This window comes from Dasypus novemcinctus, chromosome 7 (genome assembly GCF_030445035.2).
Source record: "Dasypus novemcinctus isolate mDasNov1 chromosome 7, mDasNov1.1.hap2, whole genome shotgun sequence".
Classification (NCBI taxonomy): domain Eukaryota; kingdom Metazoa; phylum Chordata; class Mammalia; order Cingulata; family Dasypodidae; genus Dasypus; species Dasypus novemcinctus.
Genome location: NC_080679.1, coordinates 103,224,494 through 103,296,582, shown reverse-complemented (window position 1 = coordinate 103,296,582; position 72,089 = coordinate 103,224,494).

Sequence of the window (72,089 nt, the reverse complement as noted above, 5' to 3'; positions counted from 1 at the left end):
CTAGCCATTCACTTTCAACCTCCTTGAATCCCTGGGTCTAAGATGTGTTTCTTATAGACAGCATATAGATGGGTCATATTTCCTTATTCAATCTTCCAGTCTGAATCTTTTGACAGATGAGTTTAATCCATTGACATTCAGTGTTATTACTTTTAAGGAATTGTGTATATTAGCCATATTTTCTTTGGATTTGTGTTTCTCATATTTTGTTTATTTTTTCTCTTTGTCATTTTAATTGCTGTTACACTCTCCTCCAGCTCTGTCTCTCCTATTTTTTTTCTTTCTTCCTGCAGAACTCCCTTTAGTATTTCTTGAACAGCAGGATTCTTGTTGGCATACTCTCATAGTTTCTGTTTATCTATGAATATTTTGAACTCTCCATCATTTTTTAATGCTAGCTTAGCTGGATAGAGTATTCTTAGTTGGAAGTTTGTTTTCTTTTAGTACCTTGACTATGTCATACCACTGACTTCTTGCCTCCATGGTTTCAGATGGGAAATCAGCACTTAATCTTATGGAGCCTCATTTGCATGTGATGGTTCTCTTTTCTTTTGCTGCTTTTAGAATTTTCTCTTTGTCTTGAACATTGGATAATTTGACAAGTATATGTCTTGGGGTAGGCCTGTTGGGATTTATGCTGTTTGGGGTGTGTGGTGCTTCCTAGATATGTACATCCATTCTCCCTTAGTAGATTTGGGAAGTTTTCAGCTGTTATTTCCCCCAACACCCCTTCTTCTCCTTTCCCTTCTCTTCTCCTTCTGGGATGCCTATAATGCATATGTTTGTGCATTTTTCATTGTCATTCAGATCCCTAAGTCCCAGCTGGATTTTTTTCTATCTTTTTATCAATCAGTTCTACAATCTGTTCCACATCACTAATTCTTTCCTCTACCTCTTCTATTCTGCTGTTATTTGCTGAGAGTGTATTTTTGATTTCTTGAATTGTGCTGTTCATCACCATCATATCCGTTATCTTTTTACACATGGTTGCAATTTCTTCTGTATTCTCTCTAAGTATTTTCTTCATATTCTTAATCTGTTCCTTCACTTCATCAAATTGGTTGCTAATATATGCTTTGAGAGCTTTAATTACTTGTTCAATGTTCTGCTCCTCTTCCTGGTTTTTAGTTTGTTCATTGTATTGGGCCATGTTTTCCTGATTATTGGTTTGGTTTGTCATTTTTTGTTGCTTTCTAGTCATCATTTTATCTTGACGGGTTTAATCAGTTCCTTAGCTTCTTTGTCTAGTTTTGAGGTTTAATTAGTTGTTGCTTTTGCTTACATGTTATGTCTTCTCTTTGTCACTTTGTTCTTATTCCATTTTCTTGTTGCTGGCTAAGTTCACTCTAGCAAGCACCATTTCTGTCACTTCTCTCCAGATTGACATCCAGGCACCTCCTGCCCTGCAAGTCCCTGAAACAGCCCACTCTGGCAGGATGCCAAGCCTCAGCAGTTAATCTTATTGTAGTTCCCTGGTATGTGAGTTTTTGCTTTTCTCTTACTACCTTTAGAATCCACTCATTATCTCTGATATTTGTTATTCTGAATAGTTGGTGTCTTTTAGTAAGTATATTTGGATTTATTCTGTTTGGAGTGCATTATCCTCCGCAGATATTGATATCTATGTCTTTCATAAGGGATGGGAAGGTTTTTGGTTTTTATTTCCTGAATATTCTTTCTTCCCCTTTTCCATTCTCTTCTCTTTTTGGGACACTAACAATGTATATGTTTGTGCATTTAGCATTTTCACTCAATTCCCTGAGACCCTGTTCCATCCTTTTCTCTTTCTGTTCTCCTGTCTTTTCAAGTTCAGATATTTTTTCCTCAGTATGACTAATTCTGTCTTTGATCAATTCAAATATGCTCTTATGTGCCTCTAATATATTTTTAATTTCATCCGTCGTGTCTTTTATTTCCATCAGCTCTGGTACTTTTCTTTGCAGGCTTTCAAATTATTCTTTATGCTCACCCATGCCTTCTTAATATCCTTTAGTCATACTTTCCTTCAATTTTTTAAATTGATTTAGGAGATTTGTGTGATTATCATTGATTAGTTGTCTTAAATCCTATATTTCATCACAAATATTTGGTTTATTCCTTTTGATGGTTCATCCTTCCTGGTTCCTAGAATGGCTTTCAATTTTTTGCTGGTGTTTAAACATCTGAATATGTTGCTGAATTTACTCTGATTGTCAATTTTTCTTTGTTACCTAGTATTTTTTCCCCATGACTCTTCTTTGATTTTTGGTTCACCATATTATGAGTTTTTTAAATGGCCCAGCACAAGTTATCAAAATCATGCCACAGACTCACTACTAGGATGCAGATTATCTCCCAGGAGTTCAGGCTAAGAGAGATCTAAAAGCAGATTTTCATCTAGCAGTTTCCTAGTCAATCTGCAGATGGTGCTCAGTGGTGAATCTTTCGATGGGAATACTTTAACAACTTCCCTGTGTTTCAGAAGAAAAGTCTGGGACCACAGAGCCTTAAGAGGAAGAAGAAGACTGGGCCCTTGCAGAGAGCAGCAGCCATCTTGCTTCTTCCAACACATAGCAACAGACTTTGGTGAGGGAAGTAACTTACCATTTATGGCCTTGTTACTGTAAGCTTCTACCCCAAATAAACACCTTTTTTAAAAACCAACAGATTTCTGGTACTTTGCCTCAGTACCCCTTTGTCTGATTAATACAACGGCCAATAGAGCTGAATTGAGAGTTCTGATATAAATCCTCACATATACAGTCAACTGATATCTGAAAATGCCACCAAGCCCAATTAACTGGGACAGAATGACTCTTCAACCAGCCATGCTTGGAGAACTGGATGCAAGAGAACTAGAGAGCATCATTAACTCATGCCCTATATAAAAATTAACACAAAATGGATCAAAGACCTAAATATAAGAGCCAAGACCATAAAGTTCTAGAAAATATTTCAGGGAAGCATCTACAAGATCTTGTAGCAGGAAATGCTTCATAAACTTTACATCCAAAGTGCAAGCAGAGAAATAAAAAATAGACAAGTGGGACCTCCTCAAAATTAAAAACTTTTCTGTGTCAAAGGAGCTTGTCAAGAAAGTGAAAAGGCAGCCTAATCAATGCAAGAAAATATTTGATAACCATTTATTTGATAAGGAACTAATATCCAGTATATATAGAGAAATACTACATATCAAAAATAAAAAGATAAACAAATACTAAAATAAGCAAGAGATTTGAATAGACATTTCTCCAAAGAAGAAATACAAATGGGTAAAAAGTACCTGAAAAGATATTCAACATCACTAGCTAGTAGGGAAATGCAAATAAAAACTACAATGAGATATCATCTTACACCTATTAAAAAAACAGATCAATGAATTAAGAAATATTAAAACTATACAAAGTAACTTCTCTGAACACAATGGAATGAAGCTGAAAATCAGAGAACCAGATTAGGCATAAAGATATTGAAGTTAAATAGCAAACTCATAGACAATCATTGGGTCAAGGAGGAAATTGCAAAAGCAATCAGTAACTATCTTGAAATGAATGAAAATGATAACACAACATATCAAAACATATGGGATACAGCAAAGCTGGTGCTGAGAGGGAAATTTATAGCCATAAATGCCTAAATTAAAAAACAAGAAAGAGCTAAAACAATAGACCTAACTGTACACTTGGAGGAACAAGAAAAAAACAACAAATTAATCCTAAAGCAAATAGAAAAAAAGGACATGCAAAGATTAGAGCAGAGCTAAATGAAATTGAAAATAAGCACTAGAAAAAAATTTTAAAACCAAAAGTTGGTTCTTTGAGAAGATTAATAAAATTGACAAACCCTTAGCTAGTCTAACAAAGAAAAAAAGAGAAAAGATGCAAATACATAAAATAAGAAATGAGGAAAGGGAAACCACCACTGCCCTTACAAAAATAAAGAGTATCACAAAAGAATACTTTGAAAAATTGTATGCCAACAAGATGGATAAGTTAGATGAAATGGACAAATTTCTAGAAACACACAAGCAGCTTACATTGATGGAAGAAGAGAATGATGAACTCAACAGACCAATAACAAATAACAAGATTGAATTATTCATCAAAAACTTTCCAACTAAGAAATGCCTAGGACCATCTGGCAGAGTTGAATTCTATCAATCATTCTGGAAAGAACTAATACAAATCCTGCTTAAACTCTTCTGAAAATTAAAAGTGGCATCATTCTATGATGCCAACCTCACCGTAATACTAAAGCCTCATAAAGACACCACAAGAAAGAAAAATTACAGACCAGTATCTCTAATGAAACTTGATGCTAAAATCCTAAACAAAACACTTGCTAGTCATATTCAACAACACATTAAATAAATTATACATCATGACCAAGGGGGTTTCATCCCTGGTATGCAAGGATGGTTCAACATAAGAAAATCAATCAATGTAATATAACACATTAAAGATCAAAGAAAAACATCACATAATCATCTCTATTGATGCAGAAAAAGCATTTGACAAAATACAGCACCCTTTCCTGATGAAAACACTTCAAAAGATAGGAATAGAAGGAAACTTCCTCAACATGATCAAGAGTATGTATTAATCAGTCAAAGGGGTGCTGATGTGAAATACCAGAAATCTGTTGACATTTATAAAGGGTATTTATTTAGGGTAGAAGTTTATTGTCACAAGGTCATAAAGCATATGTTACTTCCCTCTCCAAAGTCTGTTGCCATGTGTTTGAGCAAGATGGCTGCCAAAGTCTGCCAAGAGTTCAGGCTTTCTGGGTTCCTCTCTTCCTGTGCTTGCTTGCTTCCTCTCCAGGCTCAGCTGTTCTGTTCTCTCCACAAGGCCAGCTGTAGACTCTCAAGCAACCAGCTCTGTCTCTTTCCCTGGGGCACAATTATCTCCAGGCTCAGCTGCTCTTCTCTGTGTACTTACTTCCCAGGCTCCAGCTTAAAATTCCCAACTCTGCCAATCAAAGCCCTAATCATAATTTAATTAAGTAAACATGAAACTTCAGACAGAACAGTTTACAAACATAATCCTATATCTATTTTTGGAATTCATAAACAATATCAAACTGCTACAGAGTATATATGAGTAACCTACAGGTAACATCATATTCAATGGTGAAATGCTAAAAGATTTCCCTCTAAGATCTGAAAAAAGACCAGATCTTTTTCTGGTCTTTTAAATAAGACCTGCTCTTATTTATCATTGTTAGAAGTACTCGCTCAAGCACTTAGGCAAGAAAAAGATATAAAAGGCATCCAAATTTGAAAGGAATAAGTAAAAATTTCACTATTTGCAGATGACAGGATCCTATACATAGAAAGCCCTGATAAATATATACCAATGCCTCTGTGGCTAATAAATGAGCTCAGTAAAGTGACAGGATATAAGATCAACCCAAAAAATCAGTAGCATTTCTGTACACCAATAATGAGCAATCTGAGGCTAAACCATGAAAAAAATTCTATACCCAATAGCAACTAAAATAATCAAGTAATAAACTTAACTAAGGGTAATGAATTCATACACAGAAAACTATACAACACTGTTAAAGGAAATCAAAGAAGACCTAAATAAATGGAAGAATTTTCCCTGTTCATGGATAAGAAGACTAAACACCATTAAGATGTCTATCCGCCCCAAACTGACATACAGATTTAATGTAATCCCAACAGAAATTACAACACAATTTTAACTGAATTGGAAAAGATAACTATGAAATTTTATTTGGAAGGGCAAAAGTCCCCAAATAGTCATAGATATATTGAAAAAGAAAAATGAAAATAGAGGAACCATACTACCAGACTTTAAAACATACTACAAAGCTTCAGTGGTCAAAACTGCATGGAAGGGAAGCAGATCTGGCTTAACTGATAGGGCATCTGCCTACCACACAGGAGGTCTAGGGTTCAAACCCAGGGCCTCCTGACCCATGTGATGAGCTGACCCACACACAGTGCTGATGCGTGCAAGAAGTGCCGTGTCATGCATGGGTGTCCCACACATAGGGGAACCCCACGTGCAAGGAGTACGCCCCATAAGGAGAGCTGCCCCACGTGAAAAAATGTGCAGCCTGCCCAGGAATGGTGACGCATACACAGAGAGCTGACACAGCAAGATGATGCAACAAAAAGAGACACAGACTGCCGGTGCTACTGACAAGAATACAAGTGGACACAGAAGAACACACAGCAGATGGACATAGAGAGCAGACAACTTGGGGGGAGGGGAGGAAGGAAAGAGAAATAAATAAAAAACAAATCTTTATACAAATTTTAAAAAATAAATTTTTAAAAACTGCATGGAATTGGCACAAATATAGACATTCAAACCAATGAAACAGAACTAAGAGTTCTGATATAGATCCTTGCATATACAGTCAACAGATATTTGGTAAAGCCACTAAACCCACTCAACTGTGAGAGAATGGCCTCTTCAGCAAATGGTGCTTGGAACTGGATGCCATATCCAAAGAATGAGAGAGGATCACCATCTCATGCCCTATGCAAAAAGTAACTCAAGATGGATCAAAGATCTAAATATAAGAACCATAAAGCTCCTGGAAGATAATGAAAGGAAGCATCTATGAGATCTTGTAGTAGGAAATGGCTCATAAACTTTACACCCAAGCACAGCAATGAAAGAAAAAATTAGGTAAAAGGGACCTCCACAAATTAAAAACCTTTTGTGCTTCAAAGTAACTTATCAAGGAAGTGAAAAGGCAAAATATTCAATGGGAGAAAATATTTGGTAACCATCTTTACAATAGAGGCCTAACATCTAGCAAATATGAAGAGATCCTACATCTCAAAAATAAAATGACAAATAACCCATTTAAAAAATGGGCAAATAATTTAAATAGACACTTCTCCAAAGAAGAAATACAAATGGCTAAAAGCAGATGAAAATTGCTCAACATCACTAGCTATAGGCAAATCAAAACTACAATGAGGTATCATCTCACACCCATTAGACTGGTGGTTATTAAAAAAGCAGAGGACTACAAATGTTGGAGAGACTGTGGAGGAAAGGGAACACTTATCCATTGCTGGTGGGAATGTAGAATGGTGCAGCCATTGTGGAGGAAAGTTTGGCAGTTCCTCAGGAAGCTAACTGTACAATTGCCGTATGATCCTGCAATCTAGTATATACCCAGAAGAATTGAAAGCAGGGACATGAACAGATATATGCACACCAATGTTCACAGTGACATTATTCACTATTGCCAAAAGTTGGAGGGAACTCAAATGTCCATCAAAAGACAAATATATAAGGAAGCTGTGGTATATACGTACAATGAAATATTACTCAGCTGTAAGAAGGAATGCAGTATTACATATGAGATAACATGGATGAATCTTGAAGACCTTATGTTGAGTGAAGTAAGCCAGGCATGAAGGACAAATATTACATGACCTTACTGGTATGAATTAAGCAAATTGAGCAGACTCACTGAGCTAGAGTCTGCAACTTAGGTTTACAGGAGACAGAAAGGGAGTAGAGGATGGTGAGCCAATGCTCATATGAACAAAATCTACGATAAGGTGGATGGGTGTAGTTGAGCATTGAATGGGTGTGGCAGTGGTGCACTGATGTAATGGCATTCAGTGGTGCTGGTCTGTGAGGAGTAGTACGTAGGGTGGAGTTGGGTTGTACTATCCATGGAACTGGGGGGAGGGTTAGGGAAAGTAGCAGGTGAACTCAAGGGATTTGCAGGTTTGTGATTAAAACTACAGTGTTGGGAATGTTCTTTTGGCAGATATGGCAGGGGAGGGTTACTGGGATAGGATGTCAGATGTGGGGGTATACAGCGGAGTATATAGGACAGGGCCCACCTTGAGTAGCCTTCTATGGAATATGTAAGTGTTCATCTTGTCATAGCATGTTATATCAGTGGGTGAAGACCCACACAATAAACAAGAAAATAAACTCACATCCTTGGGGGTACTGCTATGTTTTCAATTAGAGGGACAAGAAACCCTCAAGAAGATAGGCAGTCCTAATAAAAGAATAGACGAATATGTTACCCTTCAATATGTTGCAAGTAATTATGAATTTTATTCATCAAAAATCAAAAGTTTGTGTTACTATAGGTTCCAGTGGGGGCGGGGAGGGGGGGAGGGAGAATAGAATTGATGGAACATAAGACATTTTTAAGGCATTAGAATTGTTCTGCAGGCAAGACAGTTCCATCCATGTGCCCAATGGGATCTAAGCCCCCTCTCAATCTGAAACAGAATGGGCATCACCATCCCAAAATCCTCAAGATTGAGGAATGAACAAACAAAGGGGAAATACAACTAAGGATAAAGTAGACATTATTATTCTAGCAATGGAAGACCTTGTGTCATTGATATAAAGGCAGTGACCACCAGAGGTTCTGAGAGGAGGGACAGGGAATTTTTGAGACATTGATATTGTCCTGCATGACATTGCAAGGACAGGTACAAGCCATTATACATTTTGTCAAAACCTGTAAAATTGTATGGTCCAAAGTATAAACTATAATATAAACTATAGTCCATATTTAGTAGCAATGCTTCAATATGTGTTCATCAATTGTAACAAATATACCATACTAATGAAAGATGTTAATGGGGGAGAGTGTGGGAGGGGAGAGCGTGAGGTATACATGAATCATCTATATTTTTCTTGTAAGATTGATGCAATCTAAAGTTTCTTTAAAAATAAAAAAAGTGAAAAATATATAAAAGAATGTAAAGAAGAAAAAGTATACATTATTTTGTATAAGAAATGAGTGGAGCTAATATTCTTTTTATTTTTACCAAAAAAAGATAGATTGAAAGGTATTTTTCTCTGAATTTTTAAGATAAAAATTCTTTGCTTATTATTTTTATGTTAAGTATGTTGGATTTATAATGTTTTTCATCAGTAGAAAAACTGCCATTATTCTTTGATAGCTTTCTTAGAAACTTTTAAAAAGCTGATTTACCATTTCACAATAAGGTCCTTTAGGTATGAAGGACCTTATTTTTTTCTGCTTCAGACTTGATGCATTTCTCTAAAAATATACCTTTCTTTCCTTCCAAGATTTTCTTCCATTATGTCTGGATATTTTCCCTTTTTCTGGAAATCATATTAGAAGTACAATGGGCCTTTTTGTTCTACTCTACACATCTCTTAGCAATTATTTTTCTTTCTCGTCAGCACTCTGAGATACATTCTGAAATATTTCTTTAGATTGTATCCTCTACTTTACTAATTTTTTCTTCAGCTGCCCAATTTATAGTTCATTCTCTACATTGAGATATTCTATTTTGCCCTTTGTCACTCGAAAATATTAGTTTAGTATTTTTTCTTATCACTTTTAACCATTCTTTTCTTTTATCTCTTTAACTCTTGTAGACATATTTATTGTATAGCATGCTCAAGATTCTTTGATATACTAAGTTCTTAGGCATTTATTTCTTTGGTTACTAGCTTTTTCATGTTTCTGAAACATTTTCATGTTGATTCTCTTTGCATTCCCTTGAACCTACAAATTATGTAATCTATAACTTTTTTTCCCAATATAAAACTTTCCTTGAATGTAAAAGCAACTCTAACTTACACTACATGATTCCTTTTCTTGCTTTGTATTTCTTGAAATAGGTTATCTCTTTCTCTATGTATTTAGTGATCTGTTGTTGCTGAGTTAAACTTAAACTAAAGAAACCCAAAGCAATTGCTAATATATATAGACACAGGGAAAAAGTATCAGCCAAAAATATTCACAGATGCCTTCACAAACCTCAATCATTGAAAAGTGGTTCCTGGTGTCTGTTCATTAAATAGATATTTGTGCAATTGATTAGATGTAGTAATAGCTGGGGAGCTTTATTTTCATGCCAACTTTTGCAAAACCAGACAAGTCTTGATATTTTAATATGTCAATTTTCTCCATTGCTCACTTTTGTTCAGTGCATTCTTTTAGGTAGTCTATTTGTTCCTGGTTCTAACCAAAACAAATGCCCAATGTGATATTTAGGCCCCATTCTATGATGACTGTCAAGGCTCCAGCCCCCTGGTATACATGCCGTTTGTAATTTTTTCCAACAGAGTGTGAGTGGGACCTATGAATATATCACTCCTGTGATTAGATTATGTTCTATGGAAAAATGAAGGGACTTTGCAGACATAATTAGGGTAGCCAACCAGCTGGCTTCAGGTTAATTAAAAGTGAGATCATTTTAGTTGGGCCTGATAAGGTAAGCTCTTTCAAAGAAGTTCTAGCCTTAAGAGTCAGGAAGAGATACTTGAAGCAACAAAGTTAGCCTTGAAGAAGCAAACAATCATGTTGTGGAGAGGGCCATATGCCAGGTAATGGCTCCTTTAGGAGATGAGGGCTTCAGTGTGCAACCATCAAAAACACAATTTTGCCACTAGCATCTTCCATGAGAACCATAAGCCTCTGATGAAATCACAAGTCTTAGTTGGAACGTCAGCAGAGGACCCAGTTAATCCATGCCAGGAATCATGACCACAGAATCTGATCTCATCTACATAATTCTGAAATAATAAGTCTGTGTTATTTTAAGATGCTAAATTTGTAGTACGTTGTTACTCATGATGATGGCTGGTAGAAAAAAACATATTCTTAATTCATTTCTGTGGATGTGAACCTACAGTAAATAGGACCTTTTCATGAGGTTACTTCAGTTAAGGTGTGGCCCAAATTAATCATTATGTGTCTTAATTCTAGAGTCCTCTAAAAGCAGAATGAAATTCAGGCACACAGGGAGAAAGCCATGGGAAGAAGCCAGAAGGCCAGAGAACCCAGAGAAGCCAGGAGAGGCAGTCATGTGCATGGTCATGTGACAGAAAAGTCAAGGAATAGGGTTGTCTGGCAGCCAGCCCCAGAATGTCACAGTCTTCTGGGGAGAAAGCCCTGCCTTGTTTTCAGACTTCTTGTCTCAAAACCATGTGCCAAAAAATTCCCATTGGTTAAGCCAACCCATTGCTTTGTACTTGTTTTAGCAGCCAGAAAACTAATAAAAAACATGGCAAAAGAAAAATTTTACTTATGACTTCTCGTTTCTCTTATCAAGAAGGAGGCCAAATCTATTTTAAGATAGATACATACTTTCTCAAGTGTCAATAGTGTATGTGCAAAAAACAGTATAGAAAATCATCAAAATAGGTTTGCAATATGCAGATTATTTCATAAATTATTATTTTGTTCAATTAGCCCTAAAGGATAAGCAAGTGTACTAATGTGTTACTAAATCTTTCTAGCATGCTTAACACAATCACTTAACTGATGTATTGTAATGAATGTTCCCTGAAATATCAGAAATTAGAAGACTGCTGTTGCTTACTCTAGTGTTCTGGAAAAGTGTCTATGAACATAGTGAACATAGGGGATTCCCTAGAAACATTACAGCAATGATAAAAGTGCAAATTTTTCTTTTCTTGACCCTTGCTCTCTAGTTATTATTGAAATTCTCTAACAATATTTCATGATACCACTTTTTTGTGATGATTTATTCTTTAAAGTTATTTCTAAAAAACATTCATTTGAATTGATAGCATGTTTCTTTTCAAATTGATTTTGTAGCTACCTTACAAGGTTCAATAAAAAATAAAATAAAAAAAAGCAAGGAAAAAACATATATTTTGTTTTTTGTTTTTTTTAAAGATCTATTTTATTATTTATTTCTTTCCCCTCCCTGTTCCATTATCTGCTCTCTGTGTCCATTCACTGTGTGTTCTTCTGTTTCTGCTTGCATTCTTGGTGACACCAGGAATCTGTGTCTCTTTTTGCTGTGTCATCTTGCTGTGACAGCTTTCCATGTGTGCAGCACCACTCTGGGTGGGCTGTGCTTTTCTCACGTGGGGCAGCTCAATGCAGGGTACACTCCTTGCACATGAGGCTCCCCTACTCAGGGTGCATGGCATGGCGCTCCTTGCACACGGCACTGCCGCATATGGGCCTGCTCACCACATGGGCCAGGAGGCCCTGGGTTTGAACCCTGGACCTCCCATATGGTAGGCAAGCAGATGCTCTATCAGTTGATCCTCATCTGCTTCCCAATAACATATATTTTGATGGTCCAAAGCATTAGCAGTAGAGTGGCAAGAGACAGAGCATTATCCAGGAAATCATGGATAGTTTGTAAATTAATGATCAATTCTAATATGAAAGTAGAGTAAAATGCCTTGTAATGGTCAGAGTTTTCTAAAAGAATGAGAAACACTAATATGAGGCCTGGTATTAAAACTTTCCCCAGGACAGATCAGATCGATAACCTAAACCATGCCCCTTCCCTTTTCCCACCTTAATTCTGAAAGGCCAGTTTATCAGAATTACTAATCAAGTTTAGATAGGAGACCTTTCTTTCTCTGTATCTGAATAAATCTTGGGATATTCTGTAGTGGATTAGAGCCTTGTGACCAAAAGTGTGATGTGAGACATGGGAATTCAGTTGAATGCAAAATCTCAGGCTCCTCCTCAAGACCAATGAATCAACGTATCCATTTTCACAAAATTTCTAGGAGCTTTCAAGTACTTGAGAGCAGTTGCTCTCAGTTATGGTTGTACATTATAATCTCCAGTTACTTAAACCACAAAACAAACAAAAACAACAACAGCAAAATGATTACTTGGGTCTCAGCCCAGACCGATTAAATTACAATGTAATTGGCCTGGGGGTGAATACCAGTCATCTAGCCATTTTAAAGCTCTGTCAGGTGATTCCCATGGGCAGAAGTGTGAAGAAGCATTGTTAAACCTGCTAGGTTTAAAATCCAGCTATGTCACTTCATATTTGCCTTTTAGGGACCGGATTCCTCAACTGCAAGTTTAGGACCTTGTTACTTTACAGACAGATTCCAACTGGCTGCCTGACATTCCCCAGGTTCCCCTTTAATTCTACTTTCCTTGTCCACCAGAAACTAAAGTTATTAAGTATTAACTTCCTCAAGGTTATTAAATTATTAAGAATTAACTTCCCCAAGATTCCCCTTTGTTCCACTTTCCTTTTCCAGCAGAAACGAAAGTTATCTTATCTTTAACCTGGAAATTAACTGATATCCTGTTAAATAATCATATTTTGTGACACTGCCCTCACCAAGGACTTTCTCTCACTGTCTATAAATGATGGAAAAGAAATCTAGGATCTAGTCCTTCTCAGGTTCTTCTTATGTCCATCTTCTGTAAATAGCTTACATATTTATTCCATAGCTTGGACAATGTATTTCTCTTCACCCATGCTTTTTTTTTATTTAAAATTTTATTTTTGTACCTTTAAGTTGCTGAATATTGGTTATTTCTGGATCTTATTATTGTTTGTTATTTTAGATTAATTTTATTAACCTTGGCAACAAAATTCAATTCATTGCTGGTACTTGTGAAGCAGGCTAATAAGACAGGAAATTAACAGAAGTTCTGGAACCTGACAGGGAGTCCATGCAGACATCAGAAGTCCCCAAGATGGCTGCTGGAGGAACCCCACCCCCTGGGATTCTGCTTCCCAGAACAAAGACTTCTTCCTGAGAACAAGGAAAAGCCCAGATGTTCTCTAGGAACTTCATCGTTGGGTCCTAACTAAGGAATTGATGGGTGGGGTAATCAATCCAAACAGCAAACAACTGGAACCCCACCTTCCATTAGCAAAGGGATGGAATAATTAACAGTTTAAAAGCCAGGCACAAGCCCAAGCAAAGGCTTTTCACACTGCACTTTTGCTTGCAGACTTGTCCTGCCCTCTGTGCTAGCTGTTGCCATTTTTCCTCTGCCATGTGGCCATGCAAGTAAACCTGGGAATTTATAATCTATAATAAGGAATTGTAGCTTGTAAATCAGCCTTCTTCATCTCTTTTCATCACCTTCCTCACTACCCGGAACCCCTGCTCTGTTATTTTTTATTTTCTCCCATTTCTCCTCCCTCTGTACCTGAATAAATTACTGGCCTAACTCACCCAGTTGAAATTCATTTCTGCAGCATAGCACTTGTTTGGGACACTTGTTTGGAAATCAAGGCCTAATCAAGAAAACTGATGAAACTTTCTCGAGCATCAGTGAAATTAACCACATTATTCCACTGATTTTGATCCGTTCTCTATATGAATCTAATCTCACTTGTCCTCTCTTCTGCAAGTGCTCCATTTTTGCATACTCAATTGCAGACAAAGGGAAAAAAAAGGTCATTCCATAGATAACATAGATATTGCTATTTCAAAACAAATTGACAAAATGTATTATGAAAATGCTATTTTGTAATGGAATATGTTTTTGTGTCCATGGATATCTAAGATATATCACCTTAATTCATCAACTGAGCTTTTGAGAGCTGATCAGGATCTTCTTGCTAGGTTTGCTAAACAGTTTTGTTGGGGTGGTAGGGCAGTTTGTCTGTTTCAGAAAGAGCTATGCTGTGATGATTGCACAGTGATTCTACATGATCAGTCCATTCCTGGAAGAAACCTACCCATGGTGGCGATGTTGGGGTGGGCTCAGAAACTGGAGAAAAATAAACCAAATGAGTAATGTACTGATCTCTCATACACAAGACCCTGCAAATATATGCACTGATTATGATAGAGACAGCAAGATGAATAAATGATGCTCCCTGCCTTTCAGAGCCATCTACTTGGGGAGTAAGACCCATAAATAACTAATATCAAATAACTTAAGATATGACACAAAACTCTAGTAAATGGAAAGTAAATACAAATTTCAATGGATATCTCTACCTCAAGTAATATGGCTTAGATTAGAGGTGGGGTACCAAGTCAAACTAATGGTCTTTTCCTTATCTTACCAAAAATAAACTCTAAAGCTTTGTGGTTTATGGTACTTAGCAGAAGAGTCAGAATATCTGCATAGTAATCAAAATGTTGATGTTGTTGTGTATTGACTGTTATATTTTAGAGGAGGTGCTCTGGTTCAGATTGTTTGGGTTTAAAATCCAACTCCATCACTTACTAGCTTTGTGAAATAGGCAATTTGCTTAACTTAATCCGTACCTACATTTCTTCATGTGTAAAACAGATAGAATAATCCTACCCACTTGTTGGAGTTTTTCAAGGTTAAATAAATTAACATATGTAAAGAATAAAGTGCTTAGAATTATGCCTGACAGAGTAAATTCTATAAAAATATGTGATATTTTAATTGTTATTGTCAAGAAAAAATAGAATGTACATTAAGATTATCATCTTAAGCTATCACTTCAAACAAAATCCCCCATTTTTTGTTATATCTGAAAAATTATTTTGCTATTGATTTGGAAGCTACTAATACTCATGAATAACATTACAAAAGTGATTTTCTGTGCAAACCACATCACAATGACATAATATTGTCTATATCTCAATTGAATTTCAATAAAATTTTCATAAATGCATGAGCTGAATATTTAGTCAAATATAGAACTGGTATGATAATACATAGATCCCTGAGATGAAAACTTCAATGAATTAAGATATACTCACAAACCTAAACTGAAGGAAGTATAAAAATAAAATCCATATAAATAGGGGAAATGCTCTAGAGATAAAAAAACTTCTTATTTCAAAGGTTTGGGCTTAGAAATACAAAATGCAGACAGGAGGTGGTATTTTTTTGACATAAAGGAGAAAAACAAAAGAAAATCCTTATAATTTATTCATGCAGATCCTGCCCTTCTGACACCTTAAAAGCCTCTGACAATTCTTCGTAATGTCCATTCTTGGATAATGTTGCAATAGTACAACTTGAATCTTTAGATTTGAAGATCAATATTTCATCCTAGCTTTTTTTGTACCAAGTGAAGTATAGTAGATGAGCTAACCTCATTATAAACCACATTATCAAAAGGTGGAACTAGTAAGAAGGCTGCCTTGCAAAATGCACAGCTATTGAAATGCCAAAAATAAACTGTGTGGACAACGCATGAGGCAAGGACATCTTAACATTAGCTGGCACTGTTTTGGAGAAAACATGAAAAGTGAAAGAAAATGTCCCGATTTAGAAAAAGTTTGCATTCCAGTGTGGCAATAAGCCTGTTCATCAATGCTGGTGGCAGTGAGTGCTATAGTAACTGTTTTTATGTTGTTTGTTTTTTAATATATTTTTAATTTGAAAATTTAGAAGATAATTAGAATTACATAAAAAAATATAAGGGATTCCCATATGCCCCACTCCCCACACCTCCCACTTTTCCCCACACTAAAAACTTCTTTCATTAGAGTGGTACATTCATTGCAACTGATGAACACATTTTGGAACATTGCCACTAAGCATGGATTATAGTTTACACTCTCTTCCACTCAATTCTGTAGGTTATGACTGTATATATAATGACCCACATCTGTCGTTGCAATGTCACTCAGGACAATTCTGAGTCCTGAAAATACCCATATTATACCTCTTTGTCCCTCAGCATCTCCAGTGGCCACTGTCTCCATGTCAGTGATATAATCTCTTCCATTGCTAGAATCACAATAAGTCTATAGTAAAATAACAGAAAGTCCAGTCTAGTCCATATTTTATTTCCCAATCCTGAGGCTTCTGGGATGGTGATGCCCACTCCACCTCTAATTGAGAGGGGGCTTTGATCCCATATAGCTGATGGATGGGACTCTCTTGCATGCATTTAGGCTCTTTCAGTTCCTTGGTGTGGTGGTTATCAATCCTCACTTCCTTTTTAGTTGTCCTGGGTGAGTCCAACAAACTGGAGAGTAGTTGTTGTAACTCTGCTGAGGCTCAGGGCCCAGCTAGCACATGGACAACCCAGAGATTCAAGTCTCTTGGGTGTATAACTACCAACTCCAGCACCAACTATAGGTTCAAATAAAACAGACAGAAGAGGCATTTGTAGAGAAGACATGTATGAGTCCAACTCTGTCACACTCAGGAGCACAAACTCCAAAGTAGGGCCCACTGGCATGGCACTGAACTCTGGAGCTTTCTGCTATGACCATAGGACTTGGGTGTCTCCAAAGTCCTTAGGAACCCCACTATTTGAGGTAGTATCTACTTTGGCAATCTATGAGATCCTGCTGAGACGTGTATAAGCGTTACCTCTGGGATGACCTCCCGACTCACTTTGAAGTCTCTATGCCATATAAACTCTTATCTTTACCTTTTCCCCCTTTTATTCAAGGTCTTTTTCCGGTTCCATTGCTCATTGGTGTTTGGTATTAATCCCTCAGTGCCAGGGATGCTCATCCCCAAGAGTCATGTCCTATGCTGGAGAGAAGGACAGACTAGTTGTGTCAAGCCCTCAATATTGTTGCAAGTATCTATGAATCTTGTCTTTCAAGGAGTGAAGTCTGATGGTTGCTGTGGGCCCCAAGGGGTGGGAGAGGAGACAGAAAAATAGAATAGATGGAAGAGCGAGTATTTAAAGGGCAATGGAAGTGTTCTTCATGATCTTGCAATGATGGATATAGGCCACATTAAATTTCATCAAAAATTTATAAAAGTATGTGGTCTAAAATGTAAATCATAATGTGAGCCATTGACAATGGTTGGGATATGTTTCAATATTCATACACCAGTTGTGGCAAATGTACCACCCACATGTGAAAAGGGGAACAGGGAGAGGATGTTGGGTATATGGGAGTCACCTCTATTCTGTATGTGACTTTACTGTGACCTAAAACTTCTTCAAAGACAAAATGAAAAAAATGTAAGACACTGGGGATGAAATGGAAGAAAATGCCACTGTACATATAGGACAGCTATAAGATTACGGTGAAGAAAGGCAAAACATCAAAATATTTTTTAAAATACTTTTCATTATTTTTTTTAATATACCAAATTTTTTTTTTTCCTTTAGTTTAGTTCCAGTAACTGTTTTATAAAAGGAGATAGGATGAAACCTTCACTTTGGGGTTTCACATAAACATTCTTTCATGTGCCTAAAACTGTGGAATTAGAAAAACATAGGACGTACCTTGATTTTGACCATTCAGTTTTCCATTATTTGACCCTATCATGCATTCCAAATTACTGTAGGTATTTACTGCCTGGTTGTTTTGCTTAATATCTCACTGGGAAATGCCTTTATTATCTTTTTTATCTCCTTGCCAAAGAAAAGTGAAAACAGGAGTTTAGATAAAATGCTCATGTAATAGTCAAGTTTTCCTAGATTATGACTCCAAAGTTCAGTGCTTTTAATAAAAGGTCCATTGCTCAATCATGTTACATGTTGGCTGTGGGTTACCTGTGCCTCCTCTTTGCTTCTTGAGTCTTCATTACAATATCCAGGCTGAAGGAGCAGTTTCCATCTGGGGCATACTGTTTTCATGGCAGTGTAAAAAAGGGAAAGAGTTGAACTATTCAATGGCTCATAGATTTCTGCTCAAATATTGTGTCATCGTTTTTGCCTTTATTCCATTGGTCAAATTAACAGACCTGGCCATGCCTTAAATCAATGGTCTGCAGAAGTGAACGCCTCCCATGGGAGTCATACCCATTTACCTGGCAATGAGAAGAGATGTATAATCTCTCCAGTGGGAATGAATAATTGGGGACAATAATACTATCTACCACACTCTACCATCTTGGTCACAGATAGTTACTTACTTTCTATCTGCACCATACATGCAGAAAACCACATACTTCCCCAAAGAAGACATGTCCAAAGTCCCAACCAATCCTGACAGACTAACATCCAGGATCTTAGGCATGTCTCCATCTTATAAGCATGCCTGCTCTTGATCCAGAGATGTGTTAAGCACAAAGACATGTTATCTGCGTGCTCCACAAGAAATGGAACAGGGATAGGATAATTTTTAATAAACAATGCATTTGAAAAGTAGAAGAATGGAGGCCCAAAATAACTGGTCAAAAGTAATATAAAATTATTCCTAACATTAATTTTAGGGTCCCCGTCTTTTGGAGATTGGGAATATTCCTGGATCAGACCTCCATTCTTGTTCCCATATACATTAACAGACCATTGTTCTCTGCAGTTCCCTCTCAAAAAGACCCTTCCCTTTTATCCTTCTTGGCTACATCTAAAGAAAGTATAAAATTGTATGTCCTCCTTGGGGGCTAGTCAGTAATAACAGATATGTCTGTCCCATACACTGTTGGGAGATCAAAGTCATTTGAGCCATATATGTATGTATAATATATATATTAAGCCCAGGCTAGGAGAAATTTTGGCAGTTAAACCTCTCAGAACAGTATCCATAAGAGTCCATTCTGCTTCGTGGTCCAGGAAACATGCTAGTTATTCCTTTAAAAATATGTCTTTCTCTATTTGGCTTGGTTGAAAAATTATGATCTTAAATTTTTTTTCTCTACCATTTTGTCCAAATGAAAAGATTTCCTGGAGACCAACTCAATCTCTACTTTGAGTTTAACTAAGGCAAGCCAGTAGTCTCCTTAATATGATCTTTATCTTAAGGCCAAGGCTTAATCACTCTATTACTCAAAGTATTTCAAAATTTTATTTTTGAAGAAGAGAAATAGTTGCATCTTTCAACTATAAAAATCCTGAAATTCTCAGATATTCTTTTTCCTTTTACTTTGTTTCCAGTCTGTCCATACTTTGTTTTTGAGCTCATGTATTTCTCTTATTAACTTTGCAAATGCTGTCATATTATATTTCCTAACCTCTTCACCTAAAATCTACATTATCTATCTTTCAAGTGAATACAGAAGACAGATTTAGCAAATATATCACACTATTCCATTTTTTTTTTTCATTTTTCCAGTTCTTTTAATAATTTACTCTCCTCTAATACATAGCCCTGAAGTCATTGTCACACATTTCAGTATTTTTTGCTATGGTAGCACTCCATTTATATGGTATTTATGGTAGCACTCCATTTATATAAAAAGGCCTGTGTCAGTCAGCTCTTCCTAGGGTATGTTGTGAAAACAGCAGCAAACTTTCGTACCTCACAATGTAAAGATTTATTTCTTGTTTGCATTGTATTTTGATGAGAGATCACCTTGGCTTCACTCTTATCTTTCATCTACAATCCAGGCTGAAAGACCAGTCACAACCCAGGATGATTTCTGTAATTATCATGGCAGAAAGAAAATAAAATGGCCTATCTAGTAGTTTTAAATCTCTACTTAGACGTGTGACATTCAATTCTGATGATATTCCATTGACTAGAGCAAGTCACACGGACAAATGCCCAAAATGGGCCAGGGTCTTATGTGTTCTTTTGTCCAGAGATGAGCAAAGGACTGTGAATGGTAATTTGATCTCTCATTACCCATGGTTTCAAAATTAATGTGTAACTGTTAAAACTGGATCAAAATCTCTAGGAAGAGTCTATATATTTTTACCTATTTACACACTGAATTGCTATCTGCCCTTCTAAGAATAAAATGAAGCTGAAAGCTTAATAAAATAAGATCCTATATTTATGATAAAATGATCAAGGAAAAGAACGTAAACTGTGAAACCAAACAAAAAACTATGTAATATTCTTGAGAGAAGCTGTTCAAACACTGATTTTTATTACTTGTGATAAATTTTACTGTAAACTCATGTTATAATAGCTAAATTGTAGTTAAATGTGCAGTTGAAACTCTGTGCCTCTCAAAACAACAAAGAAAAAATGGACAGCATTCAGAAGTAATGTATGTTCAAAACTCAAACTGTGCAGATTTGGTGACAAAGTATATCGGAATCTGGTATCTGTGAGCATTTAGAAATTAAATGATACATTAGAGAAGACTAAAATTTGATCAGACATCTTTTTACAAATAATCTTACAAAATTACAAATGTTCAAGATGTTAAGAAATACAGACATTGTGTCACCCAAACAGATGTGCCATAGAAAGAGAAGACCATTCAGATCAGGAATAAATGAATCTTGTCCTATGTAAATGAACTGCAGAATTCTCTCATTCCTGAACCAGCTGCTTCAGCCGTTAACAATGTTAGCAGCTAATGGAAAGGTAACTTAGAAGCACGATTCTGGTGGAGCACCTGTGGGGCTTATTCTACCCTTGATAACCACTACTAAATATAGCCTTCATGCACTGAACATAAACTGAATGGGGACTATAACAAAAGAGCACACTCAATTATATCAAATTAGCATCCAAGTATATGTAATCATGGAGTTTAGACCAGAGTTATTAAGCTGTCCTTTGTAGCATAGTGACAACGATTGAAAATGATCCCATAGTATAATGTAAGGGGTTTTATGAATGCACAGTGGCATCCATTATAATGTTTAGATGCTGACACTGGAGTTTTACAAAATATTTCACATTTGCAGAACTGAGAGGAAAGAGCAGGCTTCATCTCTCCAAAGTACTTTATGATCATTTTAAACTTTGCAAATTTAGAAGACTTTCAGAAGCACAAATATGACCAATTGAGAAGTAGTCCACAGTACCCAGATCTTCAATAATATTGATAATAGTGATAAAAATAACAATACTCTAAAGATCTGAAAGTTATTGTAAAAGTTTGTATCTTCCACCAATTCTTCACAAATGCCAAAGAGGGGGGGGGCGCTTCACATTTCTGAGCAAAGGTTGTAGAGAGAGAAGGTTTGGAACAGGAAACCTGTTTTGCTTTGATTTGCTGTTGCAGCCTACATAATTGAAGGACTAGCCATATCACTTAGGAAAGACTCCTCTGACATCTTGTCATAATTTTTACCTAGGTACAAGTCCAATTCTAAACCCGTTCAGAAATAAAAGAAACTGGGGATGCCTTTTCCTACACTCTTGGGGAGGCAAAAGAAAACCATGACCATAAGCTATGAGTCCTACCTGTCATCCTGATTGTCTATGATACTATTTTGCTCTTTTCTGTGTAGTTTAGCCCCTCAGCAAGACTGCAAGTCCCTTGAGAGAGAACCCATTTATCAGGCATTGCTGCAAGATGGAAAAGGCCCTGGAATCAGACAAATCTGGCTTTGCCTTTTGTCTCTGACACTTAAACCACCTCTGTCTTTTCCAAGTTTCTGCATCTACAAAATAAATAGATAAAATCATTCTTTCTTTTTTCCCATATTCTCTATTGCCCAACTATTTCCACTGTATACTCTGAAGCTGACCTGTATGGACCACTTCAATGAGCTCATTTTCTCTATGGCTTCTGGTTAGGGACCCAAAATCAGTTAGGCTTTTGAGTTTGGGTGGCAAAGGAAAGTGAAGTTAGAGTGCCCTGGAGGGTCACTGAAGACGGATAATTTTTATCTCCTGTAATGAGTTCACCTCCACAACAGCCCTTTCCCTCTGTGTTCGCGTTCATTAGCCACTACTTCCTTTTGCTCCTTTAGGACTAAGGGTGGTCTAGACCCTTAATCCCCTTATGAGTTCAGGCTACCACTACCCGTGTGAATAACCTAAATACCTCCAAAACCCTTTAATTAATCCCTTTATTAATGAATGGAATAGCCTTAATTTGAATGCCCTGTTTCCTTTTGCAGATGCTGATACAGCAGTACATTCTTCCCTAGATTTTTTTGCATATTAAGTGTCCTTGTATACGTGCATGCTTTTATCCCTAATACCTAGAAAAATTGCTGACATACACTATACACTTAATACATTTTGGAAAATTAATTAAACAAACCAGAGTCAGATAATATAGTCTATTTTCAGAAATGCCCAATATAGGATATATGCTAATGATAAATCCAAAGAGGATAACTTTTCCTCCTAAAAGTAATTATCTTCATGTAGCCAATGTAGGTGTACATCAAGAGGATCAGTTATGGATTCTTACAGCATCTGTAAAAATCAGGCTTCTCTGGCCAATTCTGATTGATAAAATAGTCCAGAATTTCAAATTTAAGTGTATAGTGTTACACCTTTATTCACTTATCTTATCAAGAGTAAAGAATTGCCTCGAACACTATCTTGGTTTGCCAGATTGCTGTGACAAGTACCACATAGTGGGTTGCCTCTATTGTCTCATGGCATTGGAGGCTAGAAGGTTCTCTCTCTCCAGCATTGGTAGCATTCACCTGGACAGCAATCCTTGTGGTTCCCTAGAGTTCCTCTCACATGGTATGTCCTCTTCTTCCTTTTCTGGGTTTCATTAACTTTGGATTCTGGTTTCTTTCTCTTTCTAAGGCCTCTAGTAATCTGGATTAAGACCCAATCTCATTCAGTTGGCACACACCTTAACTGAAAATAACATCTTTAAGAGATTCTATTTACAATGGTTTCATACTCACAGGAATGTGGATTAAGAACATACCTAAACTGGGGAATATAATTTGATCTACCTGTTAAACACAGAGCCAACAATTGTCAATGACAGGATTCATAAGCCAAATGCTTTTGCTTGTTTCTTATACACTTTAACATCTGTGACATTTTATCCCAGTTCCAACTCAAGAGTCAAAGAAATCTGTCATTGCCATATAACAACTCCAGGTTGGAAATATCTTTTAAATTTCAAAAAATCCTTTACAACTAAACACAAATCAAGTGTTTCCACTCTGTTATTTTCCTAAATAACCAAAATTATCATATGATTTCTTGCTTATCTTATCCTGCACATGACACATTTGTGTAATATCAAAATATTGAGAGTTAACATGTTACTTCAGTTTTTAATAAATCTCATACAGTGAAAAGGCTTCACACAAAAGTAACTCAACATTTTCACTAGAATTTCATTTCATTCTTTTGGCATAGCTTTTTGTAACCATGAGACACAAAAGTAATATAGAAAAAATCAGTGATATCATCCCTTCTTCTGAAATATTACATTTCATATACATTTCATAATACTGCATAAGTATTATGTAGAAATTCTGAATGCCCTAAAAGTATTTGCAAGTAAAACCCAAATGGATAACAAAATAATTGTTTAAATATCTTAAAAGAATATTCTTAACTAATCATAAGATGACCTGGATCAGTTTGGCAAAATCTTTTATGTCCACAGATGAACTGACAAAAATCATTGAGATATTTGACTCGAGTTACAAAAAGTGAAGTTTGTGTGATAATATAGAGACCAATATTTAATACATAAATTCTCCCTTTCATTTGTACAGCCTCCCATCCCTGGTACTGATGTGTACATGGTTATTGATAGCTAAAACTGTGGAAGAAATTCAGAAATGACAACAGAAGACATTAAGTTGAGTTAAGCGTTCCGGCAAAACCTAGTCTTTCAAAATTCATCATGACACTATAATTCATCATAGTAAGTCCAAAGGTCCCTTTTACCCAACAATTCTTATATGTATTATGAGTCAAATCTATCTATTCCTCTTGGAGCTTTGGCTGAATCTCTATGACAAATTATTACTAAATTATGACGTAGCATCCACCAATCAATTGTTATCAATTTCTTAGTCAATTTTCAATATAGCCTTTACAACCAATTTAAAGATACAAGGAATTTTTGAAAGCTGGATACTCTGTTGAGAATGTCCAGTTGAAGAGAAAATAGTCTCTGGTTTTTAGGAATAAGTAAAAAACTGTACTTACACCAAGTCCTATGATATAGTACACGGAATAATAAAAGTATTAAAAAATTTTCATTATGGCACCAAGTAACTCAATGTTTATACTGAGGGCAAAATATATGCATGATACGGCAGAATGAAAGAATCAATAGGTTAAAAAAAAAGCAAAATGCTTCCTTTGCTGGAAAGAATGGAATAGTTAAGTTTCAAAGATTTGAAACTGCATAGAATTAGAGAAACAACTCAAGCCCATTTTCTTTATAGAGTGTGTAGCAGAGAATTAGCAGGAATGTAATGTAGAACATCGTTAAGGGCTTTGTTAACACTCAAACACAATGGAATTTTCTTTCTCTTTCATGTAACAGTGCAAGGCAGGTGTCACAGGTTGCCAATGGCTCTTCCATCCTCAACATGTGGCTTCCAATGACAGAATACTCATTACTTTCCATCTCCAAAAAAAAAAAAAGGGGGGGGTGAAATGAGGAATACGCATGGGAATTTTTGTGGACGTTAAATTGGAGTGGCACATATCACACATACATTCCAGTGAGGAGATCTAATCGAATGACAGAAAATGGAGTTTTCTGACTGGGCAGATACATCCCAGGTACAAATGGATTATGATGAAAGAAAAAGTGCACAGATTTGACAGGGCAAATAGCAGGCTCCATCACAGATCCTCCTATTGCCCTTCTTTATGACAAAGATTTCCATTAAAGAACAAAATGAACCTGAAAGGTCTCACCCTGCTCTCCTGATGACTTCTTTTGATTCTGCTTTTCCAATCATTTTGTTAATGAAATTATCAGAACTGTCTCTCTGACCTCTCCACCTCTGTCATATCCCCTATCTCCCACCTCATCTCATAGTCGGAAGTAAACTACTTTTGGAAAATTTAAGTGGTTCCTTGCTGTTAGGTACTATCATTTCAAAGCTTAGCAAAGTGATAAATTGTATTATTGTATTTATAGCTATGACCAGTTTTTAATTGTCCTCAGTTATCCCTTATTCCCCAGAAGAGGATTATATATTATGGCCCATTGCCTGGTGATTCAAAAAACCTTCCTGTGGGAAAAGACTACTTCATTGCCCCATGGATATTAGGTGTGCCACATGACTTCTACTGGCTAATGAAATGTAAGTAGATTTGACAGAATGATTTATGCAAAATAGTATTGTTTCATAGGGATCATTGAGGCTGGAATCCAGAATTAACACATGTAAATCAAACCTACAGAAAAAGTGCAATTATAGACAAGGAAAATGGTAAGAAATAAATATTTGTGCAAATTTGAAGGTTATTTGATATAGCGGCATAACCTAGCAAAAGCTAACCCATTAGAATATGTCTCATTCTATAGGGTGGGTTTCTTCACATGTAGTTATATTCTGCAATGGGAATTTCTCCATGGATATAAAAAACCAAAACATAAGCTGTCTTGCTACCCTAAATAAAATGAATATTTCCTGAAATAACATAATTGTAATTTATATTATATTGAAATGATATAGCCAAGGAGAGAGCAACATAAAACAGGAATTTGCAAGGGAAAGCAATCCCATGCACTTGCTTTTGAAGCATAGGAAACACCCTTCATTATTTCTGTTTATCTTCAAATTCCCTTTGTGGTGGAGATAGACAAAAGTTCAAACTTATTCTACCTTGGTAGTGTACAGTCTCCCAGTGGTCTTCATATGCTGGTGTAATTCTTATTTTTTTCCCCAATGTGTTAGCTTTTAAACATCGAGTTTATCTCTATTCATTGACTTTCTCTCTCCCTTATTTCTCTTATTCTTACTGTAATTGTCTATGTGTAAAATAGCTGACACCAAGTCCTTTTACTCTGCAAACACTTAGTGACTGAGTCTCCCTCTATTTCTTTCTACTTCCATCTAGGTCCTGTGTCTATATTATCTCCAGTTAAAAAGAGTTTTAACATGCAAGGAATGTTTTTTCTCTCAGTCCTTGTAGTTTCATTTTGTTTCTCATGAATTGACTGCCTCTGGGTCTTTTTGTTTTCCTTGCAGCAAATCAACAAAATGCAATGAAAATATTTACTTCTTGCTTCTTCAGTGAGCTATGGACTGTCATTCAGCTGACTTCAGTTGATAGCTATTGCTTTTTAAAGAGGATAAATATCACTTAAAACTGTCTGAAGGCATTTTGAATATATCACAAAAGGTTTAAAATACTTTATTTTTAACAAAAATATAAGCAATAATATCTATAAATGACAAGTTATTAAATAAATCAATAACACATTATTAAAATGCTTAATATCTTATTAGAAGTCCTGTGCTTCAATTAACCTAATTTTAAATGACCCTGAATTTTCATTCTATCAAGTTCTGTATATTTTCTACTTGACCACAGTTTGTTCATCTAGAGGCCATTTTTGTACATGCCAAAAAATATAAATAATAATAGCACCATATCTTTTTCAAGATTATAATTGTGCAACAATGTATATAGTGTAAAAATTATAAGAAAATTGGAATACTGCATATAAGAATATTAAGAGGTTTGTGTTTGTAGTATAGAAAATAAAGTCGTATTTTAATTCTTATCTATATTTTCTTATATATTTCTAAAATGAACAATTATTACTTGAGTTTAAAAATGTATATTTCTGACTGTGCACTAACACAAATTTGCCTTGTCTCAGTTTTATAATACATTTGAGGAATATTTGCTATGCTAAAATTATTTTCTATAAATTTTGTGTTTTACATATGAAATACTTTTGCATAAATGTGAAAACAAATTATTAGGAGAAAATTGAACAATTAATCTACAAACAAGGTATTTTTCTTAATTTGGCAAGAGTTCTACCTAAACAAGTTATTTATGAAAAGATACAGGTTTAGTTCACAACTCCTAAAGCTAGACATTTGAGAGAGTTGTTAATTGGTAAAAATAAAATTTCTCCCATAAACTAGATGTTTGATTCCAAGTCAGCATATTCATCACCAAATATATTACCTTCTTTACATAAGTAGTTCTTTATCTTTGACATCTATCGATAACTATTGACTCATGCCCTTCTCTTTTGGCTATTTTTGGCTAATTTTGCTACAGGTCTACTAATAAAAGTTTAAATTTTAATTATATATATTTGCAATGGTCTAAGAGCCTAAAGCCCTTTTACCAATTTACTAATTATGCTAGCAACACTGGCTTGCCATTGATGACATCGAAGTAACTTTCTGTATTAATAGTCAGCTTTAGTTTCTATCCACTCTTCTATTTTGGACATTCTATATCACACTGTATGGGTCAGTCTCCATTCTTTCTATATCACATCATGTCTTCAAATTGTCAATTTAAAAGAACTCTCTGTAGGCATAATTTATATACATTGGCTAACAACAAGTACTTTAAAGTGCCACAGACTTCCTTGAGAGCACGCACACACACACATACACACGTACTCAGCTATGCACAATCAAAAGAATGTGTCTCACCCGGAAAATCTTATCTGATAATAAACTTTCCTAATATTTTCCTGCCAAAGATTAATAAACTTCTCTTGAAACTTATATCTAATTTATGTGACTTTAAGGGTCATGCTTTAATAACAATGATGAAACACGATTATTACTTCCTAATGCTGAAATTACAGTTTTTACATTGTAAATTTTTCCTGCTATGCGCCCTGTGGCACTAACATCTTTATCACTCCATGTGTTTCTAGTTTTAAAACCTTTACCCCTGCTGTTTGAAAAATATTTCTCATTTTCGTCCCCTATGGAGTATAGAAATCCCTAAAGGCAAAGCCATTAGTGATCTCTCTGCCTTTCCCCAAACACGTATTATGATCACCAGTGCTGCTCCCACTGCCTCATTGGCTTTTGGTAAAGTATGCAAATGAGATGTTCAAAATACACACTTTTTGCAACTGTGCAAGTTCATACTGATTTATAAAATGGGCAGGCTATTAAAGTGACTGAAAATGTCAGCAAGATTTATGCATGGGTGACAAATTGTATTGGAAATGTTCATTTTTAACATACTGCCCTAGGTTTTTTTTGTTGTTTTTTTTTTTAACAACCTAGATATTCTCTGTGATACATTTGTTTTAAGGCCATTTTTCCCTCCCCAAACATACTTTTGACAGTGACTTTTTGACTGGAAAAATAAACAATGCTACTTCACAATCACACAAATTGTATTTTATCACAGAAAACAGTAACTTGGAAGATATAATAAATTTCCCTTTTGACACCCATTTCCCTAAGTACCATTAGCCCACGATGGCTAAATAGTTTCCCTGTATAACAGATAACTTGAATTGAATGCATAAATATTTCATCACTAAGATATAAAATTATATAACTACCAAAACAATTACCCAGTCACCTCTGAGGAAAATATTTCATTGATATTAAAAATGCAAAACTTATGGAACAAAAGATAGGAATGACAACTGACATATATCTTCTGGAGTTTATGATTTCATCTTTGGAAAATTCCACATTAAAAATGGTCTAAATGGTATTCAGATCACTTTTCTCTCTTATTTGTGAATTTGTTCCGGTATATCCCAGCTCTTTCTCTGATTCAACCAGACCATATGTAGCACTCTTGCCAGTCCAAGTGTGGTCTTTAAGAAGAGGTCTTGATACTTTATATATTTGGATGGCAGCCATCCATTCACTAAATGAGCACAGAAATAGTAAAAACAATGTTAGAGCCAGTTTGTGCAAAGATATTTAAGAAATTACACAGCAAAACTATCACAAATAAGTGTAGCAGCATGGTCTACCACAATTACAGATAAATGGATTTTGGAAATCAAATGCAGTAAGTGAAGGACCACCTTTGATTAATTTTACAAGAGCAGATCTCACCAGCCTGACTACGTAGCCTTTCTAGATGGAAAAGTTTGGTATTAGAATTCTAATTCTACTTTTTATATTCAGATCAGTTTGTACCAATACTATTATTGCAACTGATTTTCTTAATTAGTTCATTAAGTTGCATAACAATTGGTTTACAACAACTCTTCTTGATGTTAAAGTGGTGAAGATAAAATTGATTTAAAACCCACTTCTGATCATTCATTATTACACAGTTATATGTCCTAATGTTTGATGAAGATCTCCATACAGAGCTCAAGCTCCTTGACTGTGCAAGCCTTGTTGCCCTGTTTTCACTTAAGGACCATGGCTACGTTCATATTTATTAAAGAGAGGTAGCATTATTAATTTTCCTGAAAAAATCCAAACACTGTTGAAAGGAAGAGAAACAAGAAAAACCTCTGCTTTTCATCAAAAGACACCATCTTATAGCTTATGCCAGAATGAAAGTTTTAAGAGGAAGCAATAAGAGTTACGAATAAGCAAAGATTGGTACAGGTGTAGATGAGACTAGAGAAGATTGGGGAAAATAATTATATCTTTTGTTGGTTATTTTTTATCTAAAAATTGTTTTCCTTTAATAAAAGAATGCCATTTGTAAGACATTTGTTCAAATCTTTTCTGTTTATAAGAAACAAATAATATTTTATGTAGTGCTGAAATAGGCTCATAATGTTTACCTCTAGATTTTTGAATATTGCTTTCGTGACAATTGGTACCTATCAATCTATTCACATAAGAAAGAGTTTGCCTTCAAGTTATCATCAAGAAATACACTTTTCTGATTGACAGTCATTGGCATAGCAATGTCTTTGCCCCAGAGGATACAAATAGAAACATTTAAGGAAGAGAAACAGGGAGTGAATTCAAGAACATCTGGTATAAAATCAAGAAAATCTGTCTACAAGACAACCAAAGACCATCTCCTTTCCAAGTCCTTGCATTTTGATGCATTAGAGGAGTAATTCACTACAAGTACTTCAGTTAGAAATTTAACCCATAAAATCTATGGTTAAATTAACAGCTCAAAACATATATATTTGCATGCATGGGTATATTTATATGTGATGCACATATAATAAAATGCATATAATCTTAATAAAATATCATTTTTAAATCTAATTTGATTTTCAAAATAAAATTTAATGAAACACCACCACCACACATATTCAGTGCAAGAGGGTCCCTCACCTTGTATACACATTGCTAATTGCTCCTTCTGTACAAATGGAAATGTCATCATTTCCTTCAGTATGTTAACCTTCCCTCTGGAAGGCTCATATTGATTTATTTCCTTATTTCCATAGTTAGCATTACCAAATAAAAAACAGTTTGATTTAGTTTAAGAAACATTAATTAAATATCCAATAAAAGCTAGATATTGGGTAAGGCTGTGGAAATACAAAGATGTAAAAGCTTTGCTTCCCACCTGTGAGGGAGTAATATATAAGGGCAATAGGTAAGAATGCCTAGGCTATCCCTTGAGATAAAGTTTCAATGCCAATACCATCTTTGTTTTCCAGGGGTGGAAGTAATGGGAGGGGTCATCAAGAGTTAGGATTTTGGTGTTATCCTTTTCTCAATAAAGAGTGGTCTCTTGCATAAATAGATGAGTCTCTGAGATATTTTATTTGGAAGTGTTTCTATGTTTTTGAAATTTTACTAAGTTTGGAAAGCCATAAGCCTTCTATAATCCACCCCCTGTCAACACGCACATATTCCAAATTTCTCCAAAGATAATTCATAGAAAAACAGGACTTTTAACTATGCCCCATATCCCTTATATCATTTTCATTTATCTTTTGAAATCTCTGCCTTGATGTTATTAGACAGTAAAAAGGACTTGCAATGGGACCCCTGTCAGAAGACAATTTTCTTCTTTGAATGATAAGCAATGGAACATGTAAGAACAAAAAGCCAACTGATTAATGGTATGCAATTCATCTACAATTACCTTGCCCATGTTACACAGTCATTGTATAGATTGGACCAGATCATTAAATTATGTGACAGCAATCAGCCATCTAACTTTAAAAGAGGTGGGAAGAGCCAATTTAAAAACTTAATATCTCAGGATGATACAGTAGCTTGAGAAAACCAGTCAATTTAGAGAAAATTACCATATGTACCAACTAGAATGATTGATGTGAGCCTTAGCTAAGCATTTGGTCCTGTGCTGACGATGCTTGCAAGTCAGTAAGGAACTCTGTGCTTCAATACATGTGTGAGAATGGTGTGGACCAGGGTTTAACATTTATGAAAGTGAAATACAGACTCTGAAAGGAAATAGTTTTTCATGGTAACTTCTCTTTCTCCACAATTTCACTAAGAACTTTGGAATGATAATCTCGGAAATGAAGATCAATGTTTTATTGTGTTCTTCTATATTTAAAACTTAGTTGTATTTCATACATGTCTTTATTTGATATACTTATGTATTTATTAGATATGCATTCTGCAAAACCCATAGCATAAGGTTTCCATTAAAAATGGATACACTAGAAAGTTCCAATGTGAATTTTTCTTATATAAAAACAATGTAATTATTATCAACAGTTAGAAAAAATGAAATTAGCCATTTAAAATGCAAGGAAAAAACAGATGCATCTCTTATCATTCCCTCAGTTAAACAATATTATTGAAATTGTAGCATTGTGTGAGGCATGGTGGCAGGCACTAGGAATTCTCCGTAAAGGAGACCAGAATCCAATAGGGAGACAGAACCTGTCATTTCAGTTTCTTGGGCAAATGCTATGCTAGAAACAGATCCATGAAGGGAGGGAACACCAAGCATAGGTCACATTCATAAAAATGACATAGTGTCAAGTTAAACACGATAATGGAGCCAACTCTAAATTCTTCTAAAGTAACAGCTGATAAATGTCTGTGCTTACCTTATCTAACAAAAACCTAACTCATTTTTATTCAGTATCTATCACAATATCATTATATGAAAATGACTACTTTTCCTCTACTTTAATATGCACTTGAATATTACATCGAATATTTATCATCAAATCTTTACACTGAATGACTGGAGGTCAGAGAAATTTATGAGAAGTTTCCATACTCAGCTAGCATTTGAGTTCCCTTCCTGGACCCAGGACTGCCCCAGGATCATCTGGATGGATGGCTGATTTCTGTTTTCCGCTGGTGAAGAACAATTAGATTATGTGGCTTGATTGTAAATGTTGTGTTAGTCGGACCTAAGCAAATTTGGTTTTAAATGGTGTGATTTAATTTGGAATCGCTTTGGCACTTTAAAGGAGACAAACATAGGCCATATTTTCTTCTCCTTCAAGTGAAAATAAAATCACGTTTAGGGAACCTCTGTCTGCTGAGAACAAGTGCTTGATAACTAACTCTAAAATTGTTGCTCGTTTTTCTAAAACTGAAAAGAACTCAAGATCCACATGACAGATCAAGATGTAGTATGAACATAACCCTAGGATTCTCTGGATGATTCTCATTTGATGCTGCACAGTAAGGGACAGTTAAGGTCCCATGTTTTTTTTTAAGCTAGTTTATTAAAACCTATCTGTCTTCATGTAGACACTCTCACGAAATAACTTTTAAATGATCCATGAGATTGTGCGTCTAACATACTCCCATTTAAACCTGCTGCTTTTTTAATGATGTATAACAGGTGAATATGTGGTCTAATGATAATGCTAATAACAATAATAACAGTAATAATGTTATTCATAATTTATTGAGTCTTTAAACTATGTGCCAGATACTCTTCTATGTGCATTACTAGGGTTATCTCATTTAGTCCTAACGATAATCTTATTTACTCCACTGAGGCACAGAGAGCTTTAAGTAATTTCCCTAAAGTCACACAGGTAAAAGGAGGATGGGGCTTGGATTGAGCATAAGCAATGTGACACCACAGATCATTGTAAACCAGCAGTCCATATTGCTTCCCATGTATCACACCAAGCATTGCAATGTTATAAGTTTGGAAACCCTTTGGGAGAGAAAGGATGCAAAATTATGAATATGTAAATATTTATTTAGAATGAGAAAGCATACCCAATTGCCAATTTTCACAAAGCTGAACAAACAGCACAAAAGCCTGAAAAGTGATATTTTTTATTAATTAACTACGTGACACATCTCTGTAATCTTTTTACCCTCTACATTTTTGGTCATGCATTATTTGAACATCTCCTCATAGGACTTTACAATTTTCTATACAGTTAATAGATAATTCAGCATTTCCTTTAGCATATTTAATTTTTTTTATTGGTCGTTTTGAAGTTTCTTTAGATCACAGCTTGTTAATGGTAAAAGTATGTGAATTTTTAGGATTACTGTCAAATGTGGGGAAATTTCTACCAGTTGTTTTTTTTTTTAAATTAAGAGTCATAAAATTTGGACAAATTTTCTGCAGGCCAGATTATGCTTGAAGAAATCAAAACCTTGTTTCTCTTCCACTACCTATATTCTTCCAGTGCCAGGGAAACACAGGCCACAGCCACATTGCAATGTGACCTTTAAGCCCATACATTTGGAGCTTGATGTAAAGAGAGAAGGCACAGTGGTTGAGGGAGTACACCACGTGGCCCTTTCCAAACCAGGATGGCTAACAAACCAAACACAAACACGTTGGCACATCAGTGTTAACAAACCAAAATATAGGGTGTCCAGTAAAATATGAATTACAGATATACGATAAATACTTCGGGGGACGAAAATTATTTATTGTTCACCTGAAATTCAGATTGGACTGGGTAACCTGCATTTAATCTGGTAACACTTATGGAGTGGCTGTGAATTACACCAATATATCCCACTAACCCCAAATGACTGTATCCCCAACAAACTTCTGAGCAAGATCCTTAACAGGCCTATGGCCACTTGAACACCACCTGACCAGAAGAGAAGGTCAATGTAGGGGAGATTGGGGGATATATAGGCAGCAATGTTTCCCAGCTGCAGTTAAAACATCTTACTTTTGCAAATTTTATGAAATTCTTGGCCACAGAAGTCCATTGGCAGAGTCCCCATCCCATCAATGCTTTGAAAGTACTCCATGAAAGTGAAGAGCTGGAAGGGCTCAGTTGAACTAGCTTCATTGTTAATCTGCCTCTGCTCATGGGATCAGCAAAAGACAACACTCTACTCACCATCCAAGTGCTGTGACGATACACCAAAACTTCCCCCAAATTTCTACTGACTCAGTTCCAATTGACCCTGAGCACTGATATATTCAGATGGGATCACATTACCTCATACTTACTTATTTGTAATTGAAAGCCTGATCATTTTCTGTTTCCCAATTAAGAATTCACATCTATGTGTACACTGTGTTTTTATAACAACTAGATTTAAAATTCTTCCAAGGAATCGTGAAGCTTTTCATTTCCCTTTATATGCTTCCTAGGATTACCCAAATAGGACTTAAATGATTAAAAGGGGGAAAATATTTAGTCTAAGAATTTATTGGTATTGCAATTGCATAATCAGAGAATAGTATAATTGATATAAAGGGATATGCTTTTTGTTCAGGAAACTTGCTTGATTTTTCTTTAGATGTGAATAGCAAACACCCAATAGCATATGGTCTTTGGAAGAGGACAATATAGAGAGCAGAATGATAGCATAACTATGGGGGAAGAGTATTGAGTCTCCACAAGCAGCTCAGGATAGAGATGAGTAAGGGTGCGAAAAGAGGGACATGCAGAAAAGGGCCTGGGTGATGATAGAGAGCCCAAGTTCCTCACAGAGAGGCCAAAGTTTTAAGGTGGGAGAATGGCCAGTGAGGTGACCTCCAAAGTGGGGAATGCTTGATAAAGTTATGGGTATGGGGATGGCTGATATTGAATTTCAAGTGTTTTCACTCCATGAGTTTTAATAACTCTTTCACGTTCAGTAATCTTTAGTCAGCCTTTGGTACAAACAGTTACTTTGAGTTACTGGTGCTTGGAAGAATTAAAGAGGAAGGGTAGAGTTTATTATGGGGCAAGGTGGACAACTGAAATAGGAAGAACTGGATTCCACTGCAACATAGATACCTGCTCTAAAGCAGGCTATATTTGGGACTGGATAGGAAATTATAAGGACCTTTGAAGTCCATGGGAAAATTGATTGAGGCGGTAGAATATATGAAATTGTCTGGAACCATAATATTTGAATATTTAAAAAAGAAAATGAAGCAAAAAAGATTTGATAATATCAAGTATCTTGCCACTTTTAACAATTTATGCTTAACTTAGCAACTGTTCATTCTCCCACCTACCTGCTCTGTCCTGTGCTGCACATTTATTTTCTTTTTCTCCATTCCTCATCCACCATTTTCCTGGGTAAGGCAGAAGGAGAAAGCCTTTACTAGCTACATACCAATTCAAGCAGTGTCTACCACACACTGCATTTTATCCCCAGCCCTGTAGAGTATGTTTTGTTTCTCCATTACCTTTTATTTATAGATGTCCCAGCTATATACCCAACACAGGTAAAATGTCAGGCAATGTAAACCATATTTCCCTACAGCCCTTTGGCCATAACATTGTAAGGAAAGCACCTTTAATTTATCATGTCCTCCTTGAGTACCCACAGCTGTTTCACTCAGCAGGGCCTAGCATCCTTCTGTGGAGGGCTTAGAGCAATGTGATAAAACTATAAAATGAAGGGTCTGCATGGGGTGATCTCTAAGATCCTTCCAGCCCTTACATTCTCTGTCACAGTGACTGTTCTCCATAGACACATGTTCAACTAAGTAGAGAAGGAATCAGCCATACTTTACTAATACTCTGTTTCAAGGGCAGGACCACTCACCCATTTGTATAATTTATGGATAATATTTGCCAACCTAAGCTATAATATATCCTATATCATAATATCCTAAAACTAAAAGTAAATTTTTAGAAGACTTAATCGTGATAGTTTCTACTCTTGCACTTTTTAGTTGATTTTTAATTGAAGAAGTAAGAGTTAGGGTGAAGGGTATGTGTGGAGGGGTTTCTTAAAAGCATTATTTGACACTTAGTGAAAAAGAATTTGAAAAAATATATCTCTAAAAGTAATTTTATATTTATTACACTTAACAAATTATTGCAGGAAATACATAGACAGCATTTTCCTAGTAAAATTATTATACTTAAATGAACTTTTGACAATGTATTAATTACAAGGACATGACCACATTTATTCTGCTGATCCAGTAATTACACGCATTAAAGAAATATTTATCCACAAACCATGCAGTGTACTTCAAAACAACATTTATTGCCAAATTACATTTCCTGGATATCTGTGCCCTATTTCCAGTTACTAGTAATTTATTAATTTTAAGAGGAAGATAGAAGTGACAAGAAATTTGAAAAATACTGTATAAATGCTTACTGATGTGAAAAGATTGAAATGTAGATGTTTTTAATCATAGATTTCTTTTACTTAGAAAAATAATTCCAGGGCACCTAAATTTATGTATCTCAGATGGAAAGAGGATAACAATAACCATAATATTTCAAGATCCTTCCTCTTCCCTGCCTATATTTAGTAATGAATAGAAGCATAGCTTAAATTTTAAACTAAAATATGACTTCATACAGGAAAACAAAGGAGGAAAAATAATATAATTTGCAGCTGTCTGAAAGATTTAAATATGTAGTTTGTTTCAGAAAGCTTGAAAAGTTTTATGAAATATTAACAATTGCTTACATTACAATCAGAATGGTTTTACATCTGCAGCAAATCACAGATACAAATATGTTCATCTTCTCTTTGGATGTTGTAAAAGCTGGTTGAAGAAGAGAGATAAGGATGCCTTCTTTAAGCATCAAGCTGCTAAGAGGCATAGCAAATTACAAATTTTTAAAAAAGCAGTCCATTGAATTAACCAAAGAGACAGTTTCCCATTTTTATTACCTTTACCAAAAAAACATAATCACATCTATCTAATATGGTATGTAGAGCTCTGATATTGAATTCATTTGTCCATATCTTTGGAAAACTCTTATTAATTGAGTACACCAAATAAACACTTAAGAGATGGCTTACACTGCCAGATATTTGGAAGTAAATGCAGGTTATACCTTGATTTTAAAGTTTTCCATTAAAGGAAAATTCAAAACCTTTTTTAGTTCCTTATTACAAATGGAAAATGAAGGTACATTATTAAAAGTTAGCACTGAGTATGAAAATACTAACAAAACAAGAACAACAAAACTACAAAGACATTTGGAAAATCTCTGAGCTAGCATTTATATGCATTAGGTCATGTAATCCTCACAACAATTTTTTTTGCATTGTAGTTAATGGTAAAATATACATCTGAATGTGAATAAAACAACAGAATGTTTTATTTTCACAATCAACTTTTTCAGAATACAGAATCCATCATCAAATAGATGGACATACTTAATGTAGAATTGGATCTATTCCTCCTCAATTCTTGTATCAGTTCCTAAAAGCAATTGATACATCTTAGTACTGAGGAAGTAAAGGGAGTTCTTCAAATACCTTTAATAGACAGTCATGACAAATTCTGGAAGATAAGGGCCATCCTTAGCAATTAGTAACCTTTACTAATGCTAGCAAATGCATTCAAGTGTATGAGCTTATTTGTTTGAGGTGGGACTAGATCAGAATTTGGCAGAATATAGAGCACTGACAGCCAAAGGGACGGTTACTCTTATTAAAACAAAGAAGTAGTCATTACAAAAGTATGTTTTAAAAATATTTGTAAGCTTGAACTAGAAAATATTGTTCCTACTGTGGAGAGAACAAAGTATGGCAAAGGAGAAAAGTAATATGTCCAGAAAAATTTATGGCCAGAACCCTGCTTATAGATAAGATTAGAACCCCACTCCAACCCTGGTCTATTAGTGTGCCTTCATTGTATTTCTGCCTGAGCTACTATATAATCTGTTTCCACTGCTGGCAGTGATTGAGAATTACTGTGAATTAAAGGGTATTAGATCAAACAGATAATTGTAGGTATGGCTAAAAAGATAAATGAAATATTGACAAATTATCTTCATTTACTTTTAAATCCTTCATTTTGATAGCCTACCTTCTGCAAAATCAAGTGTAATGAAATGCCAGGAAATATGCAAATGTTGAAAAGATGGTTTCAACTATTTCTTCCTGGTGATTCATTTATTGTTCTTGACTCACAACTGCTGGTAGATATTCTTGGCTTCCAAAGCACTTTGTGAAATATTCAGTGACAAGTGTGGTTTTGTTGACTTCATATACTAAAGCTCTCTCTATCACTCCAAAATCTATTTTTTGTGGCTTTTGTGGTTGTGGCAATTAGGCTTCCCTTTCCAGCCATGTCCCAAGAGTGAGAAAATCTAGCTATTAAAATCAAGACCCCCAGCATATAATCTTTCTTTTGTGCAATTAGATTAGAAAGATAATCTTCCCATTATAAAACATCATGTTAACTCATGGAGCTCTGGATTCAGGATTCCTCTTCCATATCCCAAATTTCTCATCATCTTTCACAACCAAGGTAAGTTTATTCTAAGAACAACAGAATTTTTATATAACTAATTAGTCACTAATTATACTTATATATACATCAATAGGCACAATAAGAAAATACATGGTGGTATTTAATATATGCTTTAAGTGTGATAAAATTCAATAACTCTTCTTGAAAAGTGAAAAAAAACCACTACAAATTACTGGGCTTAATTTTTTTCCTGTCTGAAATCAATAGCTACATCATAATTAGTAGAGAAGCGCTAAAACCAGGAACAATTAAACAAGGTTTATTATAACAGTATTGCTTTCAAACGTTGCTTTGAAAATTCTGGTCACTGCAACAAATCATGAAATATTAATAAGAAGTAGAAATATTTGAAAGTGACAAAAATTATACTGTTTTTTCTTTTAGGAATTTTCCTCAACATCAGCAATAATTAATTAAGTAGTAATAACAGAAAAAAATGCAACTAAAATAGATGAAATAAAATTAATCTAGAAAAATTTCTAGATTTCTACCAATACTTGTATGCTATTGTTTATATATAAATACATTTCTGTTTATATATTTTTTTCTGGAAATAAACAAGTGTATTTTAATAGAATGGGAAAAGGAATCCAAATTTTACTTACTTAGAAAAAATTAGTGTTTAAAAATCAACATTCTTCCCAAGATCAATTTATAAGCCCCGTGTGAATGAAATTGAAATCCCAGGGCAACTTTTTTTTTGGGGGTATTGTCAAATTAATTCTAAAATTCTCTTGGAAGGAATCAAAAGTATTCATGGCTAGTTCGTAACCAATGCATCACAACAATGCAAGGTGTTGGTGGCGGTGTGATGTATGCGACCCCTGTATGATGTTATACATGTTTATTTTATAAGTTCACAACTCTTACTATACACTTATTTAGGTATGTTCATGTATGAATGACATACTTCAATAAAAATATTTTTTAAATGTATGCATGGCTGTTTCAATTTAAAGAGGTGTACAATTTACAACTAAGGTAATTATAACAGCGAAGTAATAAATAGACTTAAAAGACAGATTATTTGTCCTTACACTCTAAAGAATACTACAGAAACAAAGTCAACTTCTCACATTTGAAATATTAATCTCTAATGAATTTAATGAAAATGCCGAGTTTTAAGTAGGGACATTGGTTTAAGGAGTTTACCCTCACTCTTCCTTTTATTAAAAAAATGGACTTTGAATAACCAAACAAAATTTTTATAAAATATTAATAATAATATAGACAGAAACTGGAAGAAAAGAAATACTGGTATGCTAAGAGTGGTGTTTATCTGTAGGAAGTAAAATTACAGATGAGAATATCTTTGTTCTTCTCTATAAATACTCTTACATTTTCCACCTTTTCCAACGATTATGTGTTGGTTTTATTTTTTAAAAAAATTACTTAAAAAAAATTCCCTTTCCAAACCTATTCATACACTGCATGATTCCAGGGAGGGCCATTCATACAGAGTATAATGTACCCTGTACATTCCAAAATGAATGGTTTCGTATGAAACCTTGGCCTTTGGCATATGGAGAACTGTTATGTGATCCCATATTGACATGCTTTAGCCTAGTGTCCTCTCTAAAAAGCTCTGTGATCAAGAGGAATTTATTAAGATTTTCTCAACTTCCATCTCTTCATCCTTAAAATGGCTTGATTATTCCATATCTAACTCATATCTAACCATATATAACTTGTTTTTATTTTTTCTGAAAATACCTAGGATTCCTATCAATAATCTGCATACTTCTCATTATTGATGATAGTAATGATGATGATAAAAACTAATATTTATTGGAATTTGAGTATGGGTCAAATACTATTCTAAGAAATTTTACAAAATAAATATTTAATAATGTCAATTTCCCTATTATTTAGATGCATTCTATATTGAAAAACTTAGGTATCTCTTCCCTTAAGGTAGAAAGTTGTAGAGCAAGGACATGATCCTAAGTGATTTTTCTCCAGGGCCCAAGGAGAAGCAAACCCTAATCCATGATGTTGGTCTTCACAGTTGCAGCAGATTTTCTGACTCTAGGCTTATGGTACTTTCATAGACAATAAATTTAACAGAGAAAATTTCATCCACAGACTTATTTTCAGTAAATAGAAAATATTGCTGTTTATATATACCTGGTTAATTTTACTTATTGAGTCTATTTTTAATGAAATTGCATTCCTATATTGGACAAATGGCTAAATTTGACTCCCACAAGAAATCATGAGTTGAAGATGCTTTTAATTGAATTCAGTCACAATTAAACTTACAAAAAATATCCAAACTGATGTATTTTCTACTATTAATACAAACTTTGACAGCCTCATTAAATGTAGAAACAATGAAAATCTAATCATAACTAATGACAAGTGAGCTGAAAAGTGAAAAAAAATCTAGACACCATTTAAAATGAAGGTTTACCTTTCCATCATAAATATTGCACATTGTGATGCCAGTTAATTGTAATATCTTACTGGTGATTTAAAAGTAAATAAATTCATAGTGAGTGAGCTTAATTATTTTTAATTTATAGATGTGTATGATCTAAATTTGAGGAGTTACTAGTTACCTTACTGTAACTAGTTCCTTACTAGTTATAGTACCTTACTGTTTCCTGCTTAATTGAGTTAAGCAAAATCCTTGAAACATGCCAATTTATATTTGAATGAAAGTCATTAGTTAAATTTTTAAAATATAAGATCTCTTAAATGTTTTGGCACTCTTTCTCCAAGATGTCCTACGAATTCACCTGACAAGAGTCAGGAAAGCTGTGTTGCTGGAAAGTGAAACTTATGGGCTGCTTAAACTTGAGCACTTTTTCTCAGCTCTCAAGGAGAAACCCACATGCAAAAAAGTACTTTAACTTTGCTTACTCTTTGTGTTTCTATTCTTTCCGTTTAGTTTTTTTTTTCTTCTGTTCTTGTGTTTAAATTTCTGGTTCATTTATAGCTAATAAGATATTTTAATTGGAGGCAGGAATGATTGGGGATTTGGTAAAAGTGTCTATCCATATATTGATCTTTATAAATGGATTCTACTGATTAGTTTCTGTTAAATGAAAGATCTTGGGAAACCTGGGTTTTTAGACTTTTTTTCCCCTTCATTTTGAGGTCAAGTTAATTAACACTTCTGTGATTTCTTGCATACCAGAACAAGAACATCTCTTTAGTATCTGGACAGTTGATGTTCTGTGTTTCTGTTTATACTTTGAGTCTTGGAAGCTCAATATCTGAAACAATAAGCACTCTTTGGTTTTGAGTGTCTCTGAATTTGTAATCCAGAAGTATCTTGATCTCTTATGGTGTGTGTAGGTGTTCTTAATTCCAGAGGGAATCAATTTATTATAAAATCTTTTAAATAAAAGATTGTGTTGTAGAGAATAATACGTATATAAATAAATATTTCCAAATTCTAGGGAAATAAGGAAATTGAAGGTCTAATATTTTAAATACGCTTTCTTTAACATTTTTTTCTCTTACAGAAATTAACCCAGCAATTTTGGTCAAATGCAAGTTCATTTAATTAAGACAAATCTTAGGTAAATGAGACTAAATTATGATTTTATTTTAAAAAATGGATTTGTATTTCTCTGATTTCTCAGTGTTAAATATAATGCAATGATTACATCTCAATCTACTCGGTTTTATTTTTCCTAACTCTATACCAGATATGGATCAAATAAGTTAATATTAACTCCTTCATAATGTTTAAGATGATTAAAATGTAAATATATTCAACAAAATTGAATCATCATCCCGACAACTTTTTTCATTTCAACAGCAATTTTGTTTTGTGATATATCAGCTCCAAGAAAATTTTAGGCAACTAAGATCTTGGTCTGATTTTAAATCGAATTATTTTATGAATAATCATTGGATATTTAAATAATTTCTCAGAAAGAGAGAATTTTGAAACTTTGATCATTAAGCATAATTTTAAATGTATATAATTTTGCTTATTTTTATATGCCATAGAAAGGTTGTCACTTTCAGTCATCATAATAAATGTGCATAAATTTTCCACTTTAGGAAGGTGAAAATCAGATTGTGTGGCTGTAGAAATGGATGATGCATGCGTTCAAGAGCTTCATTAGTCTGCTAAATGCTGGTGTGGGCCAGACAATACTCAAGTATCCATACCCCTTTTTTTTTGAAGGATGAAGTAAAAGTTAGTTACTTTGGGTAAAAGCTTTAATTAATTTAAAGGGTTGCAGCTCTACAAAGAGCAATGATGACAAAAACATGCAACTGTGTGTGTGCCTTTTTTTTTTCCAAGGGAAAACATGTAGTTTTATCATAAAACAGCAGTTCTTACATTTTTTGGTGTTGCGACCAAAATTCTTAAAACTTCTTAGGGATCCTGAAGAGCTTTTGTTTATGGGAGTTATAACTTCCAAAAGTTAACTATTTAGAAATTTAAAAACCGAAACCTCTTTCATTACCTGTTTACTGTATCATTTGAAAATAGCAATGATGAACTCATTGCTTGTTAACATAAATAACATCTTAATATTGTTGTGAAAATAATTTTGACCTTTTAGGCCTTAAACAGGAACTTTGTCCTCAAATAAATGTTTGCCTTAGAATATGAAAGAGCTTTAATGAGAGGAAATTTGGAAAGTAAATTTTATTTGTCTTGGTATATAATACTTAAGTCTGTTAAAAAAAGTGACAAAATTTGTTAGAATTTTGGCAAAGTTTATATAATCTTATTTGGCTTATTTCCATTGTTTATTGAGTAATGCCTTTGTCTACAGTTCTACAGTTTGAAATATTATTCTTTACCTGCTTTAACTAATCTGCCTGGAAAGTGAAGATTGCATGTCTTAGAATACATTTCCTGTGTTTTATATTGCCATAGTTAAGACCTTGGATATTAAAGAAAAAAAGGAAAAATGTTTCCTCACTTATAAAAGAGCTCTGGTTCTTTATAATCATGTTGTCTCATACAATTATTTTTAGCTATTTTCTCATCAAGTTGATTAAACAAGTAGCCAAGTATTCTCTTCAGGCACCAAGGATCCTACCCTTAGTAAATCTCCAAATCTCTCTCCTTTTACAAATATTTTGAGTTTGTCTTCCCCAAACCAGTTCTTAAATATGGACTAAATGGACATTTCAGAATAACTTTGACATCTAAAACTATGTTTGAAACTTCCCCAAGAATCCACTGGCAATTTACAGAGTAATGTTTGTTCTTTCACCTTATAAAAATAGAGATTCTAGAAATAAACGATTGCTGCACTGGTATTGTAAAAGTTACATGGAAAAAGCTACCAAATCAGAAGGGAAAAGCAGTCTTTCTTAGGTTAAATTTACATAAGTAAACTACAATGTAAACTATTATCCATGTGGTGCAGCAGTGCTCCAAAATGTATTCACCAAATGCAATGAATGTGCCACAATGACTAAAGAGGTGGTTGATGTGGGAGGAGTGGGGGGGGGGTGTGTGTGGGGAGTGGGGGTATATGGGAGCTTCTTATAGTTTTTGTGATCTATGTATCTTCAAAAGAATACAATTTAAAAAAATAATAATTAAAAAAAAATAAAATAAAATTTATATAAGTAAAATATTACTAATATAAATATTTAACAAATTGTATACTGCATCAGAATTCCCTGGATATTTGTCAATGATATTGCTGGCCATAGTACTTTTTACCTTCAGCAGAAATACTGAAAAAAAAAACTTCAAAAATATTTGCCTACCTTGAAAGAGAACCATGCACTCCTCAATTCTGACACATTGATTATGATAATAAATTAACCACAACAACCATTATGTCTCTGTCATCTACAGGTGGAATTTGTTTTAACATGATGTTTTCATGAAAGCTCTGATAGAAGTTTTAGATCAACAAAAGACAGTCTCAGAGCCTTGTGGAAAAGCACTATCAATGCTCCAAAACTCTTGATTATAGACTTCGAAGCCGACATCAGTTTTAAAACTTATATACTGTACTGGTGGACTGAGTCATGATTTTCAGAATTCACTCTGGTACAGAAGCAGAAGGGGTTATGAAAACAGACTGATAACCCAAGATCCAGCACAATAAGCATCAATTTGCATAGGCCTGAGTGAACCAATGATGTTTTCTTGTAATTATTAGTTTGAAATAGGAGTTAACACTTTAATATTCTATTTTCTGGGTGCAAAAGGAATCCTTTCTATTTAAGTTACCTCAAAACCACAAAAACTCAGTAGTCTATGCTTTTATAAACTAAAATGAATCACTTTTAAACCATATCTGATTTTCCCTGACCCTTAGGGTCCAGAAACTCTTATTAAATGCTCCTGCTTTTTTATTACTATGACAATATACTCATTTACATAGGTTCAGTGAGAATCTATCCTTTGTTTGCCAGAAAATCAATTATATAAGCAAGACCTTACATGGAATGCCATATTTGAGAAAGACACTGATTTAACCAGATAAGATAAACCAAATGTGTTTTGTTTTAACAGACATCATTTTTAGAATGATTTTAAGTATATTAAAAAATTGTACAGAAATTATGGAGAGTTATCAAATACTCCACCACAATTTCTCCTATTATTAGAATTTTGAATTAGTGTGTTATTATTGTTACAACTGATGAGCCAATATCAATACATCATTATTAGAGTTCAATTTTTGCTTTATACAGTTCAATGGGTTTGACAAATTCAAATGTCTGTATCCACCTTTATTGTATAATACAGAATAGTTTCCCTGCCCTAAAAATGTCCTGTGCTCCACCTCTTCATCCCTTGCTTCCTCTCCCTGAAGCCCTGGCATCAGTCTTTCTATAGTTTTGCCTTTTCCAGAATGTCATATAGGTGGAATCATACAGTCTGTGGTTTTTTCGGACTGGCTTTTTTCATTTACAAGTATTCATTTACATTTCTTCCGCGTCTTTTCTTCCACTGAATTGCCTTGGCTTCTTTGTCAACAATCAGTTGACTACATTTATTTGTATCTATTTCTAGGTTCCCCATTCAGTTCCACTGCTCTTTTTGTCTATTCTTTCACCAATACCTCATCATCTTGATAACTGTATTTTTATATTAAGACTTGATGCTGGATAGTGCAAGTCTTCTGACTTCATTCTTCTTTAGTACCATGTTGGTTAGTCTGGGTCTTTTGCCTTTCCATATAAATTTCAGCATCAGTTTGCTGATATCCACAAAATAACTTACTAGGATTTTTTTTTAAGGTGGCACCTTAAAAATAGATTGAATTGAATCTATTTATTCATACATGGAACAAGTGACATCTTAATGATATTGTCCTCCTATCCATGAATATAGAATATGCCTCCATTTATTGAGATCTTCTTTGATTCCTTTCATCAGAGTTTTCCTCATATAGACTTTGCACTTATTTTGTTTAATTTATACCTAAGTGTTTCATTTTTTGTGCTAATGTAAATAGTGGGTTTTTTTTTTCAAATTCTAATTGCTCATGACTGGCATAAAGGAAAGCAATTCATTTTTGTGTGTTACCCATGTGTCCTTCATCTTTGCTTTAATTACTAATTAGTTCCAGGAGTTTTTTGTTGATTCTTTGGAAGTTTTTACTTAAACAATCATATCGTCTGTAAACAAAGCGTTATTTCTTTATTCCCAATCTGCATATCTTTTAGGTCGATTCAAATTACCAACTTCTCCTAGTACAAGTTTTCTTAGAATGTTTCTTTCAAGGAATTGATCCTTCTTATCTATGTTATCAAATTTGTATGTATAGAAATGTTCATATTACTTTATCTTATTAAGTGTGTATAGGATCCATTGCAAAGGCCCCTCTTTCACTTTTTTTTTTAAAGATTTATTTATTTATTTAATTCCCCCCCTCTCGCGGTTGTCTGTTCTCTGTGTCTATTTGCTACATCTTGTTTCTTTGTCCGCTTCTGTTGTCGTCAGCCGCAGGGGAAGTGTGGGCGGCGCCATTCCTGGGCAGGCTGCTCCCTCCTTCGCGCTGGGCGGCTCTCCTTACGGGTGCACTCCTTGCGCGTGGGGCTCCCCTACGCGGGGGACACCCCTGTGTGGCAGGGCACTCCTTGCGCGCGTCAGCACTGCGCATGGGCCAGCTGCACACGGGTCAAGGAGGCCAGGGGTTTGAACCATGGACCTCCCATGTGGTAGACAGATGCCCTAATCACTGGGCCAAGTCCGTTTCCCCCCCTCTTTCACTTCTGATATTAGGAATTGGCACATTTTCTTTTTCTTTTTTCTTGATTAGCTTTGCTATGGATTTGTACTTTTTTCTTTTTCCAAGAAACACCTTTTGATTTCATTGATTTTCTCTAATAATTTCCTGTTTTTTACTTCATTTATTTCTGCTCTGAATTTCATTATATCTTTTCTTCTGCTTACTTTGGACTTAATTTCCTATTTGTTTCCTGGATTCCTGAGATGGAGGCTTAAATTACTTGTTTTAGATCTTCTTTTTAACTATATGCATCAAATGCTACATATTTCCCTCTTGACACTGCTTTTGTTATAGTCCATAAATTTAAGTAAGATGCATTTTCATTTTTATTTCATTAAAAATATTGTTTTAATTTTTCTGGAGATTTCTTCTTTGATGCATGGGTTAAATAGAAGAATGTTGTTTAATCTACAAATATTTTGAGATTTTCTAGCTATCTTTCTGTTATTAAGCTCTAGTTAAATTACATTATAGTCTCAGAACTTATTTTACATGATCTATATTCATTTAAATTTTTAAAGTGTAATTTATGGCAGAGGATGTAATTTTTCTTAGTGGCTGATCCATGTGAGCTTAAGAAGAAAATATATTCAGCTCTTGTTGGATGAAGTATTCAATAATGTCAATTAGTCTCAGTTAATTGATGGTGCTATTCAGTTCAAATATATCCTTATTTATTTTGACTGCTGGATCTGGCAATAACTGACAGATAGGTGTTGAAGTCTACAAGTATAATAGTAGATTGTCTATTTCTCCTTACAGTTCTATCAGTTTTTACCTCAACAATTTTGCCCTTTGTTACACATTCATAATTTTTATGTCTTCATGAGGAAGTGACCCCTTTATTATTATATAATGCCTCTTTTATCAGTGATAATTTTCTTTACTCTAAAATCTGCTTTGCCATAAATCAATATAATCACTCCACCTTTCTTTTGATTTGTGTTAGGTTGGGTATATCTTTCTCCATTCCTTTAATTTTAGTCTGTCTTTATATTAAAGTGGTTGCTAGTAGATAACATATAGTCGGGTCTTGTTTTCTATCAACTTTGATAGTTATCTTTTAATTTGCGTATTAGATAACTCATATTTAAAGTGATTACTGATATAATTGGATTACTATTACCATATTTGTATTTTTTCTACTTATTATCTTTGTTCATTGCTTCTTTGTCTTCTACTATCTAACTTCTCTACTTTTCATCTAGTATTTTAAATGATTCCATTTTCTATCCTCTCAGAATATAAATTACTGTATTCTTAATTTTAACTTGTTTTTAGTGATTGTCCTACTCTTTGAAATATACATTTACAATTAACTCCACTTTCAAATAACACTATACTGTTTCACATTTAGTGAATATAACATAAAAAATTATGCCTGTTTCCAGATTCTTGTGCCTTATAACATTGCTGTGATACAATTCACTCGTCCAATATATATTGGATGAACAATATTCATCCAAATATATATTGCTATCATTATCATTTTTACAAACTAAAGTCATCTGTTAGATCAGTTATAAATAAGAAAAATTAAATATTATATTTAACCTTCATCTATTCCTTCCCGAATTTTATTCTTTTTATCATGTAGATCAGAATTTCTGACCATATTATTTTTCCTTCTTTCTGATAACTTTTTAAATATTTCTTGCAAGGAAATTCTACTGGTGGGAAAAAAAATATTCCCTCAATTTTTGTTTGCCTGGAAAAGTCTTTATTTCTCTTTTACTTTTCAGGGATGATTTTGATGGATACAGATTTCTAGGTTGCTGGGTATTTTTCTTCCAACATTAAATATTTCACTCTACTCTCTTTGATTGCATGGGTATCTGAAGAGAAGTTCAATACCTTATTCTTCTGTTGATAGGAGTTTCTTTTCTCTGGCTTCTTTCAAGTTTTTCTCTTTGTCTTTGTCTATCTCTCTTTCTTCTCTTGCTAGTATTCCAGTTATACATATTTTACACTTAAAATTGTTCCACAGTTTTTGGATATTCTGTTTCATTGTAATTATTTGTTGAAAGTTGGGCATAATGTATGGGGAAAATAACTGAAGTAATTGGGACATTAGGGTTAGGATGTATACTTATCTGGCTAGGAGTTAGGGCTGTATTTACTCTTTGCTGTAGCTGCAAATTTTAGATGTCAGTTACTAAAATTTCCTCTGATACCCTTTTCTTTTTCTTTTTTTTTTTTTTTTTGGCATTTTTATTTTCTCTTGTCTTTGTTTTTCCCTAAGGACTCCTTCTTAAATAGAGTTGAGCTCTATAGTCCTTTTCAGCTGTAGTTCTCTGTTAATAAATAGGAACTCTATTGATGTGGTAGTAAGATGTGGAGGAAGAAAAGCATTCTATTATCCTATTACTAGGTCTCAGTCTTTTAGTGAACCTGTGCCCCCAAGTTATGATCTGCACTACTGCTTCTTTTATTACTACTGAGGTGAAAAAGGAAGACTAGAGGGCTAGAATTGTGTATTTACTTTCCTCTACCTGGGTTAGGTTCTGCTAAATTTCACATTGGCTAGGCTCTGGTAAAATGGCAGGCCTTTGTTAAGTAGAATGCTCTGGGGTATATTTCAAAATGATTACTTTCCCCCTGCCTTTGCCAGAAGTATCAGAATTTTTCTCAGATTTTCACAGTGAGAACCTGGTGGGGATCCTGGAGATAAAACTCAGAACAGTGCAGGACCCTCACAAAGACTGGGCAATTAGGAGTTTTTAATCCCTCAACGGAGTTCAGATCAGTCTCCAGCAACTTGTCAATTACCCTTTAAGTGCTAAGAAGCACCTGTGAAGGTCACACAACACTGCTGTTTTCACAGGGGCTTCTGCTCCTAGAGAGCTGTGATTCTCAGTGTCTGTCTCTTTCTCCAGTTTTTGGAGTGGTAGTTTGCCTTGTCACCTTTGAATCTTTGAGGATTCTAAAAAGAGTTGTTTATATTTAGTTTTTCAGCTTTTTAGTTACTGTAAGTTTGGACGTGACTACTTCCAAACTCTTTATATGTTAGACCAGAAACTGGAAGTTTGCAGGAGCCACTTTTAAAGAACAAAGATTGGCTTTGCTTATGGAGCCAATACCAACAAAGTCCTCCCAGGGGAAATGGCCTGTTACTTGGTTTTCAGTGTCCCCACTTTATAGGAACTATGAAAGTTCACTTCATGGCAGGATATGGCAAAGAGAGAAATTCACCCAAATTTGTAGGTTCAGTTGGTGAAATTGGGCAGATGTTTTTATCTTGTTTTCAATATTTTAGGAAAGGATGCTATAAAGGGTTGTAAAAGTTCAATCTTACATTCCTTATGAAGATTTCCAAAGAGAATTTAATTTTGTAGCCTTGGTAATCTTAATATCTTAATGTTATAATCTCAAGGGATAACCTTCTTAGATTTTTATTACTATGATGAAGAATTTGGTCAGGTAAAATTGTGGAAGACTTTGAAATAGGCAAAAAGATAACTAAGTCATGACTAGAATATCATTCTAGATTATCTAACCTCTTATTACATTCAAGTGAATCTACAACTCAGTAAATTGTAGAAAACAAATAGTAATGCAAATGACTCTTGTCTAAAGAAATTCAAACCAATTTTGTTCATCAGAATTCACTTGACTGTAACTCTGTGGATATTGATCAGTTTGGTATCTAGTTATAAATTCTTTTTGTCATTCCTGATTGCCTGGCCATTCCCCCTCTACATATGAATAATGGTTTTTACAATCTCCTTTGAACTAGTTGTAATATCTTCAGAGCTTTCTCATTAATTAATGGGTTAAATATCATCCATAACACATTCATTTAAAAAATACAACTTTAGAAATAGTTTGAGACAAGTGTGTAATTCAGAAGAAGAAACTGTAAAATCCCTGTACCAGGAGAGAGAAAAAATCTATTCAAGAAACTGAAAGAAGGGCAGCTATGAGACAAAGATAGTATGAAATAAATTTGGGGAAGGTAGGCAGGATCCCAGCATGTCAGAAACTATAGATCATATTAAAGGGTTTAATTTCTATTTTTATCTCATAAGAAATGGAAGTCAATTAAAGTGTTTTAGGGTGGGGAGGGTAGAGATGAATTTTAGATGCTTAGATTTGATTTCAAAAAGATTACCCTTGTGCCATAGGAAAAATGGAATGGAGACAAGACTCTAGTAGCAGCTGACATAGTCTAAGTGAGATAGCAAAGCTTGAAAAATGTACAGATAGTGGAGTGGGGAGAAATGGATTAATAAGACATATTTTGTTAAAGCAAAGAATTATCCACTCATTTCTTTTTTTCAGGTTTGATATGTGCTTTACAAAACAATCCATGAGTAAATGAGGAATATTCAATCATTTCAAACATATTTTAAATTCATTTTTGTATGAGCATTTGAGTCATGAATAATTAGTTTGATAGAGTAGGTCCAGGAAGAAAAGAGAGAAGGAAACAGGTGGTAAACCACTAACAAGCACCATCTCTTGGGAACAAGTTTCTGAAAAATAAGGATTGAGGAAGAGATTTACCTGCTATTACCATTGACCTGGAGGAAAAGCACAAGTATCTCAGAATATAAGAATGATTTGGATTATCTTATTATTTCCTAATGACTCATGTGTATGTGTGCGTGTGTTTGCATGACATGTGGCTGGGTGGGGGTGTGGTGCTGACACGAGCAGTACTTTCAGTCAGCTCCATAGATGTAAAACAGGCTCGAGTTTCATGTAATTGAGGGAGGAGGTGGAACTGGGAACGTTGTGTTTCTAAGTCGTGAAAACAGCATTACCCATCTCACAGGAATTTCAGATAGGACCGCAGCTGTCAGCTTCACTCACCTCTGCCACCAACATTTTAAATCATTACTGAAAAGCAAATAAATAAATATCGGACAACTCACAAGAGTATTTATTTTAGTAAGTGAAATCTTGAAGAATGATTTGACCTCCTATTGCAGAAAACATGCTAGTTTATAATATCTCAGTGGTGCAAGAGGCTGCCTTGGGCTTTGTAGGATGTTCCCTAGGTATGTCAAAGGCAGCAACTCAAAAGAAACCAAACCACAGAGTTTGGGGTTGGGAGGACTGTGTTTGCTGGATTTGGGAATGGCAGGGAAAGTGAGAGATGTTGTATTTAAATAGATGTGCTCCATGTTTTGAGTGTTTTGTGACTTGTGTTTCAAACAGCATATCCACATCTAAGTATTTAAAAATTATCTTTTAAGGATATTCCATAAAAGCAGGGTATTACACTGTTCCTTATTACTTACAAAAGACAAAATGCCTCTATATAATTGAGAAATCTGGGCAGGCACCACTCACTAAACAAGTGTAAGCTCCCAAACAGTGGGACAAACTGACATCCTCCTGACTGATGCACTGAGGACACACCATCTCTGGAGTAGTACTGCCAATCCAACTGTGAGAAAAAAAACAGAAAAATCCAAACTGAATGATAATATGACCTGGACTCCTCAAATAACAATGCTTTTTAAAAGGCTGGGCAACCAATAAATGCAAGGTGTGATCCTTGTTCACATCATGGGATAAAAACAAAGCAAAGAAATAGAAAATACAAAGAAACAACAACAACAAAACTGAAGAGGATATTATCAGGATAATGGGAGGAAAACTGAATAGGGGATGCATATTAGGTAACAAAATTGGAACGAGGTTAAGCTTCCTGAATATTTTAATGTGTTGTGATTGCGTAGAATGATCTCGTTCTTCGAGGATATGTACTGAGGTATTTTAGGGCTGAGAAGAGAGAGAGAGAGAAAGAGAAGTGGGGAAAGGAAAAATATAAACAGTTGAAGGATTTTGGTGAAGGGTTTACATGTGTTTATTATAGTAATCTTTTAACTTTTCAGTATGTTTGATTTTTTCCAGAATAATAAATTGGGAAAAGTAAAAGTTAAAAATTTACTCTTTTCTTTACTGTGTAGTTTCCACTAACATGCAATAAAAACCAGTGTTTCTTTCATGCGGTCTTATGCACAGTGTTTATTCTCAAAACAAACATAAACATTAGATATTTATTTATTTATAGATGAATAACTAGCAACCTAAAGCTAGTAAGAGCTATGAGTCCAACCCACTAGTGCCAACTCTTACCATTGGTCTATAACCTCTGCAGACCAGTGAAAGCTGCTGCTTGGCTGTTATCCTTACTGCAAGCCCTTTGACCCCTCCGCAAACTCAATATAGAGACAGTCTCATTCAAGAGCTCTGTTACTGAAACCCAGAGAAATGACGGCCCCCAAAGAAAGAAAACTTGGTGACATTTTTGCATCTTCTAATCCCTATTCCATCATTCATTTTTCCTATTTTCTACACCAATATTCCTTCCAGCCTTTGTTTTGTCCATAAGCAATGGATTTCTTTCCCATAACATTCGCTTCAGCTACTCCCCCAAATCCTGAAGAGCATTTTTCTTTTAGTCCTCAACTTCAAGTTTCCTAGTGATTTTATCTACCAAAATATCAAACGACTTTTTTTCCCCGTTTTAACGTTTTAACTTCGCTCTGGCCTACCTAATCGATTTCTCAAACGCAACTCACAGCCACGTAACCTCCGTGTACACCCTGCGGTTATCACTGCGTTCCTCGTGCGGCGCTTCCCCCGGGGGCTGCTCCCCTGCTGCCCACCAGTGACCTCACCCCCTTTCCCAAGGCCTTGCTGTACAGAGCCACGGGCCTGCAGAGACCAGCGCTGAGCAGCCCGCTGTCAGAACGCCTTGTTGCCATTTCGTCTTGGCATTTCATCAATTCTGCTGGAAAGCTGGACAATGTGCAATCGTTTTTTTTGTTTTGCAATATTCAGCATGATTCTGGTATATATGTGTGTGTGCTTTCTAGGGGGGATGGAACTACTTTGAGAACAGTTTCTGAAATATAAGTCAAATAATATCTTTGTAATTTTCTGAATATCTCCCTCCCCCCGCCCCTTGGCAGTAGAAGATTTAGCTTAAACATTACATCGTTTTAGAATTTAAGAATATCTCCATTTAGCAGAAAGCCAGGGAGAATCAGCTCTTTAGGAATCGTTGGATGGACTATTACAAAGTATCAAGCGTGGGGTCAGAGAACACCTTAAGGGAAAGGAGAGTAAAGCTCATTCAGCAACCACGGTGTGTCAACAGAGAGTGTTTCAGAGTAGAGCATGACGTGTGTCACACCTGCCACTCCAGGCCCATATCCTCTGAACTCTGATCTCACTCTTGGCGGGGGGTAGGGTATAGCAAATGAATAAAACCTATGTCTGTAATTCCCATAGACACTGAGAGCAAGTTATCAGTTATTGCAGCACTGGTGTCAGTGGCAGAAACAAGGTCTGCAATGCCCAATAACTGAGGTGTTGGTGATGATGGTGCTGTCACTGCTGCAGCAGCTATGCTGATCATGGCAACCATGTCTTCAGAGCTGAGACTAGGGAAAACGTGTGCTATTGGCAAAGGTATCCATGCTTCCGGCTTTAGGCAATAGCTGCCTCCACTTGGCTTCTTGTGCCTAAACAGTTAATGGAAGTATTATCGCAGTGAGCAAGAAGAAGAAGGAAGAAACGATAACATTCCACACGTTGGCAAAGAGAGTTAGTTCCTAGAGCATCTATGTGCTCCCCACATAAATTTCAACAATTCATTTAGGGATAGTTAGTACTTACATAGTTTCTACATTCTGGGTGGGGAGCAAAAGGGAGACAAAGAAATAATATGGTTGGCGGCAACCTCATCCTTTGATTACCTCAAGTTGGTACATCCAGAGGTACAAGTATTAAACTTTCTTCTACTAGAGAAGAAATAAAATAGGAGTAGGCATCACCATCCCAGAATCCTCAGGATTAGGGAATGAACTATGTCTAAAGTGGACTTACTGGCATTCTACTATAGACTTACTGTGATTCTAGCAATAGAAGAAATTATATCAAGGTGGAGGTAGGAGCCACTGGAGGTTCTGAGGACAGGGAGAGGGAAAACAGGTATAATACTGGGGCATTTTCGGGACTTGGGAATTGTCCTGAAAGACATTGCAGTGACAGGCACAAGGACATTATAAATCTTGCCATAACCTACAAAACTGGGTGGAAGAGAGTATAAACTACAATGTAACTTTAATCCATGCTTAATAGCAATGCTTCAAAATGTGTTCATCAATTGCAATGACTGTACCTCACTAATGAAGGATGCTGTTCACGTGGGAAAATGCGGGTGGTGTGGGGAATAGGGCATATGGGAATCCCCTATATTTTTTTATGTGACATTTGTATAGTCAAAGTACCTATAAAAAAATAAAGTAAAAAGAAATAAAATGCATCTTTTCATTAATAAGAAGGGCAAATTTATGGTGGAACTGATGAATTTGCTTTTAGATACACCAAATATAGTGTCACCTTGATTATTAATGGATTATGAAAATGGGCAATTGATGTGGAAACATATGAAGTGGTAGATACCACTTGAAAGAAAGGCAAGGAGTCTTCCTTATTTCTGCATCTGGCTAGAGAAAGACAGCTGCCATTGAAACAATGGTAATATGTTGGCTTGATTACCTAAGTACTAACATCCTAATAGGCAACAGGGCATATCCAGTGCCTCCTGACAATGCAACAGACACAGGTATCCCATCAACTCCCAGCAAAGCCAAGTTGAGTAGACCTAGAGCACCAAGAGGAACCCCGCCTTGGCACAGACTTACTTATGTTCAAATTGAGGATGGGTGTTTATATGGATGAGTGCTTTGGCTGGATTATTTTGAGTAAGATATTAGTTTTGAAAAGTAAGCAGTTTTGTTGGTTCACATTATTATGTCCTGGAATATACTTGGAACAAACAGCCATTTTTCCCCCAAAAAAATAAATATGAAAAAGAGACAGAAAAAAATGTGTCTCATCTTAGGATAGTTTAAACCTGGGTGAGAGATGTGTGTTGGTTTTAGTTCTCACAGAAAACACAAGTTTGCAGCTTGAAACTCTAGAATTTACCTTTAATTTTTTCCTGACAAATATTCATTCATTTAATTCCAAGATACGCTCTCTCTGGAAACACAAATTGGCTCTTTAATTTAAATGATAGTTCTTGTACAATGGATATAGTGAGATTTTGTATTTCTAAATTTTGCTGACTAAACTTTCCTCTTTCTAGAATTCCTAAATATAAAAATAAGTATGTGTGTGCACATATGTGAATGCACATATACATATATGTGTGTATGTATGCATCTATGTGCATCTATGTATATATATATTTCATATATATATTTATAGACATCTTGTATATAGTGCATATAATGTGTAGATATGTATTTTCTTCTTTTTAAATGTAGATCTTTATTTTCAGTGCTATTGTTAATGATATTTAGCATTCAGCAAAAATATCCTATTACTATGGGTGGTGCTAAGCTCCTTCCTTAGCCTGACCTCATTGCATACTCATGAGATAGGCTCTGTCGCTAGCCTCATTTTATGGATGAGAAAATCAAACTTAGAGAAGATGAATAATTTGTTGGGATCAAGCAGTTGGTGGGTGGCAAAGATAGAATTTCTATTTATAATGTACATGTGAGGGTTTTCCTTCTTCCCTCCCTTCTTCCTCTCTTTTTTAAAGTAGTATTGTGATATATACATATATGTGTATGTATGCGTGTGTATACATTTATCATTTCACCATTTTTAAGTGCACAATTTAGTTAGTTTTTGTTTTTGTTACTTTTTTTTCAGGATGCACCAGGAACTGAACCTGGGACCTCCCGTGTGGGAAATAGGCACTCAAACACTTGAGCCTTACCTGTTCCCCAACATTCTACATTTTAAATGATTTCCTCTTAGGACTTTGAAGATAGCTAAAGCATTGAGAAGACTGACCATTCTAATCATCATTTATTTATAAATAATATTTTAATCTCTGGAAATTTTTAGGATTTTCTTTCCAATTTAGTGTTCTGAAATTTCACCATGTTGTGTCTAGATGAGCATATTAGATTGAAGACTCATGGTGTTCTGATCAGCTTTCATTTACTATTTCTTTGATTATTTCTATCCCTTCGATCTCTTTTATCTCCAAGAGCCCCCCTTAAATGGATTTAAAATCTTCATAAGTTGAATTACATAAAATATGAAAATATGAAATTGAATCATCCATCAAACCCACTAACTTCTCTTAATGATTCTATCTCCTGCTATACATACACATATTTCTAGGGATTTTAAAGTGGCAGAAGTGAGTTTTTTCAGTCCAAAACCTTAAGTGATATTGACTAATCTTTTGAGGATTTTATTTCCCTTTCATCTTCATCTTTCACTTGCAAATTGCATGGGTGGGGTGGTGCTAGGAAGCAACCTACAAAGCTCTTGCAGATATTAGAAAAATCCAGCCCAAGATAATTAGCACTTCATAGGCTTGCCTTTTTTTCCTTCCTCCTTCTCTTCCCTCCTTCCTTTTATCCTTCCATCTTTCCTTCCTTCCTTCTCCCTGTAGCAAAAATTGCCTAGTAGCTCCTTACTAAGTTTGAAACACAGCTAGAAATACCAAATACAGTGGTAAATTTAAAAAATCCATTTTCTCCTCATAGAGCTTACATGATAGATTGAACCTCAGTGAAAGCTGTAATTAAATTTACTTGATCAAAACAAATTCTCATTACAGAAAAGTGATCCGACTTTTAAAATGGCTCTGAGCACTATTTCTAAAATAATACTTTTACTTAGTAATTAAAAATATTTACTGTCCAGCTCTGTATATGTCTGTTTTCTAAAAATCTACTGGGAGCCATAGTCCCCTTAGAAAATTTGATAACATTTATGAATACTGTCATCAGAAAAATGTACATATCTATAATATTGTGCATAAATTTTCAAGGAGTTCACAGAAAATTCATTCCCTGGATTAAGAACCTCTGGTCTAGGAAAATACAGACACACACAGTCATGAGCATGATCTCTCACAACAGATGGTCTTACTCACATGTTTAGGGATTGGCTCCCTATTAACTGGATCACCAAGGAACTTGCATATTGTTTGTCTCTGAGCATATCACTGACCAGGGTGAATTACAAGGCCACCCAGATTCAAGAACTAGAAAAATAACTCCTTTTTTTTTTTTTTAATGGGAAGAGCTGAAAACACATTGTAAAGAGTTGTGGTTCTTGGGGGGGGGGGGGGTCAGGTAGAGAATTGGGCTAATTTTATAATCTACCACACCAATATTTTATCATAATTATCTAATTTACTACTTTCAAAACTTTTAAAGATACGATTTTCTTTTATTTAATAGATGAACAATCTGTTGAATCAGAATGAGAAAGAAATTTGACCAAATTTGCTCAGATAGTAAATGCTAGATGTAGGATGTTAAGCCAGGTCTGGATGCCTCTAGACTTAATTGTTTTTCCTTTTTGTTCCAACTGTCTCTAAGCAGGGATGGATTTTATGCAGAGGTGTCACAAGCATTTTTGTCATAAAGGATCTTAGAAAATGAGAGGTATATTTCCATCTTCCTTCGAGGACTTTTCTTTACTTCCTTTGTCCACCCCTTTATCTTTACTTTTCTACAGTAGGCATACCATAAGAACTATATGCCAAAATTCTTGCAACTGTAAGGAAACTTGGAAGATATTTCAAAGCAGAAGTTAGAGTTTTGGGAGTTAGCTATAAAAGAGCAACTGCTGATACAATAAAAAGTGCTGAATTATTTGCGTGAAAGAATGGGAAGATCAGAGAGCTAAATGCTGAATCTGAGGTTAATTCCACATCTTGGGAGAAAAGAGATATTTCTTTGTGCCTGTGTTAACAGCTGATGGTTTTTCCCCCTCTCTTACGGATATAAAAAATAGTTGTATTTGGCTGCCAAGGTAAAGAATCACCTATAATTAGTGGTACGTCGTGGTTGTTTCTCCAACAATTCATTCTTTCCAAAGTACTCATTTTTGCATTGTCTTATCAAGAGCCCTAGAAAGCAATACAGAAGTTTTCAATCTCAACTTTGATGGCTTATTTATGATACAAGAGTTTATTTTGCTATGAAATTCTGAAGGCTTTGTACATGTCAGTGATACAATGATTTATGTTTTTAAATATTTCCCTTGAAATCTTAGACGTATATATCAATTTATAAAAGTATAAACAGAAAATTGCCTTTAAACATTATCAAATATTCCGCTCTTGTACACTTTCAAAATTTATGTTGTTTTTATTATAATTATAATTCATGTTTGTTATAAAAACAATGAAAATTAGATATACGCAACAAGAAGAAAATGTTAAATCATTTGTGTTCTATTATCCAGAAATAGGCACTACAGCATGTTGGTGTATGTATTTTCCATTCTTTCTCTACATCTAATTATACTCAGTGTTGGAGAGAGCATGCTTGTCTAAAGGCAATGTGTCATAAAACTGCATTTGAAATCACATTTTTCTTTTATAGTCTCTGTTTTCCTAAATGTAATTTTAGTTTTAGTCTAATGAGTCTTATAACATAGCACTATATGAATAAAAGGGCTTTTCAGTCTCACCTGTTCTGAATCCAATTTGCATCAGAACTAAGGAGCACTTCTTTCCCAAATCCCTCTCTGCTTGGAAGATCTGGATCTAGCATTGACTTTGAAAGTTACAGTGTGTTACAAGGCTGGTAACGTCAGTATCATATGAGGGCTTTTTAAAACTGTGCAATCAGGGCCCTACCTTAGACTGGCAGGATCAGAATCTGCACTTGAACAATATCCTGAGATGATACATATACACATGAAGTTTTACGGAGCTGCTATTCAGCCACAGCTTCTGTCGGGCTTCCCAGTTCCAAGGCTCTAATTCTTCTCAAGCTCTGAAGAAGCACTAGTCCTATCCCTCACGCTTTTAAGACCTCGGAAGGTAATGGTTTCCTACTCTCTTTACTCCCTGGGTTCTTACTCCTTTGAGGATTCTCTTAACCCTACCCCATCACCATAAATATCTCTTTCAGTAAAGTCTCTTCAAAACTCCACCTGTTTGAGCCTTCAGATTCCTTACTGTTGGCTTCCTGATGATGTGGTATAGGGACGAGGGGAGACAGGTGAGGGCAGAGTTGACAGAATGCTTCCTCTCTCATTCTTTCATAAGTTCTTTAAATTCTCAATTTATGAAATCCTACTATACCCATTCTGCCATCCCTTGTCTCTCATACTTAATTGAGTTATTCTGAATCTAAGGTAGCATGGTTGGTTTCCTTCCCATTTCTTTTCACTTTCAAGTCATCATGGAATTAGCTCTTGAAAATTCTGGCACAATGTAGACATTCCCCTTTAGGAAGAATTTTATGGCATTTATGTTAAAATGCATCATGCAAACTTTAAATTTTTGATAAAATATCTTATTAATACTCACAATGAAATTATATTGTAAATATTTTTAGGGCTGAGGAAACTGGAAAAGGAGGTTACATAACTACCAAGATTACACAGTTGACAGCTGGCAAGGCTTTCTGATTCTAGAGGCCATGCTCCTAAGAGCAATGATATTTTGTCTGCAAAACAATTTCTTTCCTATACTTCCAGGTAAACATTTGCTGATGAGGTCAGCTAATTTTTTAGCAATTACATAAGTTTTACTCTTTGAAATATCTACTAGAACCCTAATTAATCTAACACTTTGAGCTATGGTCAGTCAGACCCTGTCCACCAACCTCATCTTCATTCCTAGGCATCATTCTCTTAGATATTCATTTCTCTCTTCAATGATATTCCACTCTGCTAAGCGCAGTAAAAGCAGTCTGGGCTGGCCATAAGTTTGGCTGTAGATCAAACCTAATTTGCATCCAGAAATCCAACCCCAGGCAAGTCCTGGAGATATGGGGAGATTCTAGAATCTCAGGATAACATTATAAGTAATTGATTCAACTTGTTTCTCCATTCACCTGCCTATAATCTCCTGTTACAACATCATCTCTTCTAGGTGCTCTCAGGGTCTTTATGCTTTCATAATCCTGATATTTTGCCATGTCTCTCAAAGTAGGGTTAGGTCATGGTTTTTATTGGAACAAAGAGAGTACTGTTTTCTTAGGAGCAGAGAGCTGTTAAAGGTCAGTGCCTGAAACCATGAGTCTCCTGTCATTAAAAGAAGAGTTTTGTCATGCTCAGATGTCAACTCCAAATGCAAAGCACTGTACTCAAGGATCAGCAATGGCATCACTTGAATTCAACCCAGTTCAAATCAGAATGCTGTACTTTTCACATTTTGATGTAAAACATTTCAATTCCTACTGTGTGCCAGACACTGTCCTAAATACTGTACTTTCACATGGATTGCCATGCTTAAATCTCTCAACAAATTGTGAGGTAGGTATTATTGTTCTCTTTATTTTATAAATGTGTAAACTGAAGTTTTCCAGTGCATAACTACAAAACCTGTCAGATTAGCAACTCATTTAATAGTCAATATAACAGTGTGGACAAACAGGAACCCCAGTATACTTTATTGAGTGTAAATGCACAGCCAATGTAGAGAACTATTTGTCAGTATTCAGAAAAATTGCAGATGCGCCTACCTTACTACCCAACAATTCCACTGGTAGTAGTATAAAATATGAAACTCTCCCACATCTACCTATGTGGAAGAATATTCATTGTGACTGCAGTTGTAACCATCATAAAATGGATATAACTTCAATATTCATCACAGACAAAGGAATATATACAGTAAGCTATATTTATATAACAGAGTACTATAAAGTAATTACTTTATAGTACCTACTATAAAGTAGGTATCAAAATGGAAAATCACACACATAAAATTAAGTAAAAATAAGTAACTTATTCAATGTACATTATACCACATGCTTATAATTTAACATGTAAAATTTTAACAAAATGGTTTATATCTAAGAACACATTTAGTAAAATATAATCATCAAATTTGGGACGGTGTTTACCCCTGAGGAAAGGGGAAAGAGAATGGCAACCGAAAGGGTGCACAGAGGGATTTCAACCTTATTACTAGGGCTGAGTGGTGGTTACTCATGTATTCTGTAAGTTCATTGTTTTACCTTCTCTATTTTTAATGTAAAAGAGGGAAAATAGTAAAAAGAGTTAAAACCGAAAAAAATATATACAAACAAAAGGATGCCATTAAAGAAAAAAGTACAGTGGCACATTCATACAAATGAATACAAGTGGCAATAGGGAAATCTGAATATGTTTAGTGGATTGTACCAATATCAATATCCTGGTTGTGATGTATTAACTATAGTTTTGTGAGATGTTACCATTGGGAGAAACTGGATAAAGAGTATTCAGTATCTTTCTGTATAATTTCACACAATGCATGTGAATTTACAATTATTTTAATAATAATAATTTTAATTAAAAATAAGCACTAAATTAAAAGAACACAATTTTCCTACAAGTGTACCTAAGATATCATTGACTTTATCCAAACTTTAAAGAAAAAAATAATAAATGCTTAGGGATCAAGAAAATGTATAATAATTGTCAATCACAAAATGTCTCTTTTGCTTTTAAAGTTTTGGTTTTTTTTTCTGATATTGAATAGCAGCTTTATCCCGTGGGGACATTGTATGTGATAAGCTTGTGAATTAGAAAACAAAATGGCAAAATTCATAAGAGAAAAAAAGCAAAGAAAGTTATCTGGGAATCACAGATAAAAAGTTGGACCTTATTTAGTTATTTAAATAAATTGAAACACCCTAGCTCATGGTGTGTACATATGAATTAAATGAGCCACCTTTGTCAAAATTATTAATAAAGCTTACAGTCTATACCACACGATTTTAATATGAAAGTTGACAGTCAAACAGATTATCTCCAACCTGGTCTTGTGCCAATTCATAATAATCTTTGGTGCCTGTGAAAAAAGCAGATTGCCAGTTAGAACTCAGCCCCAAGTTTGATCTCTTAGGCCCCAGAATGTACATTTATATAGACTGTACAATGAAGTTTGGGAACTGCTCATTTAGATCTCTAAACCATCTTTGTTGGGAATCACAATTTATGAAATTAATCCAACTGTAGTTGGCACTTCTTACATAGTTTACATTTTAAAATAGTAAAATTTCTTACTCTTTAATTTGGTAGGTTATTTTGTGTCTAACTGTGCATGGAAAATTGCCTGTGTGTACTCAAGCGAGACCATTAAAGCTGCTATAATGTTTGACCCTAGTTGAGCTTAAGAATAATTCTCAGAATAAGAGGGTTTGCAAAAAGTGTCCATCATTGTTTTTCATCCTTTTGGTCATGTGGACATAGCAATATAGGCACATTTTCATTAGTTAAAAAAACAAACAAACAATTATACCTGTAAAAATGTGCTCTGTGTGAGAGCAGGAAAGCTCATCGTTTTGTTCCTAGCAACATCCGACTTACAGTAAGACTCAGGAAATATCTGTTTATTAAATGAATGGTATCCCTGAAGACAATGTGCTATGCAGACAGCGCTTGGAAGATATTATTTAAAGAAACTTTGAGCCAGGCCTTGGAATAACTAGGTTTTCCTACTGGCAACCATGCTAATAATCTGAGGAGGAGGTCTAATTTCAGTGTCTTACCACATCTCCAAACTATTTCGAGAGCACCTGATTTTCACCGGTATCCAGAGCTGTCTTGCTGGGCTAATGGAGAGTCATGTGGTACACATCAGGGGGCAGTTAAATAGGGTTGCTCCTGCTGCTTCTCTCATTGCCCAATTACCTGACTGACTCTTGGAAGTTATAGCTCACAGAATCCTGGAACTGAGCACACCAGGACACTTGATCAGACAGACATGATTTCCCAAACCCAGAAGTCACTTATCAGCTCCAGGTCGGCCCAAAGACCTGCCAAGCTCCTGGGATGACTTAGCAGAGAGTATTTTAAAGAGCTTTAGGAAATGCAAAACTCCTTGTCAGTTTGAATGGTTCCTGTCACTTTTTAGAATACCTGGCACTCAGATATTTAAATTACAATTCCAGTTTTAATTTGAAGGGACTAACAATAAACCTTTTCCATTCCCATAGTATTTAGGTCTGACTTTTCTTTAATTTGCTGAAAATGCAGATGTGGGAAATGAAATTAGCAATGCAAGGTGAACCTAGTGTGAATTTTACTGAAGATTATGCAAATGCAGGAAATTATAATTCTATCAGGATGTCATTGCATGTGTCTGCTTAGACACACATTTTCTGCTATGTTTAAGTTAAACAAAACACTAAATGACTATGTAGTATGACATCTCATTAATATGTTTCCATTCACATCTGTGCCTTTAGTATTAAAAAAAAAGACTGCTTCAGTGATAAGAGATTAGGTCCTTTAATTAGAAACAAATGACAAATCACTGTTAACCCCATGTGATGCTTTCTAAAACTTCCATCAAATATTCCTCTTAAAACATTATTAAACACAAGTTCCCCAGATCTACTTCCTAGAAAGTGCCATTTAACAAAACCCAGGCAGGATGTTAATACTGGGGCCGAATTACAGGTTGCCAAAGCATTTCCTGTGAGGGGATTGACAGGGGATCATTTTGTTATGGGGCCACCTCCAGTGTGTTGTGACAACCACTCATTACACCTCTGCGCACAGCACTCAGCTGTAGGTTTCTACAAGATGCAAATAGCTCCAAATGGGTTCAATTTAGAGTGAGTAGATAATGTATCATTCACTTCTCTAAGGTAGAAGCTTTTAATTTTCCAAGAATGGGGAAAAGAAGAACATTTCTGTTTCTGGAAATAAAGATTTAGTTAACCAATTATATCAAAGAAATAGAGTCACAATAGCAATATCTGTTACATTATAAATAAAAACACTTCACCTGCCTTTATTCCCCCTGGCCCAAACCAAAACACCAAGTGGTCAAGTGAGCATCACCTCTCAAAAAATATAATTATCCACTTAAGAGCTCAATGTCAAAAACTAGTAACCTCTAAGTGATGGTAGGTTTTTTCCTCTTACAAAAGAAACTGCTTACAAAACTACTATAGCTAATTATAATAATACTCAAAAAGTGTTTAAAACACATTTTTATATGGGAAAAATATCATGGAAAGCTTTGCACAGTTGGACTTTAATATTTTAGTGTGCTGGCTTTTATACCCCTCTGTGATTTTACTCCCACTGTTCTATTACTGATTTCAGCAAGTGTTGCTAACAATGGAATACAGCACGTCCCTACTACCAGCTATTTAGAAGAGAGGTATGCTGATGTGGACTGGAAAAAGTCAATAGCCCATTTAAGATTCCTGTGTTTCACAAAACCACAGGAGAAGTCAGGGAACTATAAAACTTGCCCATGTTAAAAGATGTTTTTCTTTTGCTATAAGTACATTAACGGATAGAATGTTCTTTGCTGTAAATCACTAACATCAAGCCAACCATGATTACTAAAATCCTCTGGATGTTAACATTGAACACTTTACTAAGAAATTAATTATCCTCTAGATATCCACTGAAGTCAGAGATGGCTGGACCTATGTGAAAATAATAATGAATCAGTCTAAAGAAATTTGAACTGAAAGAGGTTTTTGTTAAATCTGCTATGGATGTAGAATACTCTTTTTCTTTTCACTAAAGTTTTAAAGAATATTTTCCAGTACATAGATATAAACACAGTAGTTAGGAGATAATCCCCAAAAATTCTGGTAAGAGAGAGTAAAAGTGAGACAGGAAAGAGAGACAAGAGAAGGCACACTGAAGTGTGCATTACCACACAAGTTGCTTAATTCTACTGAAGAACTCTGGGGGTCCGTGTAGAAAATGTACCTCCTGTCCACCCATTTGGGGCAAGGGATCATTTAGAGACCCACTTTCATCAGTCATTGGTTGAGTGCTTTCCTAGGGTGCAATAATTCTCCAAGACATCAAGCATATCAGGTCTGTAGGCAAAGCAGGCATCAGATTACAGAGAAAGCTTTCAAGGGAAGAAATGATGGAGCTGACATTTGGGAATTCAGTGAAAAGCATTACAATGATAAGGCTCATGGAGATATTTTGAGGCAATGATAGTACCTACTAAAATGCAGAAAAAGTATTTGATAAATTTACCTACTGCTTCGATAAAAATTTGTTAGCAATTTTGGAATATCTAAGAGTGTTTTTAAAAAAAAAACCCAGCAGTAAACACCATACCCAGTAATGAAATACAAGTGTCCTCCATGAAATCAGTAACAATACAGCAGTGTGTGCTATCATCATTTCTAGTCAAGGTAGTACAAAAAGTCCTTGCCACACTAAGAAAATACAAATTGAGAGATAGATGAATGTATACACAGGTATAAACATAAGTAAATAAATTTACATTTTATGTATTATATAATTATATTACAACACACTGTAGAGCAATTGAAAGATATATGTAAATTTATTGATATTTATTTTATATTTACATAAATAGATAAAATATATTTAATTATATATGCCTCTTAGTGTATACATATGCAAACATATGATATATATATATATATATATATATATGTTTTGGAATTTGTGCTCCTGAGTGTGAAGGAGATGGATTCAGATGTGACTGCTCTACCCATGCCTTTTCTATCACTTTTACTGAACCTGTGGGTGGTGCTAGAGTTGGTGTTTGCCCAGAAGACTTGAATCTCTGGACTATCATGGGACAGCTTGGCCCTGAGCATCCGCAGAGTTGCAACACCTACTCTCCAGTTCGCTGGACCTACCCAGGTCAGCTAGCAGGGAGGTGAGGAAGGTCAACCATCATACCAGGGAACCAAAAGAGTCTACAACTGCAAACAGGAGAATTGCATCCATCATCCCTGTGGAATCTAAGCCCCTTCTTGATTTAGAGGTGGAGTGGACATTGCCATCCCAGGGTCCTCAGGATGGAGGAATAAAATATAGATTAGAATGGACTTGCTGGTATTCTACTATAGAATTATTGTGATTTTAGCAATGGAAGAAATTATATCATTGATGTGGAGACAGTGGCCATGGGAGTTACTGAAGGCAGGGAGAGGGAAAAACAGGTATGATATTGGGGCATTTTGGGGACTTGGAGTTGTCCTAAATGATATTAATATTTATTTTATATTTACATAAATAGATAATATATATTAATTATATATATACATATATACCTCTATGTTCATGTATATTCAGATAGATATATATATGTTATGTAAGAATTGGAAATGAGTAAACAAAATTGTCATTATTTGAATATCATATGAATATCAACAGAGAGGGTCCCAAGGGCATCTATAAAGAAATTATTAGACTTAGTAAGCAAATTCAGAAATGTTGCAGATCCATATAAAATGTTAATTTATGCACAAGAAAAGAACAGTTAGATGATGCAATTAAATGAAAGAGAAAGAGCCAGGAATTTTTGACTTTATACGATTTGTCCTTCTTTCTTTAGTAAATGAGCTCATAATTTTTATTTAGCCATGTGGCTGCCTTAACAAAGAAAATAATTCCCAATCACCCTTGACAAAAGTTATAGCTAATGAAATAAAATAAAAAATGTCTGAGTAACTTCTGAGCAGTAGTGTTAAAGGGAAGGACTTCCTCTTTCTGGAATTTAGCCTCCTTCTTATTGGTTTTAATGGGTTTATAACCTGGAGCATTAGCAGTCTTAGACCATTAGGAGAAAATATTGAGATTATGGGGACTAAAATCTAGGCCACATATCTCCTGGCTTCTTTTAAGTTTAAGAGACATATATTTATATATTGTTGAAAAATATAATTTTGGATTTTATGTCACATGCAGCTGAACTTAATGTCAACTGTTAGAGTTACCGTTTATAATAGCTTAAAAACCTATAATGCGGGAAGTAGCTGTGGCTCAATCAGTTGTGCTCCCATCTACCATATGGAGGCTCTGGGTTCACATCCCGGGGCCTCCTTGTGAAGGCAGGCTCATCTGCATGCTGCAGAGAGCCGCCGGGAGAACCAACTCAGCAAGGTGATGAACAAAAAAAAGGAGACAAGCAAAAACACAGAAGAACGCACAGTGAATGGACACAGAGAGCAGACAGCAAGCAAAAAAGCCACAAGGGTGGGGTGGGGGGAACTTATGATGTACCTGGGTGTAAATTTCAGAAAAGGTATTATACCTTTATGTAGAAAATTAGAATGCATGGAATACATTGGCTAGGAATAGACAATATATTAAAAAGTCAATTTTCCCTAACTTAACCTCTAGATTTTATGTAACACCAGACAAAATTCAAAGTTTGTTTCTATTAGTTTGATGAGATATTTCCAAATTTCATAAATTTGCCAAAAATCCAAAAAAAGCTAAGATACACTTTAAAGGAGGGGTAGGGTTGATTTATCAGATTTCCATTGTTCTTATAAAACTAAAACTATATTAATTAAGATAGGTCAATATTGGCACAGGTATAGAAAATTGAACAAAATGTAGAGTTTATAAACGGATTTAATGCTCATTCACCAATATATGTCATATCTATATGTATGTGTATATATGCGCCTGCACATGCATGTATAATAAAGCTGCAATTTTTCTCTGTTATTTTTGTTGTTATTTTTTCTTTAAAGATGTCACGTATTAGCTGGGGAACTTTTGCACCAAAAGTAAGTCTCTTATAGTCCATCTAGCTTCCCCTTCCTCACCACTTACAAAAGAAAATAATTAAATCACAAAGTCCCACTTCTATCATAATCTTTGTCTGCTTTTTCAGACCTCCTTGTAGCAGTCCTATACAAATCCAGGCAAAATTAGTCAATAAGGGGTTCAGGTTGGGAAGGAAAAGGTTTTGAATGTCAAGACAGGTTTACCCCAAAACCCAAGTCTGGCAACAACTCTCCCAGGGATGGGTGGGGTGGTGGGGAGAGGGTGACCTCTGAGAAGTGGGAAGAAGTGTGCAGGAGACTGAAATAAGGGAAGGTGCAATTGTGTGGCCAGTGGAGGGAGCTGCTGGTTCTGAGAGAAAAGCTAAAAAAAAGAAACTGTGTAAGTGGTGAGCAGTTAACGGCATTCATTCCACAAACAATATCTGTGTGAAACGATTTCCTGTAGGAGTAGCTTTAATGATTTTTTGCTCTAGAATACCATAGGTCTATCCCTAGAGCACTCACCCCATGTTTTTTCTCCCTGGGTTTTAAACTTCATATAATTTTCAGAAATTGGAGAGCAAAATTTTGCTTGTCACTGCACATCACTGTAAAAAAGCTTATTTAACTTATCAAACATATTTATTGCCAAACTATGCTTTTTTAAAAATTTTGTTCATGTTTATTGGGATGACAAATCCATAGAATATATTTTTATGTTAAATCATTATCTTCATATTAATCTTAAATTTTTGTGATGTGTCTTTTTTCTTTTTTTCCAGTTTTAATATATTATTCTTCGATGACATTTTTTTTTTGTAATTATACTTTTTGGTTATTTTATTTTTAAAAAAATGAAAAATTAATTTCTAAAAATGCAAAAAACTCTTGGATTATTTACTTTAGAAATTCTCCCCTTTGTGTTGGACTACAAATTGAGTTTCTTTCTCTTTAGGCCTTTCACAGCTAGGGCTGAGAATGTATCTAAAAGTTCTGTGACAGTACAGAAGGAGAACAACTTCTTTTTGTGTATAGCTTCTAAAAGGGGAAAAAAAAAGAGAGAAACCTTTTGATTTCCACATGCCCATCTCAAGACATTCTGATTACAGATTTGAAGTTCTGGACTCCAGGTTTGGACTTTTCCCAATGTTAAAATAAACAGAACTGGCACATACACAGAGATGAATGTAATTAGTATTTCTCTTGCTGTTCACTACCGCTGCTTTCTATTTCTTTGTTCTTTTGTGTGAATTTATTTAAAAGGAATAAAAAACACCTTTCATAACAACTATTTGCAGTTTAAAAAAATTAATAAACCCCAAGTTTTTTCAAGAAACAAAAAATAAATAAATAAAGCTGTGCCTGCAGATTACTGGTGGAACAGAGAAAGGGAAAAGTGCAAATGAATTCATTCCTCACAAAATTCTATTGCAGGTGAATCAAAAACTTAAATGTGGAAATAATGTTCAATTTTTTAGAAGCAAATATAGAACAATATATTCATGACCTTTATTTAGCTAAGAAGGATTTCACAAGCAAAAACAAAACCCAAAAGTTATAAAGGAAATATTAGACAAATTCACTCTAATAAAAGCAATGATTTCAGCTTTTTGAAAAATATTATTAAAAAATCCAAACTACAGACTTGATATTTGTAATCCTAAATGATACTAGCCAGTATACCCAGTTACTCTTACATATTAATAACAAAAAGTCCCTAAACATTAGAAAAAATGGCAGAAGATATGAAAAGACATTTCACAGAAGAGGAAAAAAATAACAAATAAATGTTTGAAAATGTGCTTAATCTCATTAATAATCAAGATATTATTTCAAATCATATTAAAATTTTAAAAATCTAACCAATCAGAATTCTCACATTGCAAGTGAAAGAGTAAACTGGGATTACCACTTTAGAATACCATTTGGCAAAACCTAGAGTAAAGTGGAATATCTGTATTCTTTGTAGAAATTTACCAGTGGAAATGTATCATTGCTGAAAGTGATAGGAGACATGTTTAGGAAAATTCATAGGAACATTTTTAAAAAACAAAGCTCATAATAGGGTCATAGCTAACCCTTGATATATTCACAAAGTAGACTAGTATAGAGAATGGAAATAAATGTGGTACAGGTATATGCATCAACATGTACACCTCTCTAAATATCATATTGAGCAAAAAGAAATAGAATATATATAGTATGGTTCAATTTATCCCAAGTTCAAAATCAGGCAAAAAACAAACAGACATTTTCTGTTCATGAATTAACTGTGAAGGAAATCACCCTATCATTATAAACAACTTAAAACGGGATAAAATATATGGAACTATTTTCAGACATTTGACAACAGGCTGCACAGAACTGTGATTTCTGAAAGAAATGAAACAAATAAGGTAAGCCCTACAATGGCCCCAGTTTACTGTCAGGATGCAGTTTCCAGGCCACGTCACAGGAAGGTGGAAACCAAAGAAAGCCTGGTGGTCTTACTGAGGTGAGAAAACGGATACAGGTATTCAGGAAGCCTGAGTCAGCAAACACCGTGAATGAGAATATTGAAAAGGAGGTCACCAAAAAGAGACAGAACTCCAGATATCTATAGAAGTTTCCCCATGACCAACTTGGCTAAGTCAGGTCTGATCATGCATGGAATAAAATTCCATAAGTATAGGCTAAACCTAGCAATTTCTGCCACCCACAATGTGCTGGAAATAGTTTAAGTTCCCAATAGCCAGAGTAGAGAAACTTCATGAAAAATGGACTTTAGGTAGAATCCTCAGAAGAACTTTGCAACAACTTCAGAATAAATGCTGCACTGCATTTCTCCTAACAAAGCTTAAAAAATAAGGTAAGAGGATCAAATTGATCTACTAATAATGTAACTGCACTCCAAAATGAAGTCTAATACACTTGGAAAAAAATAATAACTAGAAACTTCAGCATTTAGCAACATAAATTTCAGAATGTCTGGTATCTTAAAATATATTACTAAAAAGCAATTAATAGAAAGAGACAGAGATGAAAAGAGAATATAATTAGGAGATAAGGATGTTAAAATCACTATCTGAAAGGTTATAATAGGATGGAAGGAAAGCATGGACATAATGAGAGAAAAATGAAGATATAGAAGAAGTGGAACTTCTAGAAATAAAAATAAATATACTACATGGAAAATATATCGGATGGGACAACAGCAGATTTGATACTGTCGAAGGAAAGAAAAGCAAATGTGAACTTGAAGACTTATTAAAATAAATTTTCCAAAATGGTGTATAGAGGAGAGAAAAAACACTGAAAAATAATGAACAGAGCTCATTAGTGACCTGTGGGACTGTATTAGTTGTCTATTGCAGTTATAATAAGTTACCAGAAACTTAGTAAATAAAACAACAAAAATTTATTATCTTTACAGTTCTTTATTTTACAATTCTGTCAGGGGTCTTGCCAGGATAAAATTAAGATGTGTGAAGAGCTGAATTCCTTCTGAAGTCTCTAGGGTACAATCTGTTTCTTCACCTTTTCCAGCTTCTAGAGGGCCCCCCCATTCCTTGGTTTGTGGCTTCCTTCCTCCATTTTCAAGCCAGCAGCAACAATCTGCTTTCCACAATCACACCCTTTTCTGTGACCACAGTCAGAAAAAGTGTTCAGCTTTTAAAGACCCATGTGATTAGATCGAAGCCTCCCAGCTAATCTGGGATAATCTACCCGTATTGAAGTCCTTAATTCAATCACACCACACCTGCAAAGCCCCTTTGGCC